The sequence below is a fragment of the Lolium perenne genome, chromosome 7, assembly GCF_019359855.2.
Source record: "Lolium perenne isolate Kyuss_39 chromosome 7, Kyuss_2.0, whole genome shotgun sequence".
Taxonomy (NCBI): Eukaryota; Viridiplantae; Streptophyta; class Magnoliopsida; order Poales; family Poaceae; genus Lolium; species Lolium perenne.
This window is the reverse complement of record NC_067250.2, coordinates 30,295,008-30,367,096: the sequence shown is the minus strand read 5'-3', so window position 1 is coordinate 30,367,096 and position 72,089 is coordinate 30,295,008. Positions and strand designations below refer to the sequence as shown.

The 72,089-nt window shown below is 42.7% G+C and overlaps 2 protein-coding genes across 2 annotated transcripts; both read left to right on the top strand.

Annotated features, from left to right (window-relative positions):
• Positions 1–32,475: 32,475 nt before the first annotated feature.
• LOC127317946 (callose synthase 5) lies at positions 32,476–50,542 on the top strand. Its single transcript, XM_051348547.2, has 43 exons — positions 32,476–32,588; positions 32,674–32,964; positions 34,031–34,131; positions 35,832–35,953; positions 36,044–36,140; positions 36,245–36,355; positions 36,464–36,592; positions 36,676–36,768; positions 37,238–37,329; positions 37,402–37,534; positions 37,622–37,759; positions 37,832–37,908; positions 37,987–38,074; positions 38,157–38,285; positions 38,373–38,487; positions 38,995–39,332; positions 40,329–40,381; positions 40,460–40,520; positions 40,593–40,674; positions 40,749–40,798; positions 40,936–41,022; positions 41,726–41,848; positions 41,936–42,030; positions 42,138–42,222; positions 42,314–42,474; positions 43,383–43,506; positions 43,629–43,723; positions 43,821–43,944; positions 44,013–44,164; positions 45,025–45,134; positions 45,230–45,355; positions 45,436–45,504; positions 46,360–46,549; positions 46,812–46,923; positions 47,026–47,145; positions 47,221–47,336; positions 47,425–47,508; positions 47,841–47,953; positions 48,138–48,367; positions 48,450–49,247; positions 49,388–49,438; positions 49,524–49,709; positions 50,004–50,542. Exons 2-43 carry the CDS (start codon positions 32,706–32,708, stop codon positions 50,232–50,234), a joined length of 5,850 nt encoding a protein of 1,949 aa, XP_051204507.1. The 5' UTR covers positions 32,476–32,588; positions 32,674–32,705; the 3' UTR covers positions 50,235–50,542.
• Positions 50,543–70,650: 20,108 nt separating this feature from the next.
• Positions 70,651–71,743, top strand: LOC127317949 (deSI-like protein At4g17486). The gene has a single exon (XM_051348548.2). It carries the CDS (start codon positions 70,837–70,839, stop codon positions 71,623–71,625), a length of 789 nt encoding a protein of 262 aa, XP_051204508.1. The 5' UTR covers positions 70,651–70,836; the 3' UTR covers positions 71,626–71,743.
• Positions 71,744–72,089: the final 346 nt, after the last annotated feature.

The following is a 72,089-nucleotide window of genomic DNA, read 5'->3' as shown; positions in this document are numbered from 1 at the left end:
CTAACCTATTAACAAGATGCCGAAGTGCCAGTTGCTGTTTTCTGCTGTTTTTGGTTTCAGAAATCCTAGTAAGGAAATATTCTCGGAATTGGACGAAATCAAAGCCCAGGGTCCTATTTTTCCACGAAGCTTCCAGAAGTCCGAAGATGAAACAAAGAGGGGCCACGGGGTGGCCAAACCGTAGGGCGGCGCGGCCCCACCCCTGGCCGCGCCGGCCTATGGTCTGGGCCCCCCGTGCCGCCTCTTGACCTACCCTTCCGCCTACTTAAAGCCTCCGTGACGAAACCCCCGCATCGAGAGCCACGATACGGAAAACCTTCCGGAGAGACGCCGCCAACGCCGATCCCATCTCGGGGATCCAGGAGATCGCCTCCGGCACCCTGCCGGAGAGGGGAATCATCTCCCGGAGGACTCTACGCCGCCATGGTCGCCTCCGGTGTGATGTGTGAGTAGTCTACCCCTGGACTATGGGTCCATAGCAGTAGCTAGATGGTTGTCTTCTCCCCATTGTGCTATCATTGTCGGATCTTGTGAGCTGCCTAACATGATCAAGATCATCTATCTGTAATTCTATATGTTGCGTTTGTTGGGATCCGATGAATAGAGAATACTTGTTATGTTGATTATCAAAGTTATATCTACGTGTTGTTTATGATCTTGCATGCTTTCCGTTACTAGTAGATGCTCTGGCCAAGTAGATGCTTGTAACTCCAAGAGGGAGTACTTATGCTCGATAGTGGGTTCATGCCTGCATTGACACAGGGACGGTGATGAAAGTTCTAAGGTTGTGTTGTGCTATTGCCACTAGGGATAAAACATTGATGCTATGTCTAAGGATGTAGTTGTTGATTACATTACGCACCATACTTAATGCAATTGTCTGTTGCTTTGCAACTTAATACTGGAGGGGGTTCGGATGATAACCTGAAGGTGGACTTTTTAGGCATAGATGCAGTTGGATGGCGGTCTATGTACTTTGTCGTAATGCCCAATTAAATCTCACTATACTCATCATGATATGTATGTGCATGGTCATGCTCTCTTTATTTGTCAATTTCCCAACTGTAATTTGTTCACCCAACATGCTGTTTGTCTTATGGGAGAGACACCTCTAGTGAACTGTGGACCCCGGTCCAATTCTCTTTACTGAAATACAATCTACTGCAATACTTGTTCTACTGTTTTCTGCAAATAATCATCTTCCACACAATACGGTTAATCCTTTGTTACAGCAAGCCGGTGAGATTGACAACCTCACTGTTTCATTGGGGCAAAGTACTTTGGTTGTGTTGTGCAGGTTCCACGTTGGCGCCGGAATCCCTGGTGTTGTGCCGCACTACATCCCGCCGCCATCAACCTTCAACGTGCTTCTTGGCTCCTCCTGGTTCGATAAACCTTGGTTTCTTTCTGAGGGAAAACTTGCTGCTGTGCGCATCATACCTTCCTCTTGGGGTTCCCAACGAACGTGTGAGTTACACGCCATCAGGGCACAGCAAAACAAAGAGGAGGCATTGCGAGGTTGGAAAAACATACCTAACATATCAGTGCTAGCTTCCAACATTAGCTCGAGCATGCTATTTTCTCGGGTAGTGGCTCCCTTTGCTTCCAATACAGCAGTATCCTTGGCAGCGACAGCTTCTTTGGCTTGTTGGAGAGCAAGTTTTTCTTGTTCGGATGCTTTTCGAGACTGTTCCATCATTGCCAAAGTTTGTTTCTTCATGGACTGAAGTTGTTGTCGAAGTTCTTGCAATTCCTCCGAGAAATGTTTGCTTGAAGAACCTTCAAGGGGGTCGTTATCAACTATCATTTTCTTCGAGAAGGAAGAAGCAGGTGAAGCATCGGCAGAGCAAGGATTGGTCGAATAGTTATCAAATATTAACTGGAAAAGAAAGCGCCAGGATCAATGATAGTGCCAGAAGGAATTTCATTAATTTCTAGAAAAATTTACATAGACATTACAAAAGAAGTTTCTCCAAAAGGACTACCAGGATAATTGTCGCCACAGCTAATTTGGCGACAGGGGCAAAAGAGACAGAAAAAGAAAAAAACAAAGAGGCATGCAACTAGACCTCCGGCCTTGATGAGCTAGGAGTTGAAGCTGGTTTGATCCCGAGATAGGCCAGGATTTTCTTCGTGTTGGGCTTGGCTGCCTTGATCAACGACCTCCATCTTGATTGCTCTATCTGATCGGTGTCGCCAACCTTCATCCAATCAACGGTTTGTTGGCTGTCAGCGACCAAGGCAACAGCGCTCTCGACGGCAATCTTCATATTCTCTTGGCGCACTTTCAGTCCAAGATCCTCTGATGAATTGAAGCTCTGGGCAAGGGCAAGGAAAGTCTTGGGCTCCTCTTTCTTCGGGAAGAAGTAGGGGAACAACTTCGACAGTCATGCGTCAGCATTCGCCACGCCTTCACGAATTTCAGATCCATGAAGCTCCAAATAAGAAAGTGCGTCAAGGAGAGGATCATTGTCGGGATTCTCCAGCTCAAATTCTTGGTTTGTTTGACCTGCAACAGGGAATCAACATCGGTCAAAAGCAAGAAAAAGCAGGTCCTATAAAAAATAGAAGGGATCGATAATATTACCTTGAAAGCGTCGACTTTGCGATTTCAGGCGCTTGAGGATCCCCTGCTCACGAGCAGCTTGTGCGGCTTTGTGCTCATTTAAAGCAGTATCAGCATCCTCAAGTTTCTTCTGCAGATCCTCGACACTAGCAGCTTTTGCTTTGGCTTCATCAGCCTCTGCTTTGGCTTCGCTAGCAACAAGTTCGGCTTTCTTGCGGGCCGCTTCACTTTGCTCCAGTTTTTGAGCAAATGCGTCGGCACGTTTGTTGGCCTCTGCAAGTTTTTCTGTCGAAATAAAAAAGAAAGGTCAAAAATGGCGACAAACGACAGGAGCAAGAAGTCAGAAACAACGACAGCAAAAAAAGTTATCACCTTCAATTCTGCTGGCATATTCACGGTACCCAATGAATTGGGATCCGATGCGGATAAGCTCTTTGATCATGGGCTGTCAAAGAAGAACAAAGAAAGAGAAACATCGGTATGAAATAAGAGTGAAGGCGTGAAAAAGCAAAATAGAGGAAATATAGATATCGGCAAGAAAATTAAAAAACTTACATCATCCAAGAGCAGAGTAGAAGAGCTACCCAATTGAGGGGCAGGCTCAATGATCGTCTCAATCCTTGTCCTTTTTGGTGAAGGAGCAAGGGGGCTTGATGGAGGAGTAGTGGTGACGACGTTTCATTGAGGAGGCGAGGACTCTTCTCCTTCAACTAGCGTATCCGAGGCAAGTAAAGTATGTGACGTGCTCGTCCGAGGAGCCACGTCAACAGTTGGTACTTCTTCCTCATCATCGCTGTGATTAAAAATCGACAGCATAAAAAGCAAGACAAGATAAACATTTCGAGTACAGAAATAAGGAGAAATAAAAATGACTTACGAGCTGACGAGGGATTCAAGATAAGGATCGTAAGCTGCCTTCTGATGTGAAGGATCAACTTCTTCGGCTTTGGAAGTGCCGGAATCTTCGACATCATTCCTCTTCCTTTTGCCTTTCGGGGAGACATCGGGAGGAGGAGATTGTGCCGACGCAGTGCCTTCGGAAGAACCCGCAGATTTTCGAGAATCTACGGGTTCATTCACAAAAGATGGGGCTTCTTGATTGTCATCAGTGACAATCGCCCTTTCTTCGACTTCTCCACCTTCAGGGAGAGGAGGAAGCGAGACAAGGTCTGGATGATTCTGTGCCAAATAAATAGGGAGAGACGTCAGAAAAGGAGTTGCAAAACAGTTATCAAAGCAACAACAAGACAATAGACAAAGATTACCTGGGGGAGTGGATTGGCGGCGCTGAATGGTTTTACACGACAAGAAGCAGGGACAGGATCTTTTTTGCTGAGAGATGAGATTTTTCGGACAAGCTTTTCCAAGTCTTTGACCTCCAAATCCACCGACAGCCGATCTACATCCTCGTTGCCAGCATATCTCCATAGAGGGTATTTGCGAGCCTGAAGCGGCTGCACTCTAGTCCTAAGAAAGTATGCAGTAATTTGGATACCCGATAACTCCTTGCCGCGAGTATTTTGCAACTCGTGGATGCGAGCCATTGATACGTCTCCGACGTATCGATAATTTCTTATGTTCCATGCCACATTATTGATGTTATCTACATGTTTTATGCACACTTTATGTCATATTCGTGCATTTTCTGGAACTAACCTATTAACAAGATGCCGAAGTGCCGATTCTTTGTTTTACTGCTGTTTTTGGTTTCAGAAATCCTAGTAAGGAAATATTCTCGGAATTGGACGAAATCAAAGCCCAGGGGCCTATTTTCTCACGAAGCTTCCAGAAGTCCGAAGGAGAGACGAAGAGGGGCCACGGAGGGGCCACACCATAGGGCGGCGCGGCCCCCCCCTTGGCCGCGCCGGCCTATAGTGTGGGGCCCCCGTGCCGCCTCTTGACCTGCCCTTCCGCCTATAAAAAGTCTCCGTGACGAAACCCCCAGTACCGAGAACCACGATACGGAAAACCTTCCAGAGACGCCGCCGCCGCCGATCCCATCTCGGGGGATCCAGGAGATCGCCTCCGGCACCCTGCCGGAGAGGGGAATCATCTCCCGGAGGACTCTACGCCGCCATGGTCGCCTCCGGTGTGATGTGTGAGTAGTCTACCCCTGGACTATGGGTCCATAGCAGTAGCTAGATGGTTGTCTTCTCCCCATTGTCCTATCATTGTCGGATCTTGTGAGCTGCCTAACATGATCAAGATCATCTATCTGTAATTCTATATGTTGCGTTTGTTGGGATCCGATGAATAGAGAATACTTGTTATGTTGATTATCAAAGTTATGCTATGTGTTGTTTATGATCTTGCATGCTCTCCGTTACTAGTAGATGCTCTGGCCAAGTAGATGCTTGTAACTCCAAGAGGGAGTACTTATGCTCGATAGTGGGTTCATGCTGCATTGACACAGGACGATGACGAGAAAGTTCTAAGGTTGTGTTGTGCATGTTGCCACTAGGGATAAAACATTAGTGCTATGTTCAAGGATGTAGTCACTAGTTACATTACGCACCATACTTAATGCAATTGTCTCGTTGTTTGCAACTTAATACCGGAGGGGGTTCGGATGATAACTTTGAAGGTGGACTTTTTCTGCTTAGATGCTGTTGGATGACGGTCTATGTACTTTGTCGTAATTCCCAATTAAATCTCACTATACTCATCATGATATGTATGTGCATGGTCATGCTCTCTTTATTTGTCAATTGCCCAACTGTAATTTGTTCACCCAACATCTTTGTTCGTCTTATGGGAGAGACACCTCGAGTGAACTGTGGACCCCGGTCCAAGTCTCTTTCCGGAAATACAATCTACTGCAATACTTGTTCTACTGTTTTCTGCAAACAATCATCTTCCACACAATACGGTTAACTCTTTGTTACAGCAAGCCGGTGAGATTGACAACCTCACTGTTTCGTTGGGGCAAAGTACTTTGGTTGTGTTGTGCAGGTTCCACGTTGGCGCCGGAATCCCTGGTGTTGTGCCGCACTACATCCAGCCGCCATCAACCTTCAACGTGCTTCTTGGCTCCTCCTGGTTCGATAAACCTTGGTTTCTTTCTGAGGGAAAACTTGCTGCTGTGCGCATCATACCTTCCTCTTGGGGTTGCCCAACGAACGTGTGAAATACACGCCATCAAGCTCTTTTTCTCGGCGCCGTTGTCGGGAGATCAAGACACGCTGCAAGGGAGTCTCCACTTCTCAATCTCTTTACTTTGATATTGTCTTGCTTAGTATTATTTACTACTTTGTTTGCTGCACTAAATCAAAATACAAAAAAATTAGTTGCTAGTTTTACTTTATTTGCTATCTTGTTTGCTATATCTAAAACACAAAAAATTAGTTTACTTGCATTTACTTTATCTAGTTTGTTTTATTTACTGTTGCTAAAATGGCCAACGCTGAAAACACTAAGTTGTGTGACTTCACAACCACAAATAATAATGATTTCTTATGCACACCTATTGCTCCACCTGCTACTACAGCAGAATTCTTTGAAATTAAACACTGCTTTATCGAATCTTGTTATGCGAGAGCAATTTTCTCGGTGTTAGTTACGATGATGCTGCTGCCCATCTTAATAATTTTGTTGAATTATGTGAAATGCAAAAATATAAAGATGTAGATGGTGATATTATTAAACTAAAATTGTTCCCTTTCTCATTAAGAGGAAGAGCTAAAGATTGGTTGCTATCTCTGCCTAAGAATAGTATTGATTCATGGACTAAATGCAAGGATGCTTTTATTGGTAGATATTATCCCCCTGCTAAAATTATATCTTTGAGGAGTAGCATAATGAATTTTAAACAATTAGATACTGAACATGTTGCTCAAGCTTGGGAAAGAATGAAATCTTTGGTTAAAAATTGCCCAACCCATGGACTGACTACTTGGATGATCATCCAAACCTTCTATGCAGGACTAAATTTTTCTTCGCGGAATTTATTGGATTCAGCTGCTGGAGGTACCTTTATGTCCATCACTCTTGGTGAAGCAACATAGCTTCTTGATAATATGATGATCAACTACTCTGAATGGCACACGGAAAGAGCTCCACAAGGTAAGAAGGTAAATTCTGTCGAAGAAACCTCTTCCTTGAGTGATAAGATTGATGCTATTATGTCTATGCTTGTGAATGATAGGACTAATATTGATCCTAATAATGTTCCATTAGCTTCATTGGTTGCACAAGAAGAACATGTTGATGTAAACTTCATTAAAAATAATAATTTCAACAACAATGCTTACCGGAACAATTCTAGTAACAACTATAGGCCATATCCTTATAATAATGGCAACGGCTATGGTAATTCTTATGGGAATTCTTACAACAATAATAGGAGTTCACCCCCTGGACTTGAAGCCATGCTTAAAGAATTTATTAGTACACAAACTGCTTTTAACAAATATGTTGAAGAAAAGCTTGGGAAAATTGATATACTTGCTTCTAAAGTCGATAGTCTTGCTGCTGATGTTGATCTTTTGAAATCAAAAGTTTTGCCTAATGAGAATCATCATAATAAAATTGTTACTACATCAAATGCCATCCAAGTTAGAATTAATGAGAATATAAGATTAATGGCTGAACTGCGTGCTAGGTGGGATAGAGAAGAAAATGAAAAACTAGCTAAAGAGAAGAATGTAGCTAAAGTTTGGACTATTACCACCACTAGTAATGCTAATGCTACACATGTTGCTACACCTCCTACTAATACTAATAAAAGAATTGGTGTTAGCAATGTTTCCACTTCTAATACAAAGCGCGAAAACTGCCCGAAACCGCTAAAACCGCTGAAACCGTCGTGATAAAGCTGCTGAAATTTTTTCCAACATTGGGGATGATGATCCCATTGCTTTAGATTATAATGGTTTGAATTTTGATGATTGCCACATCTCTGAAGTTATAAAGTTCTTGCAAAAACTTGCTAAAAGTCCTAATGCTAGTGCTATAAATTTGGCTTTCACACATCATATTACAAATGCTCTCATTAAAGCTAGAGAAGAGAAACTAGAGCGCAAAGCCTCTATTCCTAAAAAGCTAGAGGATGGTTGGGAGCCCATCATTAAGATGAAGGTTAAAGATTTTGATTGTAATGCTTTATGTGATCTTGGTGCAAGTATTTCTGTTATGCCTAAGAAAATTTATAATATGCTTGACTTGCCACCGCTGAAAAATTGTTATTTGGATGTTAATCTTGCTGATCATTCTACAAAGAAACCTTTGGGGAAAGTTGATAATGTTCGCACTACCGTTAACAATAACCTTGTTCCCGTTGATTTTGTTGTCTTGGATATTGAATGCAATGCATCTTGTCCCATTATATTGGGAAGACCTTTTCTTCGAACTGTTGGTGCTATTATTGATATGAAGGAAGGTAATATAAAATATCAATTTCCTCTCAAGAAAGGTATGGAACACTTCCCTAGAAAGAGAATGAAGGTACCTTTTGATTCTATTATGAGAACAAATTATGATGTTGACACTTCGTCTCTTGATAATACTTGATACACACTTTCTGCGCCTAGCTGAAAGGCGTTAAAGAAAAGCGCTTATGGGAGACAACCCATGTTTTTACCTACAGTACTTTGTTTTTATTTTGTGTCTTGGAAGTTGTTTAATACTGTAGCAACCTCTCCTTATCTTAGTTTTGTGTTTTGTTGTGCCAAGTTAAGCCGTTGATAGAAAAGTAAGTACTAGATTTGGATTACTGCACAGTTCCAGATTTCTTTGCTGTCACGAATCTGAGTCCACCTCCCTGTAGGTAGCTCAGAAAATTAAGCCAATTTACGTGCATGATCCTCAGATATGTACGCAACTTTCATTCAATTTGAGCATTTTCATTTGAGCAAGTCTGGTGCCATTTTAAAATTCGTCAATACGAACTGTTCTGTTTTGACAGATTCTGCCTTTTATTTCGCATTGCCTCTTTCGCTATGTTGGATGAATTTCTTTGATCCATTAATGTCCAGTAGCATTATGCAATGTCCAGAAGTGTTAAGAATGATTGTGTCACCTCCTAACCCTCTAATGAGTTGTTTCGAGTTTGGTGTGGAGGAAGTTTTCAAGGATCAAGAGAGGAGTATGATGCAACATGATCAAGGAGAGTGAAAGCTCTAAGCTTGGGGATGCACCCGGTGGTTCACCCCTGCATATATCAAGAAGACTCAAGCGTCTAAGCTTGGGGATGCCCAAGACATCCCCTTCTTCATCGACAACATTATCAGGTTCCTCCCCTGAAACTATATTTTTATTCCATCACATCTTATGTGCTTTTTCTTGGAGCGTCGGTTTGTTTTTGTTTTTTGTTTTGTTTGAATAAAATGGATCCTAGCATTCACTTTATGGGAGAGAGACACGCTCCGCTGTAGCATATGGACAAGTATGTCCTTGGTTTCTACTCATAGTATTCATGGCGAAGTTTCTCCTTCGTTAAATTGTTATATGGTTGGAATTGGAAAATGATACATGTAGTAATTGCTATAAATGTCTTGGGTAATGTGATACTTGGCAATTGTTGTGCTCATGATTAAGCTGTTGCATCATATGCTTTGCACCCATTAATGAAGAAATACATAGAGCATGCTAAAATTTGGTTTGCATATTTGGTTTCTCTAAGGTCTAGATAATTTCTAGTTTTGAGTTTGAACAACAAGGAAGACGGTGTAGAGTCTTATAATGTTTTCAATATGTCTTTTATGTGAGTTTTGCTGCACCGGTTCATCCTTGTGTTTGTTTCAAATAAGCCTTGCTAGCCTAAACCTTGTATCGAGAGGGAATACTTCTCATGCATCCAAAATACTTGAGCCAACCACTATGCCATTTGTGTCCACCATACCTACCTATACTACATGGTATTTTTCCGCCATTCCAAAGTAAATTGCTTGAGTGCTACCTTTAAAATTCCATCATTCACCTTTGCAATATATAGCTCATGGGACAAATAGCTTAAAAACTATTGTGGTATTGAATATGTAATTATGCACTTTATCTCTTATTAAGTTGCTTGTTGTGCGATAACCATGTTCACTGGGGACGCCATCAACTTTTCATTGTTGAATTTCATGTGAGTTGCTATGCATGTCCGTCTTGTCTGAAGTAAGAGAGATCTACCACCATATGGTTAAGCATGCATATGTTAGAGAAGAACATTGGGCCGCTAACTAAAGCCATGCTCCATGGTGGAAGTTTCAGTTTTGGACAACAATCCTCAAATCTCAAATGAGAAAATTATTAATTGTTGGTATATGCTTATGCATAAAAGAGGAGTCCATTATCTGTTGTCTATGTTGTCCCGGTATGGATGTCTAAGTTGAAGAATGATCAATAGCGAGAAATCCAATGCGAGCTTTCTCCTTAGACCTTTGTACAGGCGGCATAGAGGTACCCCTTTGTGACACTTGATAAAAACAATGCATTGTGATGACCCGGTAGTCCAAGCTAATTAGGACAAGGTGCGGGCACTATTAGTACGCTATGCATGAGGCTTGCAACTTATAAGATATAATTTACATGATGCATATGCTTTATTACTACCGTTGACAAAATTGTTTCATGTTTTCAAAATCAAAGCTCTAGCACAAATATAGCAATCGATGCTTTTCCTCTATGGAGGACTATTCTTTTACTTTCAATGTTGAGTCAGTTCACCTATTTCTCTCCACCTCAAGAAGCAAACACTTGTGTGAACTGTGCATTGATTCCTACATACTTGCTTATTGCACTTATTATATTACTCTATGTTGACAATATCCATGAGATATACATGTTACAAGTTGAAAGCAACCGCTGAAACTTAATCTTCTTTTGTGTTGCTTCAATATCTCTACTTTGAATTATTGCTTTATGAGTTAACTCTTATGCAAGACTTATTGATGCTTGTCTTGAAGTGCTATTCATGAAAAGTCTTTGCTATATGATTCACTTGTTTACTCATGTCATATACATTGTTTCGATCGCTGCATTCACTACCTATGCTTTACAAATAGTATGATCAAGATTATGATGGCATGTCACTCCAGAAATTATCTGTGTTATCGTTTTACCTGCTCGGGACGAGCAGAACTAAGCTTGGGGATGCTGATACGTCTCCGACGTATCGATAATTTCTTATGTTCCATGCCACATTATTGATGTTATCTACATGTTTTATGCACACTTTATGTCATATTCGTGCATTTTACGGAACTAACCTATTAACAAGATGCCGAAGTGCCGATTCTTTGTTTTCTGCTGTTTTTGGTTTCAGAAATCCTAGTAAGGAAATATTCTCGGAATTGGACGAAAACAAAGCCCAGGCGCCTATTTTCTCACGAAGCTTCCAGAAGTCCGAAGGAGAGACGAAGAGGGGCCACGGAGGGGCCACACCATAGGGCGGCGCGGCCCCCCTTGGCCGCGCCGGCCTGTAGTGTGGGGCCCCCATGCCGCCTCTTGACCTGCCCTTCCGCCTATAAAAAGTCTCCGTGACGAAACCCCCAGTACCGAGAGCCACGATACGGAAAACCTTCCCGAGACGCCGCCGCCGCCGATCCCATCTCGGGGGATCCAGGAGATCGCCTCCGGCACCCTGCCGGAGAGGGGAATCATCTCCCGGAGGACTCTACGCCGCCATGGTCGCCTCCGGTGTGATGTGTGAGTAGTCTACCCCTGGACTATGGGTCCATAGCAGTAGCTAGATGGTTGTCTTCTCCCCATTGTGCTATCATTGTCGGATCTTGTGAGCTGCCTAACATGATCAAGATCATCTATCTGTAATTCTATATGTTGCGTTTGTTGGGATCCGATGAATAGAGAATACTTGTTATGTTGATTATCAAAGTTATGCTATGTGTTGTTTATGATCTTGCATGCTCTCCGTTACTAGTAGATGCTCTGGCCAAGTAGATGCTTGTAACTCCAAGAGGAGTACTTATGCTCGATAGTGGGTTCATGCCTGCATTGACACCGGGGACAAAGGATGTGAGAAAGTTCTAAGGTTGTGTTGTGCTGTTGCCACTAGTGATAAAACATTAGTGCTATGTTCAAGGATGTAGTCACTAGTTACATTACGCACCATACTTAATGCAATTGTCTGTTGTTTGCAACTTAATACTGGAGGGGGTTCGGATGATAACCTGAAGGTGGACTTTTTAGGCATAGATGCAGTTGGATGACGGTCTATGTACTTTGTCGTAATGCCCAATTAAATCTCACTATACTCATCATGATATGTATGTGCATGGTCATGCTCTCTTTATTTGTCAATTGCCCAACTGTAATTTGTTCACCCAACATGCTGTTCGTCTTATGGGAGAGACACCTCTAGTGAACTGTGGACCCCGGTCCAATTCTCTTTACTGAAATACAATCTACTGCAATACTTGTTCTACTGTTTTCTGCAAACAATCATCTTCCACACAATACGGTTAACTCTTTGTTACAGCAAGCCGGTGAGATTGACAACCTCACTGTTTCGTTGGGGCAAAGTACTTTGGTTGTGTTGTGCAGGTTCCACGTTGGCGCCGGAATCCCTGGTGTTGCGCCGCACTACATCCCGCCGCCATCAACCTTCAACGTGCTTCTTGGCTCCTCCTGGTTCGATAAACCTTGGTTTCTTTCTGAGGGAAAACTTGCTGCTGTGCGCATCATACCTTCCTCTTGGGGTTGCCCAACGAACGTGTGAAATACACGCCATCAGCCATCAAGGCTTCTGTCGACGCCCGTTCTTCTTCGGTGGCCTCCGCGTCCCAGGAGCGGCGGCGAAAAATTTTCTCGGCACCATCAAAAGGAGGGATGTTGTCCTCCGCACATCCATGGTTTTCCTCCTGAATGTACAACCACTTCTTGCGCCATCCTTGAACTGAGTCAGGAAGCTTGACGTCGAAGTAGTCGACAGTGGGCCGAACAGAAATCACAACGCCGCCTATATTATAGGCGACATTGGGCGAGCCATTACGGCGGCAGAAGAAAATGCGCTTCCAAAGCGCCCAGTTAGGCTGGACGCCAAGGAAGGCCTCGCACAGAGTGATGAAAATGGAAATATGGAGGATTGAATTTGGCGTAAGGTGGTGGAGTTGCAGACCGTAGATAAAAAGAAGTCCACGGAGAAAAGGATGAATGGGGGCGGAAAGACCGCGGATGAGGTGGTCGACAAAACTTACCCGGTACCCCATTGGAGGGGTTGGGTAGCTTTCCTCACTGGGGAAGCGCAATGCCTGGGGTTTCTTGCTGATCCCCAGCTTCTTCAGCATGGTGACATCCTGAGCGGAAATCTTCGATCTTTCCCACTCCGCCGTTCCGAGATCCACGGTGGCCATGGAGGACTCCGGCGTGCTATGCCTTGTCAAGCAACGAGGTGGCATCAACAATGGCGCAGGATTCACAGCAGGGAGGCAAAGAGCTTAGGAAGCTGTGGATCGCAGGAGAAATTTGCAGCTGAGAGAAGGAAGACGGCGCGGGCGGAAGTGCCCAAGGAGGAAGAAGACGAACTTATATAGGGGTGTGGTGAAACGACGAACCGTTGGATAAGGAAAATATGTGACAGATGATAGTCACGTGGCATCAAGGGTAAAAAAGTAATTCAACGTTGCGGAAGTTACGGTGCGTGCGCCAGAAAAAGCGGAGGACGTGTGTCCCCCACTTGCACGACGTGTCAAGATAGTGGATTAATTGGGCCCGCATGGCAGCGAGAAAAGGCTTGTCGCAAATTTTTGACAGGCAATCGTGGCTATCGTCAGCAACAACGTCATCTTGACAGAAGAAAAAATTCGACTCAACAGCTTTATAAAAGACGACACGGAAAAATAATGATTGAGCCTTTGATCAAATACAAGTTTCTGATCAAATGCTCGGGGGCTACTTTGGAAAAAAGAAAAAAGATCTAGAAAGACAAAATAGAAATGGCGTGAGCCTATGACCAAATACAAATATTTGTTCATAGCCTCGGGGGCTACTCCCATCGGGAGCGCTGTTCGCGCACCCGAGAAATTATAAAACTTCGGGAGAAAAAAAGAAATATATCGGCATAACGCGTGGAGCCTACACCCAAGTACAAGTCCTTGGTTGTAGCCTCGGGGGCTACTCCCATCGGGAACGCTGTTCGCGTGCCCGATGAAATTATAAAAGAAAGAAAGAAAGAGAAAAAAGAAAGATAGAAGAGCAAAAGAGTATATTTCGAGTTATAATTAACTCTACATATACTCCCATCGGGAGAGCAATATAAGTCATCTTTGACTCGATAAAATGTGCCATTCCAACAGCCGAAAAAGCACTCGACAATGTATTCTCAGAACGCCAAAGTTGCGATCAATTTCTAAATGCCGCAAATTTGCGAAGGTAAGACCCCAGATCGGTTCTGCTGGGCGTGGCATCGCCGAAGACTGCGCTCTGCTACTTTTATCCGTATCAACAGATACGAAGAAAAATCCTAACGGACGCGTTAGGTACCCGATAAATTTTACTGGGACTCGACAGAATGGTAAAACCTTAAGCGGCACCTGTCGAAGTTTACACCGGTATCCCGAGGTCATGTCCAGGGACGTGATCTTGAAGTAGGTTTTTGCGGATTGCCACTAGAGCAGTTAACTAGTACCTGATCCGTCAGATGAACTAGCCCCAACTACCATTATCCATGTACAATATAGATGTTTAAGGGAAAAAATATAGAAAGGTCAAAGCTGTTGAATAAAAATAAACAGTGGAGATTTTCCTTGACCCTACGATTCAAGCAAAATCTCGGGGGCTACTGACATAGGCATCCCAAATGGGCCTGCCGAAGATAGTACCCGGGGTTTACTGAAGGCCCACTACCCGAAGAATAAGAAGATTCGGAAGCCCAAGATATTATTAAGGAAAGCTAGAGTTGTAATAGGAAGCGTTATTTGTAATCCTGCGGATGAGTTAGAAACCGTCCCGGACTCTGTAACTTGTATAACACGAATCCCTCGGCTCCGCCTCCTAGATAAAGGGGGGGTCGAGGGACGAGGAGATCATCGAATCATTGTTTACAAACCCTAGTTTTCATAATCGTCGAGTACTTTTCGGCTGAAACCTTCGAGATCTACTTGCCCTCTACTTCCAACTAAACCCTAGCCTATAATCCATAGGCATTGACAAGTTGATACCTTGTCAGCTGCTTCGTACACTTCAAATATGAAGGCGATGATGTGCTCACAGTGAAGGTGTTCGACGGAACAATGTGCAGGAAGTACTACTACTCGGACGACGAAGATACTGACGATGAAAGCGACGACGACGTGAAGCCATGCATCCATCCCCTTTAGATAAGGGGATTATGACCAAGAATATATATGTAGCTTCATATGCATCGATTTAGAGATCTAACTATTTTCTATATATTATGCACATGTAAAAGATAATGTCGCATTTCCACTATTATTCGAGCACCACATCCTCCAAACGATGCCGATGCCGATGCCGATATCGGCATGGTCAGAACGGCTATGCTCGCCGCCACTGCTAGGTCAACGTCGGGATGCACAATGTTTAGCATAAGAGTCACTTTAGATTAAGCTGCGAAAATAGTCACCTGCCACAGCGGTCATTGGCTGCGGAGGCCCCACAGAGCGGCAATATAATTTTCTATAAATAAATAGACGACCCACTGGTCATTGGCTGCGGCAGCCCCATAGAGCGGCCCCATTTGTCATTGGCAGCACCGTGTATACAATCAGGAAATAAAACGATCCACGCGTCAGCACGAGACGGTCAGAGAGGAACTGCCCTCTATGCAGCCCCACCTCTGTGCAGCCCCACCCGTCAGATTAACGGTAACGGTAAGGCCTCTGACCTGACGGCAACCCGCGTCTTCGAGGGGTTTCAAACTAGAGGGAGGGGAAAGCTGAGGAAAAACTAACGAGCTGGGAAAAACTGAGTACAACTAACGAAGCAGGGGCACGAAAATAGAAATCCCTAAAAATTATAGATACGTTTGCAGCGTATCAGCATCCCCAAGCTTAACTCCTGCTTGTCCTCGAGTAGGTAAGTGATAACAAAGATAATTTTTGAGGTGACATGAGACCAACACAATCTTGATCAAGTTATTGTAAAAGCATTGTGAGCTGAGATCAAAGTACTCTAAACATAGACATGATAGATATAGTTCTAACCATAGAGCTTAGCAACTATATGTTATAACATGAGAAGTAACTCAAATAAAAGATCACGAATAATAATACACTGAAAGCAACTGTTTGTTTATTGGGCATAGCGAAAACATAGAAAAGTGGTATTCAGCTTGTCCTTTATGGAGTAACAAAACATAAATGACAGGACACCTTTAAAGTTTAGAGGGTGACTAGATACAAATAACTTGAGAACAAGCAATAGTCATAGTCATGAATAAATCAATAATAAATTTTGGAACTATGCATATTATACTCAGAATGACAAATATGCTTTCTTAGTGGTGCATAAAGCAAGAAGATGAAGACTCAACATAAAAGTAAAAGAAAGGTCCTGCGCAGAGGGAGGCAAGATTACTCATGTGCTAGAGCTTTTTTATTTTGAAAGCAATAGGAGTGTTGAAAATATGTATTTTGAGAGGTATGCATGTCTATGTCAACGAATGGCATCAAACAATCCATCATTCTTTCATATAGTGACCTCAAGAGCGCCTCCCATGTAGTTCTCCAGAAGGAGGTCGGTTGCGCCGCTCGCCGGAGATTGAGAGCTTGTGGCCGGTTTGGGAAAAACAAATCCAATTTCATCTGCAGGAGAAGTTTGGTTGGGTGGGTTGAGAAAGAACAAGCGAACCGGTACACAGGGTGGCATTGTTAGTACTATGTGTTTTGGTGGTAGGGCAAAACAAAAAATATGCTTGATGAAAGCCTCGACCGGAGGAAAAAGAGAAACTTTGTTCTTTTTAAGTATATAAGTAGTAGAGATAGAGATTTTGGTGGTAGGGCAAAACAGTCTAAAAAATACGCTTGACGAAAGCCTTGACCGGAGAAAAAAGAGGAACTTTTTTTTCCTTTTAAGTAGTATAGATAAAGAAGATAGAGATAAGTAGTAGAGAAGTAGAGATAGAGATAGAGATAGAGAAGAGACATTAGAGATAGAGATAGAGATAGAGATAGAGATAGAGATAGATAAACATCATGTCAAAATACTTCTGCCTATGCTCGATGGAGTTTTCCCTTTCTTGTGGAGTATAAAAGAGATGTGTTGCATCAACTCTATATTAGGACGTGATGCCCATATGAATGCTTATCTTACTCATGTTATTATTTTGCATCCTAATATCTCATTGATGAATTACTATGTTTTCACTACAACCTAAAAAAGAGAATAGTCAAGTGAACGTCCCATTAACCCCGGTCCACTTTTTATCATAAGAAACACCTTTATATTGTTTTTATCTTGTTTTCTATGTGCTGCACTATTTTAATCCGAAAATACAAAAATATTTACTTTTCTTATTTGCATCCAAACCACAAAAAATAATCAATTCGTTTACAGTTTTTTTTTACTTAGTTACTATATTTTATCTAGTTTTACTCGCTTTTTTACTTGTGTTTTATTTACTTACACAAAACTTTGTGCTTGACAAGCACAGAGAGGAGTTGGGGACACGAGGTTTTTACTTTACTTTGTATGATTGATAGAAGAAGAGAGAAGAGAAATACCATTTGCTTAGTTTCCCGAGAGTTTGATATAACCCTCGACTCACCCTTGTGGGAAAAATACTTTGTTGCCGCAACACTCTGCACTTGTAGTCCCAGCAACATCAAACCGCGACAAAGCTAGACCTCATGGCACCAACCATCTAGGTCATAGCTCTAGCCAGCTGCCCCGAGGGACAAGCTTGCGCGCCACGTCGCGGACACACGCCACACCCCTAGCGAGTGTATCTATGCAGCACTCTGTGGTGTACCCTTACCAATATAAAAGGAGACCCATGCTGCCTAGATGGGGTGGCTAAGAGGAGAAGGAACAAGCAGCTCCTTCTCTGGGAACATACACTGTATCGGTTGAGATCGACCATATAGAACATAGTTGCAATACTAAGGGTTTCACACATCACGGTCTGAACCTGGGTAAAAAAAACTTGTGTCTCTGTGATTGTGATCATCTTCTCGCCCTTTGAAAGGATGAGATGTCGCCTAGAGGGAGGGTGAATAGCCGTTTAAAAACTCTTACGGATTTGTCTTATAAGAATGCGGAATTAAACTAACGTTTAGTTTACAAGCACAACCCCTAAATATGCTAGGCTCAACTAAGTGCAACAACAATAACTAGAGCTAAGTAAGATAGGCACAATATGTATGAACAACAAGTGATAGCAAGGTATAATAGATACTTCAAGCTCGATGGCTATCACAAGGAAAGTAAGCTCGGGTATAGAAATAACCGAGGCACACGGAGACGAAGATGTATTCCCGTGTTCCCTTCCTTTGCAAGAAGGTACGTCACGTTTGGAGATGTGGATGTCCCACAAAGGATTCCCCAACGCCACGAAGGCTCACCATCTTCTTCGAGCCAAACCCACGAAGGATAATGGCCCTTTCCTTATGGTTAGCTTTTCCTCCACTCCGGAGATGGCAAGCTCCACAACCACTTCACAAGCTTCACGAAGGAGAAGCCCGTACCCCTTCACAATCTTCCACGAAGAGGTCACCGGGACACCAACCAAGCCAACTAGGAGGTCTCCCTCCAAGAGTAACAAGCTCACGGTCTCTCACTCGAACTAATCGTGGTGGAGAGCTCAACACTATGCAATGATGCAAAGCAAGAACACTAGAGGTGTTCAAATCCTTCACACTCAAATCCTACCAAAGCAACAAATAATAGGATGAGATTAGAGAGAAAGAACAAATAGGAAATAAACAAATGACTCCAAGATATAGATTCAAAGGGGTTCCCCTCACTTAGAGGAGAAATGGATTGGTGGGGATTATAGATCTAGATCTCCTCTCTTAGATCCCTCAAGAATGAGCAAGAATCATGGGGGGAATCAAGAGAGAGGGCAAGTTCTTCAAAGTCAACAATGGAGGAGAGAGAGTGGAAGAACTTTTCCAACCCAAGGTGGAAGAAGGCATATTTATAGTGATACGGGGCGACTTTCGGTCTTCACCGCATCATGTGCTTCATCGCCAAGACGGCACGTGAAGGTGAATCTTCTCCTTTACGCGTGCCTCAAATCGCCTATTTGGGACGATATACTACTTCATACTCCGTCATATCTTGATGATAGGAACTCGACGACAAGTATGGAGGGAAGAGAGGATGCCATGGAGACCCGAGGACGCAAGGCCGATATCACGGAGGCATGGAAGAGAAGAAGGAAAAGGAGGAGCTGGACACTCCAGGTCGGCACTGCCGCTGCACCATGGTCGGCACTGCCGCCCCCTCCGGCACTGCCGCTGCACCAAGGCCAGCACTGCCGCCCGACGCACCCCGACACTGCCGCCAAGCCACCAGCTCGACGCTCGCGCCGGCACTGCCGCCCGTGAAGGCCGGCACTGCCGCCCCCACAAGCCAACACTAAGTTTGGACCGTTCGTCTGCCCATCTATGGCCCTGGCTGTTTGTACCCAGTTACCAAAATGCCCCTCCTTAGTGGTTCCCTATAAATAGGCACCCACCCCCACCTTCATTAGGTTAGACTTGACTTGAGACGAATTGGCTTATGCCTCTATTATCCCTTAGTGGATTTGGGAAACTCCCACCTTAGATTACACATCTATTGTATCTCTCCGTGTTGAATCCTTGTGATCTTTTTGGTGACTTCTACCGATTGTTGGTCTTTTGCTTGCACTTCTATCAACCTTCTGGTCTTTTCACCCTTCTAGATCTCTCGGGTTAGATTTGTCGATCTCTTTGCGGGATTTCTACCGGAAGGTCTTTTCTCGCAACCTCTATCGAGTTGGTGGTTCGGGCCAACGAGGATAACCGATTTGTGTGTGTGGGTGTGTTTGTATCGTGTTCTTCGCGTTCATCCACTTCCCCGCGAACCCCCCTCCGCAATCACACTCACCCGGGTCAATTCGTGAGATCGGGCAACCCACACGGGCTTAGCCCGCATCATATGGTATCAGAGCCAGGTTGCCACGAATTTGACCCTCCAATTTCACCAATTTCGCCCAAAAAAATTCCCAAAACTTTTGCCCTAAAAAATAGCTCGAATTTGGATCTCAGAATTTGTTGCGTTTTTTGTGGTTTTGGTCCACAAATCTGTTGTCTTAGTGGTTGATCTACATCCTCTCCAATTTTCCCTGTCAAATTTCTTCTATATCTCCGCGAATCGACAAATTTGTGAGTCAATTTTCGCTGTTCTTCGTGTTCGTGCTCGAATTTTTGCTCCACCGGCAGTGCCGGCCAGATCACACCGGCACAGTCGGCCCGTCCAGCACGGCACTGCCGTTGGCCTTCCTCCGCTCGCCTCTGCTCACCTTGGACCGCCAGCAGGCAGCATCTCCCGCCTCCACCGTGCGCCCGACCTGTCTTTGCTCCGCTCGCCCTCAACCAACAGCAGGCCACCACCGCGCTGGCCCGTCAGGCCCCATCCGCAACTGGCAGCAGGCCGTACACCACCACACTCGCCCAGCAGCTCAGGCCGCCGCTCCTCCACAATCGCCCCTAGCCACTGCCGCGTCAGGCCACCTCCACATCCAAGCCACCACCAGCTTCCGCCCACTCCCTGCCGAGCTCCCGCACTTGGCCCTGCCCCGTGTTTCTTCTCTGCACCCCGCTGCAACACACACACAGGCGCACCAGCTCTCAATCAACCGAGCCCGGCACATTTGACGATTTTTGGAGCCCAACTTTTGACCGCTCATTTCGACAACTTTTCGGGCATTGACTTAATTTGCTCGGTTTCCGATTTGGAGTGTCTTTAGTCCGTGAAAACCACTTCCGCGCCTACATCAACACTGCGACGACGGCATCGGCACCCTGGATTCCGGCGCAACTTCGACACCACCTCGTCATCGCAAGTTCGTGTGCTTGACACCGCCTAACATCAATAGGTATAAATTGCATCCCCGTGTAGCCAAATCTTTCTTCCTTTGCGTACCTAACAAATTGAGAGTGGCTTTCGGAGTGTTGCGAAGCATTGCACAAGTGTCACGACCGTGAGAGGGTGTGTGTGCGCGTGTTGTGTTGAGCAAAGCTCCGAAGCAAGCTCGGTGAGAAAGATACACAAAAGAAGAAAAAGTGTGACATAGAGAAAAAGAAAGCTTCTAAGCATAGAAAAAGAAAAAAAAGAAAAAAATAGAAAAAGAGTGTGTGTCCACCGATACAAAGGAGTGCAAAGCTTGTAAGCACTAAGAGAGAAAAGAGAAGAGTATCATTTGAATCTTGTTGCTTCTCTCATATGCAATCGAGCTACGGTCTCTCTTGTGTTGGCGCGACACCGAGCTAATAGTCTTCGTTAGGACCATCTTGTTACGTGCTCACTTCCTTGGTCGCGCTAACCCCATTGCTCTTCCTTGTGTGTGTTTTCGTGTTTTCTTGGCATAGATCACCGCTTTTGACATTTGAGTTTGGATCTTACCCACAATTGAGCCAGCGCAACAGCGGTTTGAATTCTTTTATTTTCCTCTGCTATCACCAGTAATTCGGTCAGATTTGATCTGGCGAACGCGGTTTCGAGCGACACTTTGTAGTTTCCAACCACAGTTAAGGGTCCAGTAGGTGCCGACATCTTCATCTTGAGGTATGCGGTATGAGTTGAGGCCATGAATTTTGCCAGCGCTGGTCTCCCCAACAATGCGTGGTAGGGGCTGTCGAGATCAACCACTTCGAAAAGGATATTCTCAACGCGACAATTGTCACGGCCGCCGAACAGCATGTCGACCCGGACCTTTCCCATTGGCGAACATGACAGTCCCGGAACGATGCCATGGGAAGTCGTGTGGGTTGGATCCAGCATGTTTGATGTTATACCAAAAGTATGCATGGTGTGCCGGTACATGATGTTTATGCTGCTTCCGTTGTCCACCAACACCTTGCTGAACCAGACTCGCGACGATGGCCCATGCATGATTGGGTCCACCACCAGAGCATATCCGCCTGGATTCGGCATCACTTTTGGATGATCTTTGAACTACCAAGTCAGTTCCTGATCTGACCACAACATGTATTTTGGTATTGCCGGTATCACTGCGTTTACTTCCATGGAACGGCGATGAACACTTTGCCGGTCTATCGGCTTTGTTACGAACACAACACAACACAAATCCGGATCGTGGTAAACATTCCGGCCCAAAGGTGCCGGTGGTGGAGCTTGGTTATTACCTTGTGCCACCTGATGAACTTCTTGCTGCTGCGGCCGGTTTGGCTGAGCGTAAACCAGTTGCGCATTCGCCCCGGTAAGTGGTGGTGGTGGCGGCAGCTTTTCGAAACCTTGGTTTCTGACATCTTTCATCATGCCTCTCTGCATCAACCTCTTGGTCCAGGAGCAATCTTTCGTCAAGTGGTTCGCCGGCCTTGCCGGATTCGGCGTGTGCCAACGGCATGGTTGGTCCATAGCGGATTCCATGGTGTATTTTTCCTGATCTTGCCACGGTTTCTTCTCAACCCATTGTTTCTTAGGACCCGCCCACGGCTGCGATCCAGTTTTCTGTCTTTGGCTTTCGCCGGCACCGGAATTATCCTGCACCGCGGCCACTTGTTGCACTCCATACCTCTGATCCGGAAAGTCTTCCCTTCTTTTGTTGTGGTGATTGTTCCAGTATTGATCCTGGCGTGGTTGACTCTTTTGCACCGGTTCAGCTTGGACTGCCGGCTATATCGGATCTCCCAACGCGTAGCTATCAGCCACTCGGATCATCTCAGCCAAGGTGGTTGGCATGTTTCTCTGTAGCTTTTGCCACAGCGGCGAGCCTCTCCGGCATCCATTGCAGAACCAAGCAATAGCTTGCGCTTCTATCACGCCTTCGCAAGAATTTCATGTGGAGTTCCACCGGGTCAGATAATCCCGGTCTGTTTTCATTCTCGCGCTGCTGGCACAAGGCGAGCTGCTGCGGTGTGTTTGGCCTCCGGTATGTGATGCTGAAGTTGCTCACGAACACTTCCTCAAAGTCAAGCCAGCCATTTATGCTTCCCTTTGGCAAATTGTTAAGCCAAATGCGTGCCGGTCCTACCAGGAAGGATGGTATGATTCTCATGGCCCAACGTCGGTTTCCTCTGCCAGCTGCGGTTCCTCCACCTCCAGCGACGTACACCGCTATCACATAGTTCACGAGCCAATCTTCTGGCTTCGTGGTGCCATCATATGTTTTTGTGTCACGTGACAACTGAAATTTGCGCACTGGCGGTTCTTCTCTCATGATCCACGGGCCAAAGCATTTTGGACCCGGAGGACCCTCAACCTCGATCATTTCGGAAAGATATACCCTGTTGTAATATCCCAGGTATTGGGGTTACAAAAATAGAGGAAACAGATGTGTGCATTGCATTCATACATAGAAAATCTGGGGAATTTTCGCGCTTTAAAGTAAAACAGTCACAGTAACTGAAGTTTCACTTGACCTTGGTGGAATTGAAGTAGCTCATCAAGTCAAGCGCTATAAACCTCAATGTGATTTTGCTAAAACCTTGTTTTGGGTAGAGATGATTTGATCTAAGGGGTTAGATCAAATGGAACTAATAATCAACACAACAACACTTTACTCAATGATCAATTGCTTGATCTTATAAAAGATTATAATATGGTAATCCTTGTCATAACATATGAATACCAATACAATTGTAAATCAAGTAACAATAAAATGGAGAAACCATTTTTGACATATCTTTTCCATGTCCTAAGACTAATCCATGATCCTACCATGAAACCTCATGGTATTCATTCTACTTCCACATTGGAATTGTAACAAGGAGATCCATTCAAGAAGTATAAATTCTTCTCTACTATAAATAATTATACATCAAACCTAGAGAGGTGAGAGTTCAATATTATTTATCAGAAAAACAATAACAAACCTTGAGCTAAACCTTGGATATACATCCAAGTATTCTAATCGTCATCTTCAAGAGGAACCCTAAGTTAGTATTAAAGTCCTTCCCAAATAAGAGAGAGACCCATCATACCTATTCCAGCCTTACTTATTAAGCAATCAAGGACAACCTTTGAACTAAAGTATTAGGAGGTAAACCATTTCATCTTAGAGTGGTGAGATAACCAAATATCAGATAGAATAAGACCATAAACCCTAGAATGATCATTCCTATATAAGAGAGCTCAAGCTATGGAGTTACACTCAATATAGTTGAGGCAACACCTGGATTTGAGGGAGAGAACTATTCTTATAACCAGATGATTATATCATCATTGATTAGTAGAACCCTAACATAATATCTCAGGCATTCTCCTGGGATATAAATCTATAGAGACAACCATAGCCATGTCCACCCAAGAAACTATAAGAAAGATATTATACCCTAGTTGATCAAGACAACACTTGATCTTAGAAGTGAGAACCCTAATTCTTGAGAGATAACTTGGGAAGCCAAACCTTGATCATTATAAATTGAGTAATGATCATAAACCCTAAGAACTCTAGGTAAAGATATTAAGAACAAGATGATCATGCCTAATCCATGATCATGCTCTTGAGGTATGTGAGGATAAGTCAAACCCTACTAGGATAAGTAGATCTCATCCCCACATGAAATCATAGGGAGGTAACTTATAAACAACCCTAGGCTTAGATCCCAACCTTAACTTGTGAACCACTTGGTGATCACAAGTAGAATTCTACCACATCTACATTCCCCTTATTCTTCACCTAAGAAACATAAGAAAGCCTTAGAGTAAAACTCCATACATAATATGGTGAGAAACCATCTATTCATATGACCAAAGTTAACTATAAAAAGAACAATAACAACTTTAGTTAGTCTAACAATAGGTTAAGGGCATAATAGAAATCTATTGGTATAAGATAAAACCAATTCTCAAGTCTTTAGTAATTAAAGGAGAACAGAAACAATTAAGCAAGTAACCATATTACCTTGGTTAGGGGAGATTAAACCCTAGCAAACACAATATGGTGTTACCTCAATTCTACAACCCAGAAATATATCTCAAACCTAGTTGTGGATCACTTGGGTGATCACAACTAAAACCTAGGCCACAATTAAATTCCAAACCATGTTCCATTAGGTGAATATGCTTATAACCCTAGAATTGCTCACTAATTAAAATTTTATGCTTCAATTAAGGAACATAAGAAACACTTACTATTAAACCCTATAATTAAACCCATGTGTAGTTACCAACCACTTATCCCCATAAGTAAAAACCAACCTATGATAAGAATAATGTTCACCTTAGGGCATTCAAGATAGAATTAATATAATACTAGTAGCAAACATGGAATAGATTTAACCTAAGACTCAACTCTTTATTAATTAAATGGGCACATAAAATAATAGGCCAATGACAACATTCTCAAATCATAGAGCTAACTACGTGATTAAGAGCATTACCAAGACATGGTAATACTTCTGTTATGAAGAGGTCATCAATTTCAAACAACTTTAACAGAATGATTTTTCCACAAGGAAAAGGGAAATTAAAATAAGAATTGAAACCCATGCCTATTTGTTATTATGAACAAGCCACAACTATGCATTATCATCCAATATAAAATATTTGTTTCAAATCAAGAATGGTGTAATAGTCCTTGCACTACATCTCAATTCAATTAACATAACAACACCCCTGCAAATAAAATTTGAATCCAAATCAGATTCAAATAGAAAATATAAAACAGAAAATAGAAAAAGCAAAAAAGAGGAAAAATAGAGAGAAGCTCACCTGGCCACACAGCGCACCGTGCAGCCCGTGGCACAGCCCACCAGCAGCCCAACAAGCATCAGCCCAGCACAGCCCAGTCTGGCCCGAAATACCTCTTCGTCCAAAATATCACGAGGACGAGCTCGTCCTCATCTCTTCCTCGCGCAGGGAGGCCACCTCGACGTCGTGGCCAGCTTCTCCTCTCGCTGGCGTCCTCTCCTCGCTCGGCGACGTGACGAGGCGCGCATCCATCGCCTATAAAAGCTTCCGAACGAACCCTGGCCTCCGTTTCCTTCTTCCTCCGCTCGATTTCCTCCCCACACCGAACCCTGGCCGCACCGGTGACCTCAAGCGCCGCCGGTGGAGACCACCCCGAGCCTCGCCGTAGCTACCATTGGAACCGCCATGGTCGACTTGTTCATCCTGCAGGAGGAATCGGGCCGCCGTGACCGAAATCGGCGCCGACGACCTCAACTCCCCGACGGCCGGAGCTGGCAATTCCGGCGATGCCGACCTCCCCTTGCGCCACCGTCAAGCCCTTCGTGATCACGGTGAGCTGCTGATGCTCAAGAACCCCGTAGCTTCCTCTACTCCCCTGTGCATCGCCACCACGACGCATCTCTGCGTGAGCCGCCGCTCGGCATCACCGGCGGTGGAGCTCCGATGACCTTTCCGAGGGGGCGCCGCTACCTTCTGGTTCAGCGCGTCACCCTGAGTCGCGCCAGCACCCACGCAGCCCCGCGGGAGCGCTCTAGCTCCGGCGACCATCGCCACTGGCCGCCGGTGGAGGCTTTGGGTTGCCACCTCATCGCCACGGGGGCAGCCAACATGGTGACTGGCCCACCAGTCAGCCCCTGGGGGTACATCTGGCCGGGTGTGTTTAGTATTCTCTGTTTTAATTCAAATCCAAAAATCTCTGCAAATTCAGATAAATTTAGAAAATCCAAATTAAGTCAGAAAAATATAAATAAGATCTTAAAATTCTTATAAAAGAAAACTCTATTCAATAAAAGTATAAAATGAAATTTTTATTTTTAATAAAAATTTAATTGTTTAATACTTGTTATTTAAACTTTTAATTTTAATTCTAAATTCAATTAAAATTCAATAATTAGTAAAAAATTCATAAAATAAATAAAAACCAGTAAGTAAATAAGGAAAACATTAAAATTAATTTTCCTTTACTATTAACTTATTAAATCCTTATTAGGAGGATTAAAAACCCTATATAATAATTACCTTAATTATTAAATTGTTTAAAAATAATCAAATGCCAAATCCAATATTATTTTTATTTCCAAGTTACTAATAACTTCAACTTTACCATGAAGTTATTAATCATAGAACCATAGGGTAAATAGCAAACCCTAATTCCTTATGAAATGATGTTACAACCTTATCATTTCATGTGATTCCTAAAACCCTAATTCAAATAGGAATCCTAGCTCCATTAATACATGTGAACCTTAATTTGCTTCCAACCTCAACCCTAGGTTAGAACTTATAGGCATGGTACCTTCTTTTCAAACATTGAACAATATTAGCAACTAAATAATTGCCAGGACCACATAAAATGTAGAAGACCTATCACTAATATATGGGTATCCCATGTGTTCATCTTCATCAGACCTAGATGATCAAATGGGGCTGACCAGATGTAAACACCTAGCTCCAACCCTCAGAGACATTAACCTTACCTACCCATGCTTTGCATCACACCATTGTGATGAACCCTAATAGCAACCCTACCTATTATTTTGCATTACATACCATACTCCACTAAACCCTATTAATGTGAGATACTTAGGAACCATCCCATTTAAGGACCAACCATTCTTTATTTAGTGGATCAAATAGCAAACCCTAGACAACCTCAATCCTAATTGTAATACTTCATATTACTTAAGAAGTATGTTCTTCAAAAGTTATTCTTTTGAAATGAATTAGGAGTAGCCATCAACCCCGCTTATAAGAACCTATAAACCTTAGCCAGCTATCACTAGCAAGATAAACCAATCTTGATAGCACCCATGTGTAATTAATTGCTTAGGATACCTAGGCGTAACTCCACCTGGTATTGATGAATCCAACCTTGTTAGGATCCATCTAATATCTACTCCAGAGTCAATTGAAACCATAGTTAACTATAGAACCCACCAACCTATTTATCATACTTGTTCTTTATCAAAGAACATGTTCTTCAAAAGTTATTCTTTTAAAGTATATGATAATCAATCATTAACCATGCCATATAGTACTAAAACTGACAACTGTTCTTTACATGTTAACATTATACCAATTATCATTCTTCGTGTGCTCAATTGATTACTGTGCTTTATTATCTACCTGTTCATGATACCAAGTAATCACACCTGAATAAGAAACTTGTATGTGAATCACTCTAAAAGTACAACACACCCTAAACCAATCATTACAACTCACTGATCTTAAATCATCGGGATTAGGTCACGCTTAGAACGATTGCATCTCATTCTTATGCATTATTGCATCCTTGCCAATCTTTTAAACATCGTCCTTACCGGTGATGATGCTATTTCAGAATTTGGAGTTATTGCGTATCGAAGACCTTGCGTGCATAATCTTGCAGTCAAGAAAGGCAAGTTCATCACTTGCTCATGTCATTTGAATATCTTTATCAAATTACTTGCAAAGTACTATGATTATCACTATTGCATAAAAACCAAAACCACTACTTTCATAACTATGAATATGACTATGTGGTGGGCAATGGAACCATGGATTGTGTTGATATGGTGGAGGTTCCATTGCAAGGGTTTATATCCATCTAGGATTAAACAACAAATGTCGCCAGTGATTCTTGTGCCGTAATACCCGTGTTAACCATAAGATCCGGAGTGGGACGGAGTAGTCAAAAGTGTTTCCACCTCTCGTTCATCAACGGATGCGCTTTACCGTAGACACTTGTATCTGTCAGGGCAAGCGGTAGGCTGGGGAAGCCTTAAGTCCCCACGGCATAGTCCGTAGACACTTGTCACTCGAAGAACAAGCGGTAGGCTGGGGAAGCCTTAAGTCCCCACGGTATTGCGGTCTATGATGGGTTGCAGCTACCGGCGTAGGAGTGTATGGTAGAGCCCAGCACTGTCGTCGTGGTCGGGGTCCACCCTGAAATCTACTGGAATAATGGGACCGGCATGGACCCAGGGTCGGGGCATGCAACAACGGGTGGGTGTTCGAGGTAGCGGAGGAACATGATTGGCTAGACCTTATACCGGGCCTCACACCATAGGAAGTGTGGACGGGTTGCGCGCCCGGTTGGCACCAAGGTTAAGATCTCTTATGGGTAAAGCAACACACCTCTGCAGAGTGTAAAGAACCGTGACCTGTCACTCCCTGTTCCAGGATATGGAACTGCGAACGCGGCCGGAAAGGAGCTCCATGAAGTTCTAGTAAACCGGTGAAGGCTGACGGACATAGTTCTTCTGAATAAAAGCAACCTTTTGAAGAAATGGTTATGAAAACCTGCATTGGTATTAGACTTTCTGGTCTAATGCTGTAGCTAGTGCATTAAACACCTCTTTCCTATAATGAACTTGTTGAGTACGCTCGTACTCATCCCACTCTTAAATCCCCTGCTTAGATATGGAGGCATCGAAGGAGGATCTACAGTGCAACTCGAAGTCCGAGGAGTCAACAACTACTTCACGAGACAGGACCCTGTCGGAGGAGTCAGATACCACATCCAACAAGGAGAAAACCTAGTTTAGCCATAGAAGGGAACTAGCTTCCTAAACCTAGCTCCTATTTAGCTAGAATCTATTCTTAGCCTCTGTAGTTAGTGCAATACTCTACAAATAGAGTTCGTGTTAGGATTAGACTACGAGTCGTTCTTCTGGAGTTTAATTGCAGTTTTACCTCATTGTAAAGTAGGAGGCTGTGAAGATCTTATGTAACAGAGTCGATGTTGTAATTCTATAGACATGCCTTGGACCCGCATATGTTTCTGTTGTACCACTCTGAGCGATATAATACCAGTGGAACGGTGTTTCATTGGTGTTATATCAGACTTGCAAACTACACCATGCAGTGGTATGCCGGCTCACCACACCTGTCCAGCATGTGCCTCACATCCCGGTCTGGCAAACATCTTTCTCCAACACGTTCCCCCAATGGGTTCCGGTAAGCTCTTTCCATTCCGGAATCGGCTTCATCGTAACGTTCCGGTACCACGGCCTTTCCTTGCCGGTACCTTGGTGGAGGCATTTCCTCCTCAGCATAAGCTGCTCTTGCCGCTCGATAATTTTGCTCGGTTTCTCCTTTACCGGCATGAGCGTTTCCGGCGTAGCCATTCCCGGCATAGCCACGACCTGCCCCTTGGCTTTTTCTACCGGCATCGTGTTACCAGGCTTGTTGTTTTCCGGCCAGAACCGGGTCGTACACAGTCATCTGCTGTGCATTCACATCATTTTCTCTTCTGTCAGGATGGGGGACGATGCCTACCCATGTGACTTGCTTCCGACATTTCTTGCCGAACGAACCGATTTTGACGCTAGAGCCGCTTTGTTGATACGAGCCAGCTCAGCGTTTTGTGCCTCGATCATATCAAGCAATTATCTTACTCGATCTTGCTGTTTTGCCAAAGCCTCACCTGAAAGTGAGTCACACATCTCTACTGCAGCCCTAACAGCTTTTATTGTTTTATCCGGACTGATGTACTTAGGTTTATCCACCATGCTCAAAGATATCGACGCACTCTTACCGGAAAGAACATCCCGGCGCAGATCATGCTCTAGGTTGCGACCCTTAAGCCGGTTTCCCGCTACTCTAGCATGGTTCGCGCTAACAGAAGCAAAGCCATGGGCAGCGTTATACTCACGTAGGGTTAGGTTGAGCTCTTGTCGGGCCTTGACGATGTTTACCGCGCCGGAGAGCAACTTCTGCCGCTACGCCTCCAGTTCGGCTTGAGCTGCAGCGGGGTCGATGTTCTGCGCGATGGGTGTAGCCAACACGCTCATGGACGCTTGGAGAGGTGTCTCCGGTGGCGCGGTAGATGTTCCGGTGACGACCTCGTCGCGCTCGGTCGGTGGTTTTGTCGTGCGTGTGGGCTTGGTCTGCCCAGCGCCTTCCACAGCAGCTTCTTTGCCGCCGCCTCCTGCGGCAGCCATCAGCACCTCCACGCTGTCAGCGGTGCGGTCGGAGCGCGACCCGCGAGCTGGTGAAGACCTTGGAGGATCCGGCGCCACCAGCACCGGCGAGGGGTACTGGCGCTCCCTCACGGTGCCGAGGTAGACGCGGCGGCTGCCGAACTCGATGATGCGACCATTCTGCGGGTAGCGGCCGCCGTTGGCGAAGCAGCCCGCATTGTCGTCGATGAAGTCTAGCGAGCCGAGGCGGTAGACGAGACCAGAGACCACACGCTCGCCGGAGACGGTGAGAAGGCCCGCCCGGATATGAACTCCAGCAAGCGCAGCTGCTGGCCCCATGGTGGGCGCCAACTGTCGTCGTGGTGTAACAACAGATGCCATAGGATGGCTTAAGTTGGGGCCGAATGTGCGCTAGAGGATCTGGGGGAGGGTTTGGTTAACAGGGAAAGGGATGGAAAGAAACCTGTATGTATTCCTTAACTTGGCCCTTGGCCAGAGGTAGAAGATGTAGAGTACAAGCTTCTCTCTACTTGCTGATGAACAACCTAATTTCTCTCTAGGCCGAACTGTCCCGCGCAGGGGTGTGCCCCCTCTCCTTATATAGGGGAGAGGGTGGCTTACAAGACAAGAAACCCTAATGGAATCTAAGATGAGCTAAGCTACTTTATAAAGCTACTTTGGCCCGCCTGGCACCGGTTATGACTTTAAACATGGAGTGGTGACCTCCACCGGTATCTTTTACGTCATCATCTGCTTTGGCGCTAGGGCTTCGTTTAAAGCTGAAGTGCTTCACTCATCTTTGTCCTCTAGTCCTTGATGGAATCTTTGACCAAAGTGCCGACATGCTACAGTGACCCCTGGTACCGGTTTTCCGGTACCCTTTCTTCTGGGCTCCGGTATCTTTATACTTAGCCGCACAAACTCTTAGAGCCGGTACTTCGGTATACCCCTCTGGGGATACTGGTTCGCACTAACTCCGGTTAGCTGAACTTAACTTTCGACTCCGGATCACTCTGTGATCCGGTTTACCACTACCATATTATGAACTTGCCATATCCTTGGCCTAGCGGGGGCCATCCCCCGACAGTGTTGTATGTGTGCTTATGTTACACAAGTATAACAAATTATAAGTACAATTGAATTTGAGAGTAGAGACAAACACTCAGTTGCATACATGATACATCCAAATTTGTATAAAGAGCCTCTAAAATTATGTATGTATTTAAATTTTTAGAAAAGAGAGTCCCAAATATCTTTACCGTTTGAATTATTTGACTTAGCTTTGTGTAGATACACATGTATCTGTACATTAAAACACATATGTAGATAAGTTTAAGTCAATTAATGTGATACAAAGATATTCAGATAGATAGATAAGATAAGCCAAATCAATTAATTTTATCGGAAGGAGTAGAAGTTTACTGAATAAATGTTAGATCACCCCAAAAGTATGACTTATCTCGTTTGATGGTTTTGCTTAAGATTGCTTGATGCATAAGCCATGTTAGCCGTTTCAGCGGGTCAAGCGACCCGTTCAAGGGCATTGCCCACGTGACAGCTACGCCTCTCCTGGATTGCCCGCAATAAGACAAAAATCTGATCACCCCTCTTTGCACGGAATTTCTAACCCGCACCCCACTTAATTCACACGGGATAACATCACCTCGCTGACACTGGTCCCCGGCGAGCAGCTCAAAAGAAATGGTGGAGCTCGTACCACTTCCTGCACCAAAAAGTGTACCCTCTCGCAGCGCTGACAGCGGTGGGACACAGCTGTCATTCTTATCCAATGTGCTGTAGTAACTGGGTTGCCAGGTGATAAAAGGAAGTTTTGCTGTCCAATGGCCAGCCACGAGGCCCGGCCCCACCTCGCAGAGAGAGAAATCCATCCCGCGACACAGGGAGCGCAGGCTGCACAGCATTTCCACGGCCTTCACGCGTCCGATGGCAGCCGCGTGGCCGCGTGCCTAAGCAAGAGAGGCTGAGCCGTCGGATCCGGGTATAAATAACCACGCGCACCCGAGCCGTGCCTATTCCTGTCCTCGCCTCCCGACCACCTCCCCCTTTTGGTCTCCATTCCATTCCCGTCAGGACGGCGGGACGCGCGACGCGGAGGCGCAGGGAACCGGAGCGCGCTCGCGGCCTCTCGCTCTAGGGTTCGCTCGTCCGCGCGCTTTCCCCTCCCCCGATTCCGCCCGAATCAACCCCGACCTGCCGCTGACCCTGGTCGTCCGAATGCAGGAGCAGGCCCCGGAGATCGCGAGGAGGCGGCGATGACGACGCCGCGCGGTGGCGGGGATGAGCCGTCGTCCACGGCGTCGGCCGCCGCCGCCGCCGCGAACGACCCCACCACGCCCACGTCGGCGCACGCGTCCGGGCTCAACCGCCGCGGGTCCAGGAGCGCCGCCATGGCCAACTTCTCCATGGAGGTCTTCGACAACGAGGTCGTGCCCTCCACGCTCAACAGCATCGCCCCCATCCTGCGCGTCGCCGCCGAGATCGAGCACGAGCGGCCCCGCGTCGCCTACCTCTGTAAGTCCACCCACACCAAACCATCTCCCCCGTCCCCGTGGCCAGTTTTGGGCGCGTTTTTTGGGTACAGCTTGGCGCATTTGGTCGGTGTCCCAGACGAAACGAGCAACTCGTTATGATTTGCTTGGCTGGCGTCTGACGAAAATTCGAACAGCCTGCCTGTGTAGCGTGATATTTGGGAGGGTTTTGTCCTCACAAGCTCCCGAAATTTCGGGCTGAGATTTGTCGGCCGCGTGCGTCCCGCGGTTTGTGGTTCTATTGGGGTTGCTTAATTTGGCTCCTACGAGTTTAATGGGGGCATGTCTGAGATTTCTCCGCGGATGCTGGTTTTGCTGCGTTAGCTAGATTATCATCAGATTTGGTAAGTTTTTCCTCATTATTCGCGAAGCTGAATTTTGGAAACACCTTTGCTACCTTCCATCTCTCCTGTATGAAGAACGCCTGAGAGGCTGAGAGCGCAGAATAGATTTGGTTCATGCATGCCGTTTCCAACGTTCCCCCTCGATTCGACTGTGTTGCCTGTTCTCGAATTAGTTTGGTATTTGATACGTGTACGTTCTGCTTTTGTTTCAATCATCTTATGGTGCTTAATTTGCTCCATCGGTTTGCTTGGAGAGTTGGCGCACCATATATCACGTGGATCGAGTGGGTTCTTCAGTTTCCCTATGTGAGATTTGTTGGCCTATGCTCTGGCTGTACATGCTGCGTTAGATTTTGGTTTCTTATCGTTTTTGGGAGCTCATTTTGGGTCAGGTTGGCTTCTGTAAGCTCCAGGTATTCGTTTAGTACCAAATTACTCTTGTTTCTGGGAGCGCAGAGGCCGCAGATTTGATATTCAGTTCGTCGCGTTTCTGACATTATTTCCCTCTCGTTAGTTTGCGTTCGTTTGTGGTTTGAATCATGTCAGAATATCACGTAGCACGCATGGATTCTGAAAATCTAGCCACGGATTTGATTCAGTTGATGGCTCGGTCATAGTTTCCCCCTCGTTTTGTTTGAACTTGATCGTCTAATGGCCCTTATTTCTGGCTTTCAACTCACGTTGATCTGTTTCACTGTGAATTAGGTCGGTTCTACGCATTTGAGAAAGCACACCGGCTTGATCAGAACTCTGTCGGTCGTGGCGTCCGGCAGTTCAAAACGGCCCTGCTGCAACGCCTAGAGAAAGTGAGAGACATCCTCTCTGTCTCTTTCCTTCCATAACTTATGCATGATCTAGCTGTGTTGGCGTGCACGAGGGTATCTGTTGTTTGTTTGATACATTTCATTTTGCGCATGTTTCCTTGCTGGTTTTGAGATGTCTAGCTAGCCTGTGACTCGGTGACTTCATTTGGGCTTCCTGGATATGTTATGCAAGTTGGTGATTTTTTCATACTATCTTAGATTTGAACGCTTGCGGGATTAAGTATATATATGGGTGCGCTCGATTGTTTTGTTAATAAGAGTCTCAGAGAGTTAAAAACATGCTGCAAGCTAATATATATGTCTACCTTAATTTAATATGTCAATGTACCAGTGGTCCGAGTTACACTTACACCGTGAAAATGTCTTCCTACTTTTCACTTTTTTGCTGTATATATTACATGATCTTTAACATGAAGAATATGGTCACTGGACTTTAGTTCAATATAAATTTGTTTCATGATAAGCTTTTACTAGCTCCATTCCCAAATACATGATGCCAAAAGCATGTAGTCAAACCAGTCTCTCTCTGACCACTAACAAACTATTTATATTTGTTTGTAGAAATTGTACCATTATATTATATTTGTCATGCAAAGTAGTCTTCACTATTTTTTCTATTCACCATGTTGTTCATTCAAGACTATGCAAAAATCAAAATGTTATATATGTTAGAACGATAGAGCATTTATTATTTGCTTAGTGATAAGTTGATATCTCCTGACAGTTAATCTGGATATTTTCTTGTGGTTAACTTAATTTGATGACCGTGTTGGAGTTCTGATAAGCCAAGCAAACCTGCAAGCTGACTACCCTATCTGGTAGATAAAGAACATTGTTCCAGTAATAGAATGTTGTTCTTCGAATCGTCAAAAGCATGTAGTCAAACCAGTCTATCTCTGACCACTAACAAAATATTTATATTTTTGATAAAAATTGTACCACTATATTACATTTGTCATGCAAAGCAGTCTCACTATTCTTTCTATTCACCATGTTGTTCACTCAAGACTATGCAAAAATCAAAATGTTATATACTCCTATGTTAGAACGAATAGAGTATTTATTATTTGCTTAGTGATAAGTAGATATCTCCTGACAGTCAATCTGGATATTTTCTTGTGATTAACTTAATTTGATCACTGTGTTGGAGTTGTGATAAGCCACGCAAACCTGCAAGCTGACTAAATCCTATCTGGTTCTGGTAGATAAATAACAGTGTTCCAGTAATAGAATGTTGTTCTTCGAATCGTCAACAAATATAATGTTGTTCTTGGTTCTAAACCTCTAATTATTTACAGTTGTTAAGTCACAACTAAACCTTCAGTGCACATTTAACATTTCTCTCGTGTGTCTGTTGGGAAGAGGGTTGGGTTTGACTGATTTAATATTATACTGCCCTCGTGATTCGTCTCAATTGATCAGTTTCATATGAATAATTCTTGTTTATTAGAGATAAAATGAGGTAGCCACCTTCTCATATTTACTCGCCTTTACAAACAATGATCCAGTTCAGTTTTACAAATTTGTTTCCTGCTTGAAATGGCTAGGAAATGTAGAAATAGGGAAAGGTACAGGCCGGGGTAGGGTTGCCTTTCTTTCTAATTGAATCTTGCATAACCTATCCAAATATCTTGTTTTACGAATTTCGGTATCGCTCTTAGTATCTTACCCCAATCTAACAGGACAATAGCCCCAGTCTTGGGAAGCGATTGAAGAAGAGCGACGCCCGCGAAATTGAGAGTTTCTATCAACAATATTATGAGAACTATGTCCGCGCCCTCGACAAAGGGGAACAAGCTGACAGGTAACTTTCAATCTCAACATATACTGTGATCTCCTCGATAATCACAATCCTTGCCTCACAAACCCAGTCTTATGCCAATGTCGCCTGCAGGGCTCAACTTGGGAAGGCCTACCAGACGGCCGGAGTCCTCTTCGAGGTGCTCTGCGCCGTTAACAAGAACGAGAAGGTTGAAGAGATTAACCCTGAGGTTTGTGCTCACTCCAGTCTGTGCCCTAATAGTCGTTGTTCTCTCTCAATTGAAATCTAGGTTCCCTCTAATGCAACGAGTGTCTCTAAATTTCCTCTGCGCAGATTGCTCGCTTGCACAAAGCTGTGCAAGAAAAGAAAGACATCTATGCGCCGTTCAATATTCTGCCCCTCGATACTGCTAGTGCCTCCCAATCCATCATGCAGCTGGAGGAGGTATGTACGGCTCACAACAATGTGACCTGTTCTGTCAAAACAAATAATTCCATCGTGTAGTGGTTCAATGAAAGAAACTGACATGGCCATCGAATGCAACCTTAACAGATCAAAGCATCAGTCGCAGCGCTGCGGTATACCCGGGGCCTGACCTGGCCTTCTACATTCGAGCCCGAAAGGCAGAAGGGGGGTGAGCTAGATTTGCTGGATTGGTTGAGAGCTATGTTTGGCTTTCAGGTCTGCTAGTCCCTCTGGACAAACCAATTTCAGTTTTCCCATTTTATTACTGATCTAACACCAGCGCGTCTTCTTGTGTGCAGCGGGACAGTGTTCGGAATCAACGGGAGCATTTGATTCTCCTCCTCGCAAATGTGCACATTAGACTTGAGCCAAAGCCTGATCCGCTCAGCAAGGCATGCTCCTCTATCGATATTTACTTTGATAGCTTGACTTTATGGACAGAAACATGATAAGCATAAGATCAATGGGTATTCCATACTAAGAAATGCGGTGGTAACCTTTGAGCAGAACAGGATATCTTCTCCAACATAAAGTTATTTTTCATTTGATTAGTAGCCAATTAATTTTTTTCAGCTCTATATTGTGATTGTTGATGTAATTTGCCATAACATACACAAACAGTTTAACTTTTTTGTCTTGACATTACTTTTGACTTCCATAGTCTTCACATTAGAATTTGCTGGACTTTTGACATAACTGCTTGCATTTTTATTGATTAAATATTCTGTATGCATTCCTCTGAACCAATTGCTTGGCCAAATAAAATTAATTACACCCTCCATTTACCGTGCTTTCCATATCTACTTTTTGTTCATCAATACTTGTTGATTGACCGCAGTTGTTTTTTCACCCATGAAACAGCTTGATGATCGAGCTGTTGACGTAGTGATGAATAAGCTATTCAACAACTACAGGAAATGGTGCAAATTTTTGTCACGGAAGCATAGTTTGAGGTATAAAATTCCTTACATTATTTTCCTTTCCTTTTTTTGTACAGTACTATTTTGATAATTTTGTAACTGCAGAAATCCTCCGGGTGCACAACCACAGGAAGTTCAGCAGCGAAAGATTTTGTACCTAGGTCTTTATCTTCTCATCTGGGGCGAATCTGCAAATATCCGGTTTATGCCAGAGTGTCTTTGCTACATTTTTCACAATGTAATTTGCACATTCTTAATTGTTGTATCAAGTACCTGAGCTCTCTGCAAAATTATATTTTTGAACGATATCTTTCAATGTGTTCAGATGGCATATGAGTTGCATGGGTTGCTTGCTGGAAACGTTAGTATTGTGACTGGCGAAAACATAAGGCCATCTTATGGTGGGGATGAAGAGGCATTCTTAAAGAAAGTGGTAACACCTATCTATCGTGTCATCAAAAAGGTAATTTGATAGACTACCATCATCTGAACCCAAAATTAGTTAGTTCTACATATAATTGTGGTGGTTTTGCAGGAGGCAGGAAAAAGTAAACATGGAAAAACACCACATTCAGCATGGTGTAATTATGATGATCTAAACGAGTACTTTTGGTCTGTTTGCAACCTTATTTGCTGGTCACATACTAACAGCCTTTTCACATTTCTCTAATAAATCCTACTTTGTTGCAGGACATCTGATTGTTTCTCACTGGGATGGCCAATGCGGGACGATGGTGACTTTTTCAAATCTGTGCATGATTCAAGGCGTGTAGCAGTGGTACAATTGGACATCAGTCTGTCAATATTTCTTACCAAAGAATTTGATTAGGAAGGGAATACTAACAAATAAATATTTATAGGCTGGAAGCTCGTCACCAAAGGGTTCTAGTAAAAGTACAGGGAAGACAAATTTTGTAGAGACAAGATCGTTTTGGCACATCTTCCGTAGTTTCGACCGAATGTGGACTTTCTATCTATTGGCTCTACAGGTACTGTGCTGACATTTTAGATGAACTTTTTCTCTGGACTATCGTTTGACACTGAATGTGAATCCTCGACCTTCATTAACCAAACAGGCGATGTTGATTTTTGCTTGGAGTGATCATCCGGTGACTGAAATCCTACGGAAGGACCTCTTATATTCTCTGTCAAGCATATTTGTCACAGCAGCATTTCTACAGTTCCTCCAAAGTATGTTTCCCATTGCATATACTTGATTTATATGCATGGCATTCTATTTAGCATGTAATTTTTTCGTATTCTTTGTGAGAACGTGAAAATTGTAGCATGACAGGTGATAAATGTTGGCATAATATTATCTGTCAATGGATCTCCATTGGATGTTCTGTTCCCTTTATGTATGCACCACCATCTGCTTTTGTTCAATGTTATTACCATAAGACTATGTTAAGCTAGGTGCCTAGGTTACTGCAAGAGAATACTTACTCAGTAGAAAGCAACTGGCAAGACTATTCATGTAGGCTTTTCCCAAAAATGGATGTATCTACGCACTAAAACATGTGTAGATACATCCATTTTTGGGCAATTATTTTGATCCGGAGGGAGTATTACTATATGAAGCAGTCACGTTCTTGAGATTTTCTCCAGTTTGAAACTCTTCTGGTGTTATGAATGTTCTGGTGCAATAACAAATTCGTTGCTCAAATTGAAACTGATATTTCCTTTAATTGATGGCAGGTGTTTTAGACTTTATTCTGAACTTCCCTGGTCACATCAGATGCAAGTTCATTGATGTTGTCAGAAATATTCTGAAGATAATAGTTAGTGCCGCGTGGGCTGTGATTCTTCCATTTTTCTATATCAGCACTGCAGCAAAAGTCAATATACCACTGCTGAAAGATCTGCAAAAGTGGTTTGGTTATGCGAAAGGAGTACCACCCATGTATATCCTGGCTGTGGCCGTTTACCTGATACCTAACATCATAAGTGCAGTGCTCTTCCTGTTTCCAATGTTCCGAAGGTGGATAGAGAACTCAGATTGGCATATTGTTAGACTGCTATTGTGGTGGTCTCAGGTATTCAATTCAATCTATTTTAGTTTCTGTTATTGAGAAAATTACTTATGTAGCTTGTTGTAATTATTCATATCGAAATTTCTGCTACGAGGCAATTTTTTACTTAAGGTAGTGCGTGGTAAGATGGTACTACTGTCTCCATAAAAGGATGTCGCAAGTTTGTCTAAATTCGGATTTATGTATAGATACATCCGAATTTAGACAAATCTCTGACATCTATGTATGGACGGAGGGAGTACTTAATTTTGTACTGTAGAATGAATTTGATCACAGCATGCTATGTCTTCTTTCCATCATGGATTTTATTTTTGGAAACATCCTGAAAATATTATTTATACGATCAAGGATCAAGCTAATTAATCTAAAGCGTCATCTTTGAATGTGGACTATCAGTTTATTAGTTTGCATATTGCTTTACATGCTAATCACTTGTCAGTTGTCTTGATATCCAGACGTATTACAGTTTATTATTTGTTGTAGTATCTTAGGAGATTGTGAAACGAATGATATAATTGTAATCTGTTACTTGGGAGAAGAGAAATAATCCAATGATTTCTGATGCCAGGGCAGACACTATCCTATCACTATTCATTTTATTATATGTTTGAAAAAATCCACAGCATGGGTAGTTGGAGAGTTCTTCAATGTTTATGAAGATTAAGAATTCTCACTTCTCTAACAATATGGGTTCAGTTGAACAATACTTTGAATTGTTTACAGTAAAAAAAAACTTTGCACTATTAGAGCTACTATACAGCTAATTAAGTGTCGGGGTTTAGGGTTTAGGGTCGGGGCTTTAGTTAAAATTTGATCATATTTAAAGCTTTAGTTCAAATATGGATCGGATAGAGTAGATGACTTTTGGATCATAAGGCACTGACCATTTGTTTTTGCACTTCTTGTGTCATGGCTTGCTACACTGCACAAATGGCATGCCATTTATTGTCCTTCTCTCCTTGTTCTTGCTCTACACACTAATTTCATAAATAATTGCAGAAGCGAATTTACGTTGGCCGTGGAATGCATGAAAGCCAAGCTGCACTTCTTAAGTAAGCTACCCCTGTTCTACTTTTTTCCGCTAGAGCTTTATTCTGCGGAAAAACTCACTCTCTTCTGTGCACTAAAAGGTACACATTATTTTGGATTTTTCTGCTATGCTCGAAGCTCTCTTTCAGTTACTTTGTCCAGGTAAATTCTACGCCTAGATATTTTGCAAACATGCTTTGACGAGATTGATCTGAAGCTCAGTTCAATTTGCAGATAGAACCTCTGATACAACCGACCAAGGACATAATGGGTGTTCATAATATCCGTTATGAGTGGCATGAATTCTTTCCAAATGGTAATTACAATGGTTTTGGGGTGTGATCTTCATTTTGGAACTCTTTTTTTATGGACAATTTTTTGCCTTTTCAGCATCGTATAATATCGCTGCCATCCTATCGCTCTGGGCCCCTGTTCTGTTGGTATGTGCTTATCCCGCTTGCTAGTGAAGGCCTATCAAACTTATATATATATTAGCTGAAAAGTAGCTTCATCCTTCTCATTTGTTCTGAAATTGTATACTAAATCTTGTTTTCTCATTATAATGCCTTCTATGTAGGTCTATTTCATGGATACCCAGATATGGTATGCCATCTTCTCTACAATATCTGGTGGTATGTCTGGGGCACTTGGACGACTTGGGGAGGTAATAATAAATCTGAAATATTCTCTGTAGCTTGTTATTTTGATCTAGAGTTCAGAATATAATGACCATAGGTCACGTTATGCCTTATACAGAGCTACATCACTTGGGCATGCTTTTAGTACTATTAAGGACTGAACTGAATGTATCGAGTTCCCAGTCAATGGATAAACCCAATAGCTCCAACTTTATAAGCATGTAACGGGCTATATATAATATAATACATCTGTATGCAGAATACCTTGTATGAGAAGGCTTACCGAAATATCTTAATAAGTGGAACTTAGTTTTTTGTTTTTGCAGCATGGAAATTCAGAATAAATTGTATTACATTATAAAACTAATTGTAAGTGGACAACTTTGTTAAGTGGCTAATTATTATTCACAAGGCAAATGGGGTATCCATTTCTAGGAGGATCCTCTGGGCTTCGAACTTGACTCTTATTTATGTTATGCTCATTTGATTAATGGCTTAGGCACCGTATGTAACAACCTTTTTAATATTTATGAAATGAAGCAAAAGAACTTATTGCTGATGACTTCGTGCACGTACTGTTGGATATTCTCCTCTCTAGCTGTCGACATTATTGAACCAATCCTCCCTCTCTTTCTGTGTTATTGCCCTTCTGCGATGTGTAACTTTTTTCTGTAAGCTGAGCTTCATACAGGCTAATTTCTGATGGAGTTGTTACACTCTATTTACCAGATTCGTACATTAGGAATGCTGAGATCACGATTTCACTCTTTGCCTGGAGCCTTCAATACATTTTTGGTACCGTCAGATAAAAGCAGAAATAGACGCTTTTCACTCTCAAAGCGCTTTGCTGAGGTACCAAATGACAGTAACAGCAATTATTTCAAGATTTCACTTATAGCCCCCTGAAAGTCATAATATAATGAAGAATTGAATTTGCAGGTTTCCCCAAACAAGAGAACTGAAGCTGCAAAGTTTGCTCAACTATGGAATGAAATAATTTGCAGTTTCCGGGAAGAAGATTTTATAAGTGATAAGTGAGACTCATAGATCAATTTTACCTATAAAATATTACTTTTGTGCAATTATTTTAAACCGGAGGGAGTATCATTTCAATGCTGCTAATGGACTTTTTGTGATGCAGGGAGATGGACCTATTGGTGGTTCCATACTCGTCAGACCCAAGCCTAAAATTGATGCAGTGGCCATTGTTCTTGCTTGCTAGCAAGGTTTGTAAACCAAATGAAACATGTCCACTCTACTAAGTACATTTTTACGTTTGGCTCTTATCGGGAAATCTGCTTCATTGAAAATTTGCAGATACCTATAGCGTTAGACATGGCAGCACAATTTAGACCAAGAGACAGTGATTTATGGAAGCGTATATGTGCAGACGAGTATATGAAATGCGCTGTAATTGAATGCTACGAGTCATTCAAACTTGTTCTTAATTTAGTAGTGGCTGGAGAAAATGAAAAAAGGTACCTTCTAACACTTCTCACTCTTCATACTGTTTCATGTATCTCTACATGAGAACTGGCATTGATGTTGTTTGTGTACCGATTAGCTATACAGTTCAATGATAACACTCCAAGAAATAAATAATTACATCTGGAACAGACAGTGCTTACTGTTTTTCTTCAAAAAACCATAACCAGTACCTATTAAGGTATAACTGCTATGATATTCTAATTCTCCAGTATTGGCTACTTTATAGGAAATAATTTGTTTTTTTCCAATGTGATGAAAACATCCTTCATAACTACTCTTCCAGTTGAACAGGTGAACACATAGTGGAATGTATTTCTGTACGAATAAACTGGTAATACATGCAACATTTTCACTCAGACTAATGATGCCAAAATCAACATATGCATACCAGTTTTATATTACTTCCTCTGATTCATATTAGTTGACTCAACTTTGTCTAAATATAGATGTATGTAGTCAACAAATATGTCTAGATACATCCGTATCTAGACAAAGTTGAGTCCATTAATTTGGATCGGAGGGAGTACTAATAAGTCTACAACCATGTATGATATGGGGGATGCGAGTCCAAGGTTAAAAGTCTATTAGTTCTACCAAGAATATATAATTAGGCAGTTTTAAATTTATGAAACAGGATGTTCCAAATTGAACTAGAGAGGACTACCAAGCACCGCCATTGTTGCAATATACATGGAAGGGAAACCATGACTGTTTGTAACTTCTAAATGTGTAACTTCTGCTAGATAGGCAGCCTTAATACTATTGAAGTCATCTGTGCATTCAACTTTCATGTTAGTTAGCTTCTTTGACAACATTTTTATTTATCATATGTGCCTTATAATGCATTATTGCTGCTATTTTGATCTCTAGTGACATGTGTGTTCATTAACTTCAACAGGATTATTGGCATTATAATCAAAGAGATTGAAGCTAACATTGCAAAGAATACATTCCTTGCCAATTTTAGGATGAGTGCCCTGCCAGTCCTTTGCAAGAAGTTTGTGGAGCTTGTATCCACCTTGGTAAGCAAGTTTTACTACTTCTACTGAACTCCAATCCTATTTGAGGTTTGCATTTCTTGAGTTTTCTTAAGAAAAGTAGCAACAGCCAATTATTGCTAAGATTACATGGATCACATCTGCAGAAAGAAAGAGATGCCTCAAAATTTGATAATGTAGTATTGCTGCTTCAAGATATGCTGGAAGTGATCACGAGAGATATGATGGTCAATGAGATCAAGTAACACCTTTTACACTCAAGTTAATGATTAACATGCTTCGCATAGAAACTGGTGACTATCTTTTTACTATCTTGTTTACCTTTGTGTCGTTTACAGAGAGCTTGCTGAATTTGGTCATGGTAACAAGGACTTGGTACCAAGAAGGCAACTTTTTGCGGGCACTGGCACAAAGCCTGCAATTGTTTTCCCTCCACCAATTTCAGCGCAATGGGAAGAACAAGTAATAACAGCAAATTCTTATTTGGTTTTTTATCACCAACAAGGCACACTAACTTCACTTGTTTGCAGATCAAGCGGCTATACCTTCTTTTGACTGTGAAAGAATCGGCAATGGATGTGCCTACTAATCTAGAAGCCCGCCGGAGAATATCATTCTTCACAAATTCACTATTCATGGACATTCCACGTGCACCTAGAGTACGCAAAATGCTCTCTTTCAGGTTTGTCTCATATATGAACTTGTCGCATATTGCAGTGTTGTTCTATTTTTCTAAAATATACTGCAGCATTGAAAAGTACTATGTCTCTAAACTAAATTAGCTGGATTCGTTGGGAGTCTGATGGCTACTGACTAATGCTTATTACTGTGCTTCTCAAATATTTTATGTTGTATTTCCGCTTGTCTATGTAAAAAAAATGTATATCCACTTGTCAATGTGCCTTAAATAATACTCCTTCCATTCCATATTAGTTGTCGCTGATTTAGTACAACTTTGTGCCTTAAATCAGGGACAACTAATATGAACGGAGGGAGTAGAAATCATGAGTTTTGATGAATTTATTGTGAACATTTTGGGCATGCAATTATCACGAATGTTGGGACTTTAACTGAAACTGTTGCGGTTTATTCTTCAGGTTTGATTGGATTTTCATTTAAAATTACATTATGTTACTCCTGATTCTGTACATCAGCTCATGTTTGCTTGATGGTAACAAAAAATCCTTCTGTTTTGTGAAACTTTTGTAAAATAAGTGTTGAACTTCCACAATGACTGTCACTCTGCACTTTTGTTACTTGTGCATCTGTTTCCAGCTTATGGAAAAATGCGCAGCTCTCCTCTATTCTGAAAAATAAAAGGGATGTTCTGAACTTCCAGATGGAGGCCTGTACAGTATAACTTTTCTGTACCACCCATGTTGAAGAGCATGTCATAATCAAAATGACAACATCAACGTCACAGATATATCATATCAGTTCACAGCAACAAATATCTGATAAACCTACTTTAAATTTGGTCTGAATAAGAAGTTCTGCTAAAAAGATAGAGCTCTAAATGTTTTAACCCTTGGTCCTGTGCAGCGTGATGACACCATACTACAGTGAGGAAACTGTATATTCGAGAAATGATCTTGATCTGGAGAATGAGGATGGTGTATCAATTATATTCTACCTCCAGAAGATATTTCCAGGTTCCTTTCCTGTTTGATGTGTTTCTTACGCTTATAGTTCTTTATGAATTTGATCACCAGGTTTCTGTCTTATATTCTTCATAATTCTTGTATAGATGAATGGAATAATTTCATGGAAAGAATTAATTGCAAAAGAGAAAGTGAAGTATGGGAAAATGAAGAAAATATTCTTCAACTTCGCCATTGGGCTTCTCTTCGAGGGCAAACACTCTGCCGAACAGGTACTTTGCCATACCCATCAACCTTAATACTTCCTGATAATTTGGTTGATTCCACCTTACATGTCTTATTGTGAATATAGTTAGAGGCATGATGTATTATAGGAAAGCTTTGAAGCTCCAAGCATTCCTAGACATGGCTTCTGAATCTGGTAAGCTTCTTTGACTTCCAAGCTGAGCAGCCCTCTTTAGTACTCCCTCTGTTCACTAATATGACTTTAGATAGTATTTGAAAGTGAATTATATACAAACCAAAATAAGTGGAACTACATACTTAAAGTAGACTAGGTACAAACAAAAGTGAGTGGATCTAAAAAGGAGCTCCAACGTCTTATAAAAGCAAACGGAGGGAGTACATTTATTACAAATAGTGACGATTTCATACTGTAGAATCTCTAAACCTAAAATAACTGTAGAATCTGGGAAGAATTCTGGATGAATTTTGATAGTGAGATGAATAGATTTTCTTCGTAGGGTACCACTAAGATAAGAGAACTAGGTCTACACATCGTAGCAATTTTATAGAAGTTAGACCTATCAATTATCTTATACCACCACTTTCAAATAGACTGGTCTTTTAGAATGGTTGGTTGGTAGAACTATTCTAACATGGTATCAAAGCCTACGGTCTCGGGTTCGAATCCCAGCCCCCGCATTTTCTCCCAAATATTTCTCCGCTCGAAAGAGGACGTGATGGGAGGTGTTACTGTTTCCACATCCAATTTTCGTAGGGTTACCACCATTTTCTAATAGATCGGTATTTTAGAATAGTTGGTCGGTACAACTATTCTAACAAGACCCAATCTTAAATGACACCTTGAAGGAGTCTATACACTGAGGATGCTCTCAGGACCCCCACAACCTTATGTATAAACACTCAAACTGGGCTTAACACTGGAGTCGTCGTACATGGTCCTCCAACAGACTATTTAAACTCCGTTAGGACTCTGCTACCACTCTTATTGGAAACTGATAACTGTACAACATATACCATTTTTTGTTTGCAGAGATACTAGAAGGCTATAAAGCCATTGCAGATCCCGCAGAGGAAGATAAGAAAAGCCAAAGATCTTTGTCTTCTCAGCTTGAAGCTATAGCAGATATGAAATTCACATACGTAGCAACATGCCAGATTTATGGAAATCAGAAACAGTCGGGTGATCGACATGCAACAGATATTCTTAACTTAATGGTGAAGTAAGTGATCTCGATGATATATCTTCGAAACATAGTATACGGAATTTGTTCAATCGCAGGACACACCATTTCTACCACAATGAGCATAATATTTTCATTTCATAACTGTTTGGAGACTACATGTCTCGGTTCTGTTTATACTGAAGTTAACATGTAAATGATATTGTCCTTTTCCTTGAGGGCAAATTTCTGGACTTGCTTGTTCTACTTACAGTGTTATTTCCCTCTGCAAAGTAATTTCGGTTTGAATCTGAAACTACAGTTATCCGGGTCTCCGCGTGGCATATATTGATGAACTTGAAGAGAGGGATGGTGATAAGGTGCAGAAGGTCTTCTATTCAGTGTTAGTAAAAGCTCTTGACAATCATGATCAGGTAATCATTTTCGGAAAATGTGGAGTTCAATATTTCTGTTCTTTGGGTCTGATTTAAACCTCAGTACTCACTAGTTCTTATGTACTTCTTTGTCCTGTGAAGGAAATATACCGCATCAAATTGCCAGGACCAGCAAAATTAGGTGAAGGGAAACCTGAAAACCAAAATCATGCGATCATTTTTACCCGTGGTGAAGCCTTGCAAACAATTGATATGAACCAGGTGAACATCATGGTTATGATAACTCTTACTAGTACGCATGTTGCATTCTCTCTTGTTCTTATCATTTCTGTTTAGGACAATTATTTGGAGGAAGCTTTGAAAATGCGGAATTTACTTGAAGAATTCAACGAAAGCCATGGTGTTCGTCCTCCAACCATTCTTGGAGTACGTGAACACATATTCACCGGAAGGTATGTTTGTAATCTTTGCAGTGGTTTTTTACTTTGTTTTGTTTGTCCAACTTGCAAGTGCCTAACATCTGATATCGATGGATTGTAGTGTGTCATCTCTTGCCTGGTTTATGTCAAACCAAGAAACCAGCTTTGTGACAATAGGACAGAGGGTTCTTGCCAATCCACTAAAGTAAGTCTGAATCACTTTGATATGTCCTATTTGAATCAAGGGAAATTCATAATTATCACGTGGGACATTGTCATTACATGCTACAATGAAGTTGGAAGTGCTGAGCATCAGTGGTGACTATCTCCTAGCAAATAAAATAAAGCTCTGGATGAGCACTTATGTTTTTCACACGCACATAGATGTAATTAGGTCATAAATATTAAAATAACAAAATGATGTTTCCTGCAATCTTCCTGGCATCAAAGCTTTTCAAGCTAAAGAATGGCATCAATTTTATACTACGTACTATGTAATATGATCTTTATATCTGACATATTGTGTTTTCTGGGCAGGGTGCGTTTTCACTATGGGCATCCTGATGTGTTTGATAGGATTTTTCACATTACAAGAGGTGGAATTAGCAAGGCTTCCTGTGGTATAAACTTAAGTGAAGACATTTTTGCTGGTATGTGCTTCTCCATTTATTCTGACTGTTAGCTGTGGTTTGGGGCAATTTCTGATGGATAGGTCTCTTGGACCTTCGAATCGTCCTATATTTAACTAGAGCTGGGTTTGACAACTGATACAACACATGGGGCTATATGACCCATTTGTGATCTTGGACAAAACAAACTGAAATTTGTTTTCAGGTTTCAACTCAACTCTGAGGCGAGGAAATGTCACCCATCACGAGTACATTCAAGTTGGAAAAGGACGTGATGTTGGTCTGAACCAAATTTCACTCTTTGAGGCCAAAGTGGCATGTGGTAATGGAGAGCAAGTGCTTAGCCGAGATATCTACCGTTTGGGTCACCGCTTTGACTTCTTCCGAATGCTCTCGTGTTACTTCACAACTGTTGGATTTTATGTCAGCTCAATGGTACAAACCATTTGCTTCATCAAATGTGTCTTCATCTGCCATCATGCATGTTTTCTGATGTTCTTGTTCTATTGTTGTGCAGATGGTTGTCATAATAGTCTATGTTTTCTTGTATGGAAGACTTTATTTAGCATTAAGTGGACTTGAATTTGCAATTATGAAGCAAGCACGGATGAGAGGTAACCGTGCTCTTCAGGCAGCTATGGGATCCCAATCAATTGTGCAGCTAGGTCTCTTGATGGCCTTACCTATGTTCATGGAGATTGGACTCGAAAGGGGTTTTAGGAGCGCCTTGGGAGATTTCGTAATCATGCAGCTTCAGCTATGTGCAGTATTTTTCACCTTTTCCCTCGGGACAAAATCACATTATTTTGGCCGCACAATCCTCCATGGCGGTGCAAAATATAAAGCAACTGGCAGAGGGTTTGTTGTTCGCCATGTAAAGTTTGCTGAAAATTATAGAATGTATAGCAGGAGTCATTTTGTGAAAGGACTTGAGCTCATGTTACTACTAGTAGTGTATGAGTTGTATGGTGATGTGGCCACAGATTCCATTGCCTATGTTCTGCTGACATCATCCATGTGGTTCCTGGTTATCACATGGCTGTTTGCTCCATTCCTCTTCAACCCATCAGGATTTGAATGGCAAAAGGTGGTGGATGATTGGGATGACTGGAACAAGTGGATAAGCAGCCGTGGCGGGATTGGTGTGCCGGCCACTAAGGCCTGGGAGTCCTGGTGGGAAGAGGAGCAGGAACACTTGCAGTCAACAGGATTAGTGGGCCGGATATGGGAAATCATCTTATCCTTCCGATTCTTCATGTTTCAGTATGGTATCATGTACCATCTGAATATCTCCAATGCAAACAAAAGTATATCGGTAAGTCGTCCGCCTTACTTGAGCTATTATACAACTCTAGTCGAACTAAATGAGTTTCATGAGATTTTGAGTACATAATCTTTGTTTGCTAATATAATTTCATGACCGCGTCCCCTCTTTATTTGATTTTGTGGCTTCAGGTTTATGGTCTGTCTTGGCTGGTCATTGTAGCAGTAGTGTTGGTCCTCAAGGTAAGTTTCATATGCTTGTCATTGATGAAATCAACAAGTAGGTATCTATCCTTGTTACGCTGCTGATCAGGTGCCATTTCCTTAGGTGGTCTCTATGGGAAGAAAGAAATTTAGTGCAGATTTCCAGCTTATGTTCCGTCTCCTCAAATTGTTCTTGTTCATTGGATCTGTTGGAACTCTTGCCATACTTTTCACCCTTCTCCATCTTACAGTTGGTGACATATTCGCCAGCTTCCTTGCCTTTGCACCCACAGGATGGGCCATTCTTCAGGTACACCATCAGCTACCAACCTTTACCTTTTGTTTCGTTTCACGGTTTTACCCCCAGCTTATAATGAGAGTATCAATTCAAAAGAAGATTCAAAAAATAGGATTCTGGTCAAGTTAAAATGGTTATGAGCAAATTTGTGGACTCTGTTTGTTTCTGTAAAATTATGGACTCTGTTTGCCCGCGTACAGTTTACTTGCTCCTGAACTAATTTTCTGCTGTTAAATGTTGCAAGATCGCCATGAGAAAGTTTGATATTTTTCACTGGCTCTAATCTGTTTGGCATCATTGGAACAGATATCACAGGCAAGCAAGCCGGTGGTGAAGGCCTTGGGCCTATGGGGATCAGTCAAGGCATTGTCGAGGGGGTATGAGTACCTAATGGGGATCGTCATCTTTGTGCCAGTGGCGGTGCTGGCATGGTTCCCATTCGTGTCGGAGTTCCAAACCAGGTTGTTATTCAACCAGGCATTCTCCCGAGGCCTCCAAATCTCTCGCATCTTGGCTGGCGGGAAGAAGCAGAACTGAGATGAGTCTAGGATCGAGGTGGCCTTCAGGATAGGAAGAGGTAGAAATTAGCTACAGGATCCCTTGTACTTTGGTGTTGTTGAGTGGGGCATTATATGACTGCTGACACGCTGACGCTTTCACAAGTTTTCTTTACTTTTATACACATAGGGCAGTTTTTCTTAGGCATTTTCACATGTATATCTCATGCTAATTCACTCTTACGTCTGTTACTAGATTGTACCATGCCCCACAACAGTTGCAACCAGAAAAAATGTCCTTTTAGATGCAAATATGAAACTGATTCTGTGCATGAAGCAGCAAAAACAGTTCACTCTTTTTAGATGCAAATATCAATGTGATTTAGGTGCATGAAGATGTCTGTCTGTTTGTATAATATGGTGTACCAATCAGTTCCTGCTTTCTGCTTGGGATCTGAAACTCTGAATTTATGTTGTGTGAGATGTATTTTTCTAGAATACAAGAGTACTTGCATACGTAGGTCTGTTTTGGACTGTTGCGGCATACGAGTAGAGCATCAGTTCGATGGAATTTTGCGTTCTTTTTCATACATAGACGAGGATAATCGTGGCAGGGACTAGATTTCAGTAGGGTGTGAATTATGCCAACTTAACAACATGTGAAGTATTGCGTGGTACACGTGATAAGCTACTTTCAAACAAACAAACAAAAAAACATGTGAAGTGAAGGGTGACATTAAGTTTTCTTTTATGGGAAACGCATAAGCTTTATTATGAATGATTGTTGGGCAAATCGCTCTTTATAATGACGCGTACCACGTTTATCGTGTGGTACACGTGATAAGCTACTTTCAAACAAACAAATAAAAAAAATGTGAAGTGAAGGGTGACGTTTTTTAGATTCTCAGGGAGACATCCTCCCGGGTTCCATTCATATAAATGAAACCAATGTCCAGGTTACAACGAAAGTAAAACACACCCAAAACGCCATCTGCTTACCACCTAAACAGGAAACAAGTTTAGAAACACACAGCCAGCCCCTCCCTCCAGGAGCAGCCGAACCAACTTACATCTCAGCGCAGATCAAAAGCTCAGCCACAAAAGCTCAACACCGTTTTCTACCAACACAGCAAAACGATCTACCTCTACTACTCCAGAAGCCAGGAACTCAGTTACAGCAACATCAAGAAACTGCCAGAGCCTAACAACCTACACCAGCACTGCATGCTTTTGGCATTTTCACAGCACCACATGCACCGAAGCCTCTTCCTCCGGATGCTCCTTCAGGTATTCCAGTGAGGCTCTCCCTCCATGTGGCAGCTTGGAAGCAGGAGCCCAGGAAGCAATCCAGTCGAAGGAAGAACACTTCAGTTTTGTGCCAGCCTGAGTGGAGCCTTGATTTTGCTCACCAAGTGATCCATGAACAGATCCACTTCCTTCCACACCTGATCCTTGAAAGGAACCTTCCAATTCCTTAGGTAAGACAGGATCACATTCCACACCTGCTTTAAACTCAACCAAGTAAGTCTATTGAACACTAAACTATTCCTAGAATTCCAAATCCCCCAAAGAATAGCAGAGGAAATGAAGTTAAATTGCAGAAACTTCTTATTGCAAAGCCATTTACTAGCAATATCTAAGTATTCTTTTACTCTACATCTAAAAACCTCCTCAACCAGACCCCAGATTTGTCTTGCAACAATACAATCAAAAAAGAGATGATGAACACTTTCAAACTCTTTACAGAAGGAACATTCCATAGGTTTTGGAATACCTCTCCTTCTCAGATTATCCCTAGTCATAATTTTATTTTGTGACACCAACCAAAGGAAAATATGGATTCTTGGAGGGATTTTTAGTTCCCAAACAGAAGGTAAGTAAATTGGAGTCACTCCCCTAAAATTAACTATAGCATACATAGATTTTGATGAGTAAACCCCTTTAGTTTCATAAGACCAAATCAATTGATCCTCATCCTCACTAAGCACTATAGTCTCAGCAATGGCTAGCAATTCTTGCCATTGGGACATCATGTCCTCAGAAAAGGTTCTCCTAAAATCAAATCTCAAATTAGCACCATCCCACACCTCACTAACAGTTCTAGTTTGTTGATTACATACAAAATAAATGTCCCAAAATTGGGTAGCTAAGTTAGAATTACCAAACCAAATGTCTTCCCAAAACCTAACACTTCTAAATTCCCTATTTTCCACTTATATCCAAATCTAACAGCTTCTGCTGCCCCCATCACCCCTTTCCAGAAGGTAGATGGGTGAGCATCATGGCAACAGAGGATGTTGGGATCCCTAGTATTATACTTGCTATCAATAATTTTCCTCCACAAAGTTCCTTCTCCTTGTATATACCTCTTAATCCAAGACCCTAGGAGGCATAGGTTAAGGTACTGCAAATTTGGGATACCCATGCCACCAAACTCCTTTTTCATACATACAGATGACCAATTTGCTAGATGAATTTTGTTGTTTCCCTCCTCATCATTCCACATACAATTAGCTAATTGTGTATTTATCAGTTTAAGAGCCCATTTAGGGAATTTGAAGAAAGTGAGCAAATAAATGGGAATGCTAGCTAAAACAGACCTAACTAGTTCCCTTTTGGCTGCAGAGGACAGAACTTTCCCCCTCCAACCTGCTAGTCTACTCAAGAGAGAATCAATTAAGGGTTGTAGATCCTCCCTTTTTAACTTGTCATAATGCAAAGGAATCCCTAAGTACTTGATTGGGAAGGATCCCAAGACACACCCAAAAATTTCCAGAAAAGTATTGCATTCTTCCATATCAACATTGATAAGAATCAGCTCACTCTTGTGATAATTGATACGCATCCCAGAGATTTGTTCAAAACAAGTTAGAATCCATTTTAGATTAGTTGCAATTCTATTACTCTTTTCCAGGAAAAGTAAAGTATCATCAGCATACTGGAGGCACACAACTCCTCCAGGAACAAATTCAGGGCAAAGCCCTCTAACCAGTCCCTCATTGCCCCCTTTGAGGAGCATTTTCGAGAAAACATCTACTACAAAATTAAAAAGACCAGGGGACAGAGGATCCCCTTGCCTTAACCCTTTGCCAGTAAGGAAGAAATCACTTTCAACCTCATTAATTTTCACACCCACTGATCCACCAGTAGTTAACTGGTTTATCAGCCTAATCCAGAAAGGACTAAAACCTCTAAGATGCAATATCTCATAAAGAAAATCTAAGTTAACCCTATCATAGGCTTTTTCATAGTCAATTTTAAAGACAAACCCCACCTTTTTTGTCCTATGCACCTCATGTACAATTTCATGTGCAGTGACAACACTCTCTAAAATATACCTACCTTTAATAAAAGCAGATTGATTATAAGAAATCAATCTTCCTATTATCTTAGCCAACCTATTTGTCAAAACTTTACAAAAAATCTTAAAACTGTAGTTAAGTAAACTTATAGGTCTAAACTTCTTCATAGTCCTAGCATCATTTTCTTTTGGTATCAAAGTAATCATGGCAAAATTTAGCCTAAAAATATCTAGATTATCTTCAAACCAGGCATCAAAGAGGTTCATCAGGTCTTGAGCAATAATATCCCAATACTTCTGATAAAAGAAAAAAGATAAGCCATCAGGCCCAGGTGCACCATCAGCATAAGAGCCAAAAACAGCCTCTTTTACCTCTTCTAAAGTAAAACGACTCCCTAACATATCATTTTCTTCTACAGTTACCTTTTCTTCAGGAAGGAAAAAATTATCTACCAGCCTAATGTCAGGTCTCATTTCAGCACCAAATAAATCCTTATAATACTTTTTAGCAATCTCTAACATATCTTTTGTTTCAGTAACAGGACCATCAGGACCATCTAACACAGGTATCATTTTCTTCCTTCTTCTTTGATTAGCTAAAGCATGAAAATAAGCAGTATTCCTATCCCCCTCACACACATCTTTATCTCTAGAACGTTGTTTAGCTTTTATTTCCTCAATGAGCCAAAAGGAACTCAGCTCTTCAAGAATTTGTCTAAATCTTTCAGCCTCCTCATCTAAAAGTTCTTGAGTTTCAGCTTTAATATCTAATCTAGCATATTCCTGGGACAGGGTGTTTCTGCACCCGGGTGCATATGCACCCTTTATTTGAAATACATATTAAATATATTTACAAATGTCAAAAAAATATAAATAAAAATGCCGCATGTATACCTTGACATGTTACATGCTCACAAAGTTGTCTCAGCAAAAATCAAGATGTTTTGTACCCTGTGCAAAAAAGACAAATTTTTGGTGCTAAAATAGTCTATTTCTCGAGGCATTATTTGTCTTTTTTACACAGGGTATAAAAATTGTCGGTTTTATGTGAAACTTTACGTGCACACATAGAACATGTCCCTCTACATGCTAAATTTTTTTCCTAAATTTTTTATGTTTTTGAAATATGTTTTATACATACCGGGTGCATATGCACCCGGGATCAGTTTTGGTTTTCCCATTCCTCCATAAGGTGTTTCTTCTTCTTCCTAATCTCAGCATCTATGTTTGCACTCCACCCTTTAGCAGAGCTCCTAAAACATCTTACTTTGGCTTGCCAAATATCAAGAGGGTTGTTGCTATGTACCTGGATGGACCAAGCTTTAATAACCACTTCTTGAAAATCTACTCTAGTACTCCACCACTTTTCAAACTTAAAGCTACTTTTCTTAGGAACTACAGTCTCACCAGAGTCCCAGATTATAGGAGTATGATCACTGCCTAATCTAGGAAGAGCTCTTGCATTTCCTAAAGGGAACAGAGCCTCAAAACCAGTGTTACAAAAAATCCTATCAATTCTACTCATAATTCTATTACTCTGATTATTACTCCAAGTAAAAGATCTACCAGCTAGACCAATTTCCACTAGATCCCACAAATCTATCCAAGCATTGAATTTATCAGCCCATTTAAAATCTATAACACCATTACTTTTATCACACTGAGATCTGACTAGATTGAAGTCCCCTCCAATCATAGCAGGACCATCCCAACCCAAAAACAGCTCATGCAACTCTGAAGGGTGACGTTAAGTTTTCTTTATGGAAGCATAAGCTTTATTATGAATGACTGTTGGGCAAATCGCCCTTTATAATGACGTTAAGTTAAGATTTTGGCTCTAAGCTTGTTATCATTTGAGCTTTGATCATGACATCGATTGTAATCATACTACTGGTAACAACCTGATGTTCAATGACCGTGCAGGCGCACACCGAAACACATAAGGTCATTGATGGCCACCTAATGAAGTCTTACCACCACGTACATGATATCATAGGCAAAATAATCGTGCTTGTGTCCTAGTCTTCCAACTGTCGTTACAATTTATATGTTTTTTAGACGGAAGGCCCTAGCCCGATTTAATTAACAGATTTGCTATGTCTGATTTTTTTTAACACTACATATAAAGAGGAGAACAAAGATCAACAACACAAGATCAAATACAAGGACTACAATAGGATCGATCAATTTCGAGATTGGGTGCCAGATTACTGAAGCTCTTCGCGGAGAGACATGTGGAGTGTCTATGTTTGCCCCGTTGGCCAATGAATGACGAGCTAAAATACAAAATGGCTTGACCGGGATGCCAATACCCATGAATGAGGGTGGCACCTTCCTCATAGTCTTTTTTTCAACAAAGAGAATATATTAACACCCTCATCACATTGTATCGGTTGGGCCGTGTGCGGCTTTATTTATAAAGCGGAGATAATGCCTATTTCAATGAAGAAGATCACCTTTTTTCGATAAAGGGAATATATTAATATCAAAAGATACCAATTACACCCAGTCTCTGCAACAACGCACAATCCTAATGGCACTACGGATGCACACAACAAAAAAAGAAAAAGAAAACTAAGAAACAAAAGTCCCGCTACAGTATCTCGGGCCTAACAACAGCAATACATCCACCGCCAAGACAACACCTGAAATACAGACTCTCCAAAAAATGACGCCTCCAAGAAGGGAACAGTGCTCTAACACCATCGTCGCCCGATCAAAGATCTTAGGTTTTCACCCTGAATATAGTCCCCGCTCTCAAAATAATGCCTCCAACAAGGTCATTGCCAGGCACAACCAGTTAAGGCCAGACCTTGGGTTTTCACCCTGAAAGGTAGGACTCTGAACTTCACCTGTGTTGTCGCCCCCACTTTCATACCGCTACTGTGAAACCCGTAACACCAAGCAAGTCCCTCAACAACGCGGAGACTTGAACATCCCTTAGCTAGTCCTCCCCTCCGGCTTTCATGAAATTCTCTTCTTCCGACTTTCATCATGGATCCATAGTCCCTTGATGTCAACACAGAAAAAGAGCTTCGCGCTGCTCCCTCCAGAACCAAACGGTCGAAATAAAAGCATGGGTGCGCACGACCTAATACCACCGATCCAGCAAACTCCAGGCAAAAGCACTGTTACATTCGCCGGCGGAGCCTTCCGGAACTCAACACTCCGGCCAAATTACGAGTCCAAGCCTCCGGTAGATCCTCCTCTTCACGCAAGAGAGGCCCTAGGACCGCCGCCTTTATTCAGGTCGGACCCCCATGTCGGCGACCACCCTGGGCTGGCCACTCCAACCCTCCACCGGCGACACCATCGCCGGCTTCCAAGCTCCTCCATCTCGCCGCCGGAACGCGGTGATAGATCAAAAGATCCACCAACCGCGGGCCGATCCTCTCCAGCAAAGAAGAGGGTCACCTCCACCGTCGAACCCAAGGCTGCTGCCCCGGGCGTCCTCGTACCGCGGGAGAACCCCAAGATCATCGCCCCTCACCGGCGAGAGGCGGAGGGAAAGGCGCTGTCCGCCACCTCCAGCCACCACCGCCGGCATGCCGCCGATGGGAGGCGGGGAGGCCGCAGCCCGCAGCTGGATCGTCCCCAGGAGGGTCGCCGCCGCCCCTCCAACCTCGTCCGACCGCCGCCGCCCCGGAAGGCGGAAGAGCTGCCGCGTGAGATACTCCATGGCCGCCGTTCCCGATGCGTCACGAGGGTAGGCCCCCGCCGCCACCACGCCCCGAGATCTTTGCCCCGGTGGCGCTGCCGGCGGGAGGGTTGGGAGGTGGGGTGCGGTACGTTAGGGTTGGGGGGCTTGCACCCACGGAGGTCATATGCATGTGCCTGAAGAAGATCACCTAGCCTCTACAAAAATAAAATTACTAGAGGAAGTCTAGACATAGCCTTGCAGGAACAACAACACCACTAGCGGGGACAACATCTCGATTCCGAAAAACCTTCTCCAAAACTGACGCCTCTAGGAAGGTAACATTGCACAAACACCGATGTCGTCTAGTCAAACTAACATGGTCAGAACCTATGTTCTCACCATGGAGAAGGTGCAATCTCCAGACATTGCCTTCAACAAGGAGATTACTAGAAAGCCATCATTGCTAGGTACAACCATGAAAATTCAAACCTAGGGTTTTCACCCCGTACACTAAGACACAGAGCTCCGAGAACACTGCCAAGAATGAAGTATGCCATTGTCACCACCGCATGGCAAGAATTGTTGTAGAAAAGCCGCAAAGTGTCGATCACCAGGCATACATAACATAAGTCTTCACCTTATCCTTCTTGATCCTTGTCATTGCCGACACCTAGCTGTCTCAGTCAACATGAGCATGGAGAACCTCTAGCCATCGATCCACCTTGACATACGCCAATTCTTGCGTTTGTCACTGCCGCACTCCAATCTAGTCATCCGCAGAACCTCCACCTGCAAGCAGATTCATCACCGCCAGCGTGAAGCCAAAGGAGCCATGCCTTGTGCGGGTTGCATTTGCACTTATGCAGACCTAGAGGCGAAACACAAATGGTCTAAGAAACAGTTCCAGGTAGCCAGGTGTTGCAAACAAGCCGTTGATCTCGCCTCATGCCTAGCAACGATTTGCACATTTGGGCCACCCAACCAATTTTTTGTTGGATCTATGGTTCGTGCCATGGATCGCCCCTGCCTCATGGGCTCTTGGACGACCACATCAAATAAAATAGGCAAGCCACGCTGGGAACACCGGCAGCAAGATCTTGGCCAAATAAAGCTCCTACCACATATTGATTGGATCTCGGTGAGATTTGGTGGAGACAAATATTAGGGTACATGAAAAATGAAAACGGAGGGCTCCCCGTCACTACCGTCCGTAGTCGGACGGCCTCCTCTCCGACGGCGGGTGTGGTAAGGAAGGGCTAGCTGGGAAGGGGCTAGCGATAGTGGAGAGGTAGGGTTACCCTGTTTTACCTTAGAGAGGGACATGGGGGTTGACAACACCATAGCCTAGCGGTAGCGGAAGAAACAACGTCAGAGATGAGGAGAATATTTTATGATGGTAATTAATTCTTTGTGATATAATGTCATCTAATCTCATTTGTAACCCACCAAGCAATCCAATTATACAAGAATTTTTGTATTAGTTACAACTCATGATTTGCATAAATCACAAAGCAATATAATGGTCCTAGCGATTTTTCTCTGTTGTAACGTAGTGTGCGACTAGACAAATCTGAACTAAGCTAAAACCATATTTTCTATTAGTCCAGGGCTAAGTTGCACCCCTATTGAGAGTCGATGGCAGACCGCTACCGAGCATACGAGAAACTGGCATTTCTTGTTTAATGTTGTCATTGATAGCTTAGACTTGAGAGAGGTTGAAATGGCAAGCCGACAGTATACATGGGCTAACAGTTTACCTGACCCAACATACGAGAAACTAGACCGCGTGTTGATGGACACCAGTTGGGAGGATAAATACCCGATGGTGTCAGTGCGTGCTCTAGAACGTATTTAAAAACCGTCGGACCATGCTCCCATACTTTTAACTACCGGGTTAACAAGACCGTTGTTGAAGAAACCATTTAGGTTTGAACTTGGATGGTTATAGCGGGAAGGTTTTCACGAGATGGTTAAAAATGTATGGGAAAAACAAGTATATGCCAACAATCCGGTTATAAGATGAAATAAAAAGATGCGAGCAGTTCGCAAACACCTGTCTGGATGGGCGAGTCATACAGCTGGTATTCTTAAAAGGGAGAAACTTTGCTTGTCAACTACCATTGATGAGTTAGAAGCACTTGCTGAAGTGAGACTGCTAACGAGCATTGAATTGGATTTGAAAAATCAATCTAATACTCAATTAGCGGGCTTCTTCGGGAAGAAGAGTTGAAATGGTACCAACGTTCAAAAATCCAATTCATTCTGGAAGGTGATTCAAATACGAGATATTTTCACGGGACTGCCAATGGCCGTCACAGGAAAAAGCGTATTCAATCACTGGTACAGGATGAGGGTCTAATTGAAGGCCATGAACAATTCAAATCCTATATTACCAATTATTACAAGAGCCTATTTGGTCCTTCAGATGAGAGTTCCTTCTCCCTAGATGAGTCCCAAATAGCAGATATACCCCAAGTGTCTCAGGAGGAGGATGTTGTTTTAACGACCCCTTATTTCGAGGAGGAAGTTAATAAACCGGTTTTCCAAATGGAACATAACAGAGCACCGGGTCCAGATGGTTTCCTAGCTGAATTTTATCAGACTTTCTGGGATACCATTAAAGAGAATCTTCTAGATATGTTCAGACTAAATATAATGGCTGATCATGTGGTAAGACCGTCGCAAATCGCTTTCACGCAAAGACGTAATATCCTAGATGGGGTTATTATTCTACATGAGGAGGTTCATGAACTGCATACCAAAAAGATGAATGGGGTAATTTTAAAACTTGACTTTGAGAAGGCTTATGATAAAGTTAATTGGTCTTCTCTTCATCAGACATCCAGGATGAAAGGTTTTTCACCAGAGTGGAGAGCATTGATCAATAGTTTTGTCTATGGAGCAAGTGTTGCTATTTGTGTCAATGATGATACAGGATGATTCTTCTAGAAATGAAAAGTTTTACGCCAGGGCGATCCTTTATCACTAGTTTTATTCAATATTGTGGCTGATATGCTCGCTGTATTGATCGAACGAGCCAAATCTGATGGCCAAATTGAAGGAGTGATCCCACATCTTGTAGATGGAGGTTTATCAATTCTTCAATACTCTGATGATATAATTTTATTTATGGAACATGATCTTGATAAAGCTCAAAATTTAAAGCTAATATTGGTAGCTTTTGAGCATTTATCGGGACTCAAAATAAACTTCCATAAAAGCGAATTGTTCTGTTTTGGCGAGGCTCGGGACTCAGTTGCCGATTATTCAGAACTGTTTAGCTGTGGACAAGGCCAGTTTCCTATTAACTATATGGGTATCCCGATTCACTATCGGAGATTAACTATGGCTGAGTGGAAACTGGTCGAGGAAAGACTTCAGAAGAGACTTAGTAGTTGGAAAGGTAAAATGCTATCCCTTGGAGGAAGACTGATTCTCATTAATGTAGTACTTACCAATATAATGATGTATATGATATCCTTCTTCATCTTGACAAAAGGTGTGTTACACAAACTCGACTATTATAGATCGAGATTATTTCGGCAAGGGGATAGTGAAAAAAAATATCGACTGGTCAAGTGGTCTGTCGTATGCCGACCTAGAGATATGGGTGGGCTAGGGGTTCATGATCTTGAGGTCAAGAACTCAGCTTTGTTAAGTAAGTGGCTTCATAAGCTTATAACTGAACATGGCGTATGGCAGACCATGGTTAAAGGGAAGTACATTGGCGAGAAAGTGTTATCTTAAATCCTTTGGAGACCGGCTGACTCGCATTTATGGGCTGGCCTAATGGCAATGAAGAAATTTTTCTTCAGATATGGTACTTTGAATATCAAGGATGGTTCGCAGATACGATTCTGGGAGGATACATAGCTAGGGAAAAGGTTGTTGGAGATATGCCCAAGAGGCAATAATAAAATGGTTATTATATATCTTTGTGTTTATGATAAATGTTTGCCTACCATGCTATAATTGTATTAACCGAAACATTGATACATGTGTGTTATGTAAACAACAAGGAGTCCCTAGTAAGCCTCTTGTATAACTAGCTTGTTGATTAATAGATGATCATGGTTTCGTGATCATGAACATTGGATGTTATTAATAACAAGGTTATGTCATTATGTGAATGATATAATGGACACACACCCAAATAAGCGTAGCATAAGATCATATCATTAAGTTCAGTTTACTATTCGCTTTTGATACATAGTTACCTAGTCCTTCGACCATGAGATCATGTAAATCATTTATACCGGAAGGGTACTTTGATTACATCAAACGCCACTGCGTAAATGGGTGGTTATAAAGGTGGGATTAAGTATTCGGAAAGTATGAGTTGAGACATATGGATCAAGAGTGGGATTTGTCCATCCCGATGACGAATAGATATACTTTGGGCCCTCTCGGTGGAATGTCGTCTGATAAGCTTGCAAGCATATGAATGGTTCATAAGAGATGACATTGCATGGTACGAGTAAAGAGTACTTGTCGGAGACGAGGTTGAATGAGGTATAGAGATACCGATGATCAAACCTCGGACAAGTAAAATATCGCGAGACAAAGGGAATCGATATCGTATGTAAATGGTTCAATCGATCACTAAGTTATCATTGAATATGTGGGAGCCATTATGGATCTCCAGATCCCGCTATTGGTTATTGGTCGGAGAGAAGTCTCAACCATGTCTGCATAGTTCACGAACCGTAGGGTGACACACTTAAGGTTTGATGTCGTTTTAAGTAGATATGGAATATGGAATGGAGTTCGAAGTTTTGTTCGGAGTCTCGGATGGGATGCAGGACATCACAAGGAGGTCCGGAATGGTCCGGAGAATAAGATTCATATATAAGAAGTCACTTTCCAAGTTTGGAAATGATCCGGTGCATTTATGGAAGGCGCCAGAATGTTCTAGAACCTTCCGGAAGAAATCACTATGGAAGGTGGAGTCCCGGTTGGACTCCACCAACCCCAACCAGCCAACCAAGTGGGAGGGTGGAGTCCATGGTGGACTCCACCTCCTTGGCCGGCCAACAAGGGGGGAAAGGGGAGAGTCCCTGTCCCTCTAGATTTCGTCCATATGGCAGTTTTTGAATTGGGGTCTTATTCGAAGACTTTGGGCAAACCCTTGGGGATCCACCTATATAATGAGGAACAAGGGGAGGGGGCCGACCACCACAAGCACCACCTTGGCCGCACCCCTAGAGGCACCAAGGCCGGCGCCCCCCTCTCCCCAAACCCTAGCCACCCCTCCTCCACATACAACTCTAGTAGCGCTTAGGCGAAGCCCTGCCGGAGTTCTCCACCACCACCGCCACCATGCCGTCGTGCTATCGGGATTCTGAGGAGGATCTACTACTTCCACTGCCCGCTGGAATGAGGAGAAGGAGGTCGTCATCAACACCGAACGTGTGACCGAGTACGGAGGTGCTGCCCGACTGTGGCACCGTCAAGATCTTCTACGCGCTTTTGAAAGCGACAAGTGATCATCTTCTGCAACAACGAGATCTAATCTCGTAGGCTTTGGAAATCTTCGAGGGTTAGTCTCATGATCTTCTCGTTGCTCCCATCTTCTAGATTGCATCTTGGCTTGGTTTTCGTTCTTGCGGTAGGAATTTTTTTTGTTTTCTATGCTACGAATCCCATCAGTGGTATCAAAGCCGTGTCTATGCATAGATTGGTTGCACGAGTAGAACACAATGGTTTTGTGGGCGTTGATGCCTTTGTTGTCTTTAGTTCGTGTACTTTGCATCTTGCGGCATGGTGGGATGAAGCGGCTCGGGCTATCTTTACATGACCGTGTTCATGAGATTTGCTCCACGCTCGACATGGAACTTGTATTGCACAAGTGGCTTTGCGGGTGTCTGTCTCTCCCACCATAGTGAAGATTCAATTTACTATTTCTATTGACAACACTAGTATCACCGTTGTGGTTCATGTTCGTAGGTAGATTGGATCTTACTCGAAAATCCTAAACCATGTAAAATATGCAAACCAAATTAGATGCGTCTAACTTATTTTTGCAGGGTTTGGTGATGTGATATGGCCATGATGTGACGATGAATATGTATGAGATGATCATTATTGTATTGTGGCAACCGGCAGGAGCCTTATGGTTGTCTTTATATTTCATGTAGTAGTATTATTTCAAAGTAGTTGTAATAGTTGCTACATGTGGTGAACAACCATGAAGACGGCGCCATGGACCTTGACGCTACGCCGACGATGATGGAGATCATGCCCGTTGATGATCGAGATCATGTTCGTGCTTTGGAGATGAAGATCAAAGGCGCAAAGACTAAAGGGCCATATCATATCACATATGAATTGCATGTGATGTTAATCCTTTATGCATCTTATCTTGCTTAGATCGCGACGGTAGCATTATAAGATGATCCCTCACATTAATATCAAGATAATAAAGTGTTCTCCCCTCGTATGCACTGTTGCTATAGTTCGTCGTTTTGAAGCATCTCGTGATGATCGGATGTGATAGATTCTACGTTCACATACAACGGGTGTAAGCCATGTTTGCACACGCGGAATACTTGGGTTTGCTTGACGAGCCTAGCATGTACAGACATGGCCTCGGAACACAGGAAACCGAAAGGTTGAACACGAGTCATATGGATGATATGATCAACATGTTGATGTTCACCATTGAAGCTACATCATCTCACGTGATGATCGGTTTTGATGTAGTAGATTTGGATCGTGTACCACTAAACAACTATGAGGGATGTTGTATTAAGTGGGAGTTCATTAGTAATTAGATTAAAACATGAACTAATTATCATGAACATAATCTGAATAGTATTTTGAATTAAATTTGTAGAATTGGCATCCGTTTTCTACCATGCGCTAGTCTTGTAATTGAGAAAGAAATACTGTTAAATCTGACAAGTAACTTTACGGACTGGTACCGTATTGTTAAAGAATCAAGAAATGATTAAGTCCTATTGCAAACTTTAAGTAAACCTCACATTGTTGATTCAAAGAGCAATGGTTTCAATTAGTACCTAAAGTCATCTTGTCTCCGTGAAACTTGAAGTTCAAATCTGTTTGAAAATTAAGGAGCTGAAAAGTTTGTTTTCAGAAATAAGCAAGGTATTAGATATATGTGATATCTAAGACCTTATTACAAGATGATAGAATATAATCTAGTGAGACTACATAAACTCGTAAGTTTTATGGGAATGTACGAAGGTTGAAGACGCCAGGCGTCCCAATCCTCCAACTAAGTTGGGCACTAACGATATTCGCATATCCATGAAGTGATCGTCCTTAGTATGCACCGTTGCTAAGACTCGTCGTTTCGAAGCATCTCGTGATGATCGGGTGTTATAGATTCTACGTGTGCATACAACGGGTGCAAGTCATATTTGCACATGCGAATACTGAGGTTAAACTTTACGAGCCTAGCATGTACAGACATGGTCTCGGAAAGTCGTCATGATATGATGGATAAATTATGAGTGAAATTGTTCATCATATTACAAAGTTACTAATAGTGAAATCTGGAACACTTGTCATATGATGATCAACTTCAAAGTAAGAACCTCAAGGTTATTGGTATTTGACCAATGGACCTAGAAGTTATTGAAGGTGAAGTGTTTTCTGAGAATGAGGAAAGCTAAAAGAGAAACTACAAAAGATATTTTGGCAGAAAGAAAGAAAAAACTAGAAAGTCTAGCTCAGGTGTATATAAATGATATACATGTTATGGATGTATTCCTTGTTTGGTCACATAATGAAATTCTTGGGTACTTGTACCAGATTGGTTGGTATGAGATGTCATACAGTAGAACGCAATACAAGAATACGATGGCCTAAGTGACTAACAAGGAATATGATAGGAATGCACGTCTGGAACAAAAATAAAGTGTTATTATGTTCGTCGTTGACATTCCACCTAGGAGTTTATAATAAAGAACTTAATAATTGTTATTTTGCTCTGGTCAAATGAAAACAATGAGTTGTTCAAATTATGATATTACTCCATGTACGATGGATAAGTTATTATAAATCTTTATGGTGAAACACATATGCATAACACTGACGCTAAAATATTGTAAGGCAAATGATTTGAATTCCACTTATTTGTGGAACCGCCATTTAGGTCATGTTAGAAAGGAACGCATGAAGAAACTCCATGCAGATGGATTTTTGGATTCATTTGATTTTTGAATCATTTGGCACTTGCAAATCGTTTTTAAAGAGAATGACTGAAATACCGTTCATAGGCCAAGAGTTGAACGGGCAACTAACTTAGTGGAAACATACATGATGATGTATGCGGTTCACTGGGCATAGTTGTGTGCGGGAGATTCTTCTACTTCATGAAAACTTCCAACAATGAATTGTGTATATATATGTGGATATTATTCGATAAGAAAGAAGTTTGAAACATTTGAATGGATTCAAATAAATTTCAGCATGAAGTGGAAATCATCGTAATAGAAAAGTCAAATATCTATGATTGGATCATGGTGGAAATATTTGAATTACGAGTTTTAGCGAACATCTAAGAGAGTTATGAAATTGTTCTACAACTCACGTGTCATGGAGTATCATAGTGATGATGAAGTATCCGAGAAACGTATCCAAACCTTGTTGGATTAATGATGAGATAAAATGACGCCATTATATTTTTGTGGATTATGATTTAGAGACTATCGCTTTTACACTCAATAGAGCATCATCATGATCCGTTGAAATGACACATACGAGTTATGGCATGGGTATAAACCCTAATAGTCATTTCTTAAATTTTGGTATAAGTAAATAAGTTTACAACCAAAACCGGATGAATGTCTTTGTTGTTATCCCAGAATTGGGAATTCTTTCAACTATGAAGACAAAGACAAAAGTGTTTGTCGATGTTTCTTACTTATTTCCAAGAAATTGTTTCTAGCGAAGTATTTGAGTGGGAGGACAATAGAACTTGATAAGGTTTATGAACCTGAGCATAATGATCAGAGTAGCGCAGCATCGGAATTGGTTCCGGAAGCGGCCACGACGATCATGGCTCTCATGACTACAAAGTGTTTTAGCCATGGAAATCGAAGTACCTATCAAACTTTGTAGGTATGGTTTACTTTGTGATCAAATAAATGATTTGTGGACAAAGGATTGATTTTGAACAATGATAAACCAACTACAAACAAAGAAGTTATGATGGGCCCTGACTCCGTTAAAATGGCTATACGCCATGAAATCCAAGATAGATGAATACTTTTTGAAAGTAAATGGATCTATAAAATTGATGTACTTGGATGGAATATCCTTGAATAAGCTCGACTTGTCAAAAGATTGTTTACGACAAAGTTCAAAGAGTTGACTACGATAATATTAGATCTTCCGTAGCGATGCTTGTAGTCTATGTGGATTATTCTAGTAATCGCTACATATTTCTTTTATGAGATATGCTAGTAGGATGGCAAAATACATTACTTAACAGAAGTGTGTATTAAAGGTGTATACAAGATACAACCAAAAGTTTTGCTAGTCCGTGGAATACTAGATAGGTATACAAACTTCAATTGGATGAAGTGAGTATCGCGGAGTTGGAATCTTCACCGGATGAAATAGTCAAAGAGTTTTTGATTTCATCAGAAACGATAAAGATGCTTGCATTTGCAAGAAATTAAGTGGGAACGCTGAGACATATTTATAATACTTTATGTAGATGACATGTAGTTGGTTATAAATGATGTAATTATATACTTGATTGAAAAGGTTTCATTGAGAATTAACTTCAATGAAAGGATATGGACTGAAACATATTTAGTGTCAAGATCTATGAAGATAGATTGAAACACATAATAAGTTTAAGTCAAAGTACATAGAATGGATATTGAAGTAGTTCAATATAGAAATATTAAGAAGGTGTTCTTTTCATGTGAAGGTTTAACAAGACTTGAGTGTGTCTGACACTCAATGAGTAAAAACACATGAGTGATTTTAGATCACGATTAATATGTACACAATTGAATATCCTGTGCTCTGAAGTGTTGTGAGCATGTACCAGAATGATTCATGTGATGATCATTGGACGACAGTAAGAATATCTTTGGGTACTTTATAAGAACCAAGGATATATATAGTTTTGTATGGGGTAATGACAAACAAATCACTGTAAGGTGTTGCACCGATATTAGTTTGATCACATATAAAAATGAATTTCAAATCTCAATTAGGCTAAGTGTTGTTTTAAAAGGTAGCACAATGCTAGATTTAGAAGAGTTCTAAATATTGTGACGGATTCTACAAACGAAGGCAGAGTATGTCATTGTTTTGACAATGACTGAGGATGTTGTCGAGGAGTTCTTGAGAACTTGGTGTAGTTCCGATAGTGTCAGAACTTTGAAGCTATATTGTGTGTGACAATATTAGTGACATATTTCAGACCACGGAATTAAGGTTCCACCAGAAGACCGAACATATACGATTAATGCCGACTCATTTGGAAAATGTGTGATGCGTTGAGACGCAAATGAATTGCAAAATACATACGTTTCTGAGCATGTCAGATCCGTTGACTAAAACCTCTCCCGTGAGAAAAACATGATAAAGCACCAGAAGGCCAAGGTGTTATATCTTTACAAATGTAAACTAGATTATTGACTCTAGTGCAAGTGGGAGACTGTTGGAGATATGCCCAAGAGGCAATAATAAAATGGTTATTATATATCTTTGTGTTTATGATAAATGTTTGCATACCATACTATAATTGTATTAACCGAAACATTGATACATGTGTGTTATGTAAACAACAAGGAGTCCCTAGTAAGCCTCTTGTATAACTAGCTTGTTGATTAATAGATGATCATGGTTTCGTGATCATGAACATTGGATGTTATTAATAACAAGGTTATGTCATTAGGTGAATGATATAATGGACACACACCCAAATAAGCGTAGCATAAGATCATGTCATTAAGTTCAGTTTGCTATTCGCTTTCGATACATAGTTACCTAGTCCTTCGACCATGAGATCATGTAAATCATTTATACCGGAAGGGTACTTTGATTACATCAAACGCCACTACGTAAATGGGTGGTTATAAAGATGGGATTAAGTATTCGGAAAGTATGAGTTGAGACATATGGATCAAGAGTGGGATTTGTCCATCCCGATGATGGATACATATACTTTGGGCCCTCTCGGTGGAATGTCGTCTGATTAGCCTGCAAGCATATGAATGGTTCATAAGAGATGACATACCACGGTACGAGTAAAGAGTACTTGTCGGAGACGAGGTTGAACGAGGTATAGAGATACCGATGATCAAACCTCGGACATGTAAAATATCGCGAGACAAAGGGAATCGATATCGTATGTAAATGGTTCAACCGATCACTAAGTTATCGTTGAATATGTGGGAGCCATTATGGATCTCCAGATCCCGCTATTGGTTATTGGTCGGAGAGAAGTCTCAACCATGTCTGCATAGTTCACGAACCGTAGGGTGACACACTTAAGGTTTGATGTCGTTTTAAGTAGATATGGAATATGGAATGGAGTTCGAAGTTTTGTTCGGAGTCTCGGATGGGATCCAGGACATCACAAGGAGGTCCGGAATGGTCCGGAGAATAAGATTCATATATAAGAAGTCACTTTCCAAGTTTGGAAATGATCCGGTGCATTTATGGAAGGCGCTAGAATGTTCTAGAACCTTCCGGGAGAAATCACTATGGAAGGTGGAGTCCCGGTTGGACTCCACCAACCCCAACCAGCCAACCAAGTGGGAGGGTGGAGTCCATGGTGGACTCCACCTCCTTGGCCGGCCAACAAGGGGGGAAAGGGGAGTCCCTGTCCCTCTAGGTTTCGTCCATATGGCAGTTTTTGAATTGGGGTCTTATTCGAAGACTTTGGTCAAACCCTTGGGGATCCACCTATATAATGAGGGACAAGGGGAGGGGGCCGACCATCACAAGCACCACCTTGGCCGCATCCCTAGAGGCACCAAGGCCGGCGCCCCTCTCTCCCCAAACCCTAGCCGCCCCTCCTCCACATACGACTCTAGTAGCGCTTAGGCGAAGCCCTGCCGGAGTTCTCCACCACCACCGCCACCACGCCGTCGTGCTGTCGGGATTCCGAGGAGGATCTACTACTTCCGCTGCCCGCTGGAACGAGGAGAAGGAGGTCGTCATCAACACCGAACGTGTGACCGAGTACGGAGGTGCTGCCCGACTGTGGCACCGTCAAGATCTTCTACGCGCTTTTGAAAGCGGCAAGTGATCATCTTCTGCAACAACGAGATCTAATCTCGTAGGCTTTGGAAATCTTCGAGGGTTAGTCTCATGATCTTCTCGTTGCTCCCATCTTCTAGATTGCATCTTGGCTTGGTTTTCGTTCTTGCGGTAGGAAATTTTTTGTTTTCTATGCTACGAATCCAATTAAAGGCCTCTCTCTGAATAATATCCAACATTATACAACATTGTTCGTCGCAAAAGTGATACCATTGCATTAGTAATGGCAACCTCACCTCCGATAGTGACATTTAGACGAGATTTAATCGGTCCGAGACTTCTTGCATGGAATGCCTTACTTCTACGTTTGGAGTCCATTCAGTTGTCCGAAGAGCATGATGAATTTCGTTGGAACTTACAATCTAATGGAAAGTTCTCTGTAAGTTCTTTGTACAATGCAATTATCCAACCGGAAATACCAGTTGATAAAAACAAGAAGATTTTGAAGATGAAAATACCACTCAAAATTAAGATTTTTGGCTGGTATTTACATCGAGGAGTAATCCTAACCAAAGATAATCTTGTGAAACGCAATTGGCATGGGAGTACGCAGTGTGTTTTCTGTCATCACAACGAGACGATTAAACACTTGTTCTTCCAATGCCGCTTTGGCATGTCTATATGGTCATGCATCCAAATAGCTTCTGATCTGTATCCGTCGACTAGTGTGACCAATATCTTTGGTAATTGGCTTCATGGTATCGATCACAAATTTAGAACGTTTATTAGGGTGGGTGCGCTTGCCATTATATGGTCGCTATGGCTGTGTAGAAATGACAAAGTTTTTAATAATAAGAATTGTTCTCTATTGCAGGTTATCTACAGATGTACCGCTACTCTCCGTTTGTGGTATGCGTTGCAAAAGGTGGAGAATCGGGATCTCTGTACGGAGTTCTGTACACGGTTGGAGGACACGGCGAGGAATACTTTTTCCCTACATCGGTGGCAGCATAATCTACGGATTGTGTCTCCGCCTTCATCTTAGCTGTCTTACAGTTGTTCAAGTTTGATATGTAATTCGACTTTTTTATCACTACAAACTTTTGAAACTTTTTAAACGACTGGGTGCATCTTAACTATGAAGAGATCGGATGTAATTGCTTTTCTCAAGTAATAAAGCGTTCATTATATAAAAAAATTGAGAGTCGATGGGACAATTTAAACGACCTTTAGTAACAGGTGTAAATGACCAGACCTTCTAGATTTTGTTTATACACGCATAACCGAGGAAGACTCTTGGCTGAATCGCCAACGGCCAGGTTTGCCAAAGTGCGATGGCACCAAAAAGCGAGCCGCGGACAAGCTGGTAGTAGTAAAACAACAATGAAAACATAAAACGCGCAGCGCCGAACGCCGCGCGGCGAACAAGAACAAGCTAGCTGTCTGTCTCTCTCGGCCGGCGCGGCGCGAGGCAACGTAGCCGAGCGCACCGACGCCAGCCAGGTAATGGCCTCCTCGTCCTCTTCCTGGTCGTCCTCCACGGCCGGCTCCACCGCCTCGACCTCGACGCCCCGTCCGCCTCCGAGGCTGCCGCAGCCGCCGCACGGCGCCCCCGCGTCGTCCCCGGTCTTCCTGAACGTCTACGACGTGACCCCGGCCAACGGCTACGCCCGGTGGCTGGGGCTGGGCGTGTACCACTCGGGCGTGCAGGTCCACGGCGTGGAGTACGCGTACGGCGCGCACGAGGGCGCCGGGAGCGGCATCTTCGAGGTGTCCCCGCGCCGGTGCCCCGGGTACGCGTTCCGGGAGTCGGTGCTGGTGGGCAGCACGGAGCTGAGCCGCGCCGGGGTGCGCGCGCTCATGGCGGAGCTCGCCGCCGAGTTCCCGGGCGACGCGTACAACCTCGTGTCCCGCAACTGCAACCACTTCTGCGACGCCGCGTGCCGCCGCCTGGTGGCCCGCGCCCGCATCCCGCGCTGGGTCAACCGGCTCGCCAAGATCGGGGTCGTCTTCACCTGCGTCATCCCCAGCAGCGGCGGCGGCGGCAAGCAGCAGGTGCGGCGCAAGGGGGAGCCTGGTGCCCGCGTCAGGAGCCGCTCCGCGCGCCACGCCGCGGATGGCGCCGTGACGGCGCGGCCCAAGACCTTCTTCCGCTCCCTCTCCGTCGGCGGGAGCAAGAACGTGACGCCCAGCCCGCTGCCAGTCGCAGCCCAGCCACAGCCACCGACGCCGCGGCCGCGGCCGCCGGCTCCGACCATGACGTTGACGCCAACGCCGTTGGTGGCCTCCACGTAACGGCGCCACTCCTCCTTTTTCATTTTACAGCTCAAACCACACCTTCTTCTTCTTCTTCCTTTTTGTTTACAGTTTTCGATCAGATTTTTTGTGCATAGTAGGTACTCGAGATTAAGATTTGTTCTCTGCTGCTAGTTATTGCACTACAATTCAAGATTGCCAGTAATTGCAGTTCAGTATGCACTTAATTTCCGTAGATTCTTTCTTTCTCTGGAGGCCGGGTCACTGTCTGGTGCCATGAATTTTGGTGGCTACATTTACGTTGTGATTAACGACGCCGATTGCCCGCTAGTGTTGTGTGGCATACTATCCAATTCTTCAATTTTGGCGATCCATCCAATAGAGTGGAGCGGAATATATTCTTTCTTCCTTTCGCCCTTTCTTTGGGTTTAACAACTACAGGCTGAAGTTTTCTTGGGATTTAACTAGATAAAGCTGTACTACCAGCAAAGCACATCAATGCC

Excerpts from the sequence above, each read along its gene's own strand:
- LOC127317946 (XM_051348547.2), top strand. The coding sequence starts at position 32,706 with ATGACGACGCCGCGCGGTGGCGGGGATGAGCCGTCGTCCACGGCGTCG. Across the intron at positions 32,965-34,030 it reads GCCCCGCGTCGCCTACCTCT|GTCGGTTCTACGCATTTGAG; the intron begins GTAAGTCCACCC and ends ACTGTGAATTAG. Across the intron at positions 47,954-48,137 it reads AAGTGAAGACATTTTTGCTG|GTTTCAACTCAACTCTGAGG; the intron begins GTATGTGCTTCT and ends ATTTGTTTTCAG.
- LOC127317949 (XM_051348548.2), top strand. The coding sequence starts at position 70,837 with ATGGCCTCCTCGTCCTCTTCCTGGTCGTCCTCCACGGCCGGCTCCACC.